Source organism: Henckelia pumila, chromosome 3 (genome assembly GCF_033568475.1).
Source record: "Henckelia pumila isolate YLH828 chromosome 3, ASM3356847v2, whole genome shotgun sequence".
Taxonomy (NCBI): domain Eukaryota; kingdom Viridiplantae; phylum Streptophyta; class Magnoliopsida; order Lamiales; family Gesneriaceae; genus Henckelia; species Henckelia pumila.
Window position 1 is genome coordinate 190,011,777 of NC_133122.1, and position 60,255 is coordinate 190,072,031.

The 60,255-nt window shown below is 36.2% G+C and overlaps 1 protein-coding gene and 1 pseudogene across 2 annotated transcripts; one reads left to right on the top strand and one right to left on the bottom strand.

Moving 5' to 3' along the window:
• Positions 1-28,352: 28,352 nt before the first annotated feature.
• LOC140892137 (cinnamyl alcohol dehydrogenase 2-like) lies at positions 28,353-29,571 on the bottom strand (annotated as a pseudogene).
• A 1,342-nt stretch (positions 29,572-30,913) lies between these two features.
• Positions 30,914-37,921, top strand: LOC140886783 (probable cadmium/zinc-transporting ATPase HMA1, chloroplastic). 2 transcript variants are annotated; one of them, XM_073293624.1, is made up of 12 exons: positions 30,914-31,476; positions 31,585-31,920; positions 32,934-33,080; positions 33,544-33,751; positions 34,043-34,155; positions 35,047-35,285; positions 35,609-35,714; positions 35,972-36,136; positions 36,322-36,538; positions 36,898-37,085; positions 37,171-37,257; positions 37,541-37,921. In XM_073293624.1, exons 1-12 carry the CDS (start codon positions 31,003-31,005, stop codon positions 37,718-37,720), a joined length of 2,460 nt encoding a protein of 819 aa, XP_073149725.1. In that variant the 5' UTR covers positions 30,914-31,002; the 3' UTR covers positions 37,721-37,921. The 2 variants fall into 2 exon arrangements, with proteins under 2 accessions (XP_073149725.1, XP_073149726.1); XM_073293625.1 differs by having other exon boundaries at positions 33,556-33,751.
• Positions 37,922-60,255: the final 22,334 nt, after the last annotated feature.

Below are 60,255 nucleotides of genomic sequence, written 5' to 3' on the forward strand. Positions count from 1 at the left end.
TTCGAGATTATTTAATTTTAATTCGAGTATATTTAATTTGAGAATTTTTAGAGTTTAGATTTAAATTCTAATATTTTTTAATTATTTAGGATTAAAATTGAAGTAAAAAGAGAGCCGAAGTCTGTTTTTCAATTTTTGAAGTTCTAGGGGCTGAATTGCAATTTGATTTGAATATATCTTTTAACTCAATTGATTAGTCAGCCTTACACACGTGTTTATGCATATCTTCTTCAAAAATTTCAGCAGCAACCACCGAGTACCCAATTTTCTTCTTGTTTTTGCATCTTCAAAGTTTGATATCTTTTGATCCGGTTATCCGATTTTAATTTCAAACGTAGTTATGGAATCCTTGCAATGAGAGATTCAGTTGGTGTAAGTTTTCTTATATTTCCAGCATGTTTCGAAAGTTGAATTTTGGAAAAATCAGAGCTTGATATCTATACGTGTGTTTTGAAGTTCTTTGTATTCCGTTATCGAAACCGGATTGAGGATTTGATGTAGTATGAATTTATGAGGAATTTTAGAAGTATGTTTGATTTTTATAGCTGCTGATATGATGATTTATATGCTGATATGTGGTGTTGGGAGTTGTATGAGATTGGTATATTGATTTCGATATCGTTTCGGTTACCGAATTTCAGTCGTTACGTCGTCGGATTATGAATTGAGACTGTTTAGGTGTCTTATGATTGAGCTGGATTTGAAGTAAGTTATTGCTGATATATGTAGCTTGAATATACTTCATTTCAGATTTGATAAGAGCTTGATCGACTCGAGAAGTCCGCTTTCAAACCAAAGAAGATTAGAGCAAGGTTTGACGTCGTTTTAGTTGAAGATGGAATGATGAAGTTGAGCAGATTTTTATATGAGTTTGTTATGTTGTTCATTCAAATTTGAAGCATCTTCAAACTCAAGAAATCGAAAGGTATAATACGACATCGATTGAAAGGGTATGATACTCAAGATCGATTAATTCTTGAGTATTCCTGAAGAAAATCACATACTTGTTGTTTATATGTTCTTGTTTTAGAACTAGAATTGTTGATCTATCACAGGTAGTGGATCTTTGATTATATTGATTATCTTTGATGTCGTATCGGAGATTAATTATCGGAGATGGATCCATCCAAGGTTCAGATGTGAATCTTGAGGCCTATAGCGGATTTAAATCTCTACCCAAGATTAGGTATGAGTCTTGAGGCCTGGACAGGCTTTAAATATCAAAACCCAAGGTTGTATACGAATCATGAGGCCTTGAGCGGCTTTAAATCTCAATGAATAAAATTAGTTTACAAATTGTGCAAGTTATTGTTTATATCTTGAAGTTCATATATGTTAATCTTGCTTCTATATGTATTTTATACTGAGAATCCTATTCTCACCGGATGTTCCGGCTATTGTCTTGTTTTGTATGTGTGCATAACAAAAGAGGGGCTGGAACGGGCCAAAGACAACCTTGAGAGAAAATGATTACGAGACTTAGCACGTGGTGACTTGGGTGTAGATGTTTAGTTGCTGTCATTCATTATGTTTGGAACAAGCTTGGAATATGTATATTATGCTTAGTAAACTTGAACTTGTATTACCTTTTGGAGGAAAGAATTGAACAATGCATGTGTGGATTATGTTTTGATGTTATTTCCTTCTTTTGGTTATACTTTGAATTGTTGTAGGTGATTCCCATCAGTTTCCATATATTTGACACCAAAATAAGATTTTTGGACGTTCGGACAGAGCTCAGCTCGCTCGAGCGCAGGTTGGGCTCGCTCGAGCGAGCCAGGAGAGACTGGAGCCGAGCCCTGCTCGCTCGAGCGCACCTGAGGCTCGCTCGAGTGAGCATCCGGGGCTAAAAAAATGTTGGTTGTTAATTTTTTTTGAGCTTGATTTTCTATAATTACTATTTATTGACCCTAATACTTGATTAGCAACCCGAGTCCCCACAACAGGTGGTATAAGAGCGAAGTTAGTTCTTGGACTGAGTTAGATGAGCAGGGTAGATCGAGTCTTTCTGATTGATTTAGTTATTCTTAAAGCATGTTTATCATTTGAATTGATTTACAGCTTTAAGAACTATATGCTTACCTGGTTATCTGAATTGATTGGAAGCCTGTATTGACCGAGAATGAATCAGAACTCGATCTCGTGAGAAGACATAAAAATGATAATTAGAGGAGGACTTAAACAGATTTGTTATACATGAGATGTTATTGTGTAATAATCTGTTTGATAATCAGATATGCCTCGATGATCGATTACGAGACAGACAGGCGCAGTTCCTCATCCAGAACAGGAAGTTGTAGAACCGATAGTGCCATCGACAACAGAAGTTCCTAGAACTGAACCGAGTAGTACTTCTAGAGATATGAGTGATGTGACTGCTACTCCAATGGAAACTGTGTTAAAAAGATTCCAGTCCTTTAAACCGCCAACATTGAAGGGAACTGAGAATTCTGTTCATTGCGAGAGTTGGTTAGAAGATATAGAGCAGTTGTTTGAATCCCTCGATTATGCAAATGATCGTCGAGTCAGACTTGTTGTTCATGAACTACATGACGTTGCCAAAGGCTGGTGGATAGCAACAAGGAGAGCATTGGAGAATCGAGGTACAATCATTACCTAGTCTGTATTTAAAACTGCTTTTTATCAACGATTCTTCCCAGTTTCCTATAGAAAAGAAAAAATGAGCAGAGTTTGCTAGTTTGCAACAAGGGCAGTTGAACATCAAAGAATATGTTGCCAAGTTCACGAGTCTATTGAAATTTGCTCCCCACATAGCAGATAGTGATGAAGCTCAAGCTGACCAGTTCATAAACGTATTGAATCCGGATGTCTTCACTTTAGTGAATGCTGGACGACCAAACAACTTTGCCGATGCTCTTAATCGTGCAAAGGAAGTAGAATCTGGTATACTGAGACAGAGAGGAGCACAGTTTGTACCACTGCCAGCTAGACCATCCCAGGATCAGCCACAGATTCCACCACCACCACCCAGATTTGAGAAAGGAAGTGGTAGTGGCAGAAGAGATTTCTTTAGAGCTAAAGGGAAGCAGTTTCAGAAAGAAGGTAGCAGTTCTTCTAGCTCTATTGGACAAATGAAGTTTCATTCTGGACAGAGTTCAGGTTCCTCTGGAGTTTACTACAATAAATGTGGAGGTCGTCATGCCAGCGACCAATGTAGAGGTGTATTTGGTACTTGTAATATTTGTAACCAGACGGGACATTTTGAAAGATTCTGCCCACAACATGGTTTTGGAAGTTCACAGGGTGCTGGATCATCTAGATCAGTGACACAGCCAGAGAGGCAAGCATCCTCTGTTCATACATTTCCGCCACAGCCACCATCACAGTCGAGTAGGAGGAAGCCAGATAGGGAATCAGCCTCCTAGGCAACAAGCTCGAGTTTTTTCTTTGATTGAGGAGCAAGCTCAAGCGGCACCTGATGATGTGATTGCAGGTAACTGTTCTATTTTTTTTTATCCTTCTTATGTGCTAGTTGATACGAGTGCTTCACATATGTTTATTTTTGAGCAATTTGCTATATTACATGCATTTCCTGTTGAACCATTAGCTACTGTTGTATCAATCTCTTCACCTTTGGGGAGAGGTATCGTATCTGTGAAATCAATTAAAAACTGTATACTACAGTATGAAAGCAATGTGATTGAGATAGACTGTATTGTTCTTGGTCTGTCAGACTTTGATTGTATTATCGGCATAGACATGTTAACCAAGTACAGGGCTACAGTTGATTGCTTTAAGAAGGTTGTGAGGTTCAGACCAGAGATGGAAGACGAATGGAAGTTTTATGGTAAGGGTTCACGAGCTAGAATCCCTTTGATATCTGTATTATCTATGACTCACTTTTTGCAAAAAGGAGCAGAGGGATTTCTTATATATGTCGTCGATGTGATGAAAACTAGCCCGAAGTTGGCAGATTTGCCAGTAGTTAGTGAGTTTGCTGATTTCTTTCCTGATGAGATCCCAGGATTGCCTCCAGCTTGAGAGGTAGACTTCAGTATTGAACTGATGCGAGGTACGCAACCAATATCGAAAGCTCCTTATAGAATGACACCAGTTGAATTGAAAGAATTGAAGGATCAACTAGAAGATCTTCTGGTCAAAGGGTACATTCGATCGAGCGTTTCACCTTTGGGTGCTCCGATACTGTTTGTACGAAAGAAGGATGGATCGATGAGGCTTTGTATTGACTACCGACAACTGAATAAAGCAACGGTAAAGAATTGATATCCTTTGCCTAGAATAGATGATTTGTTTGATCAGTTGCAGGGTTCGTCAGTATATTCTAAGATTGATTTGAGATCCGGCTATCATCAGCTGAGGGTACGAGATGAGTATGTATCAAAGACTGCTTTCAGAACGAGGTATGGGCATTACGAGTTCATTGTTATGCCATTTGGTTTGACGAATGTCCCAACAGTTTTTATGGGACTGATGAATAGAATATTTCAGAGATATCTTGATGACTTTTTTATTATTTTCATTGACGATATTCTGATTTATTCGAAGAATATGTGTGATCATGCCGAACATCTAAGAACTGCTTTGAAAACTTTGAGAGCAGAAAAATTGTATGCCAAGTTATCCAAATGTGAATTTTGGTTGCTGATAGTCATGTTTGTGTTGCTTATTTTAATATCGTTTTGTTGTAATTTAGCATTTTGTTCTTATTTTATTTATCATGTCTGCATAACATACTCTCGGATTTATTGTGTAGTACATCGCATTTTACTGGAAAAAAGAGAAGTGTTGAAGAATGAAAAAAGAGAAGTGTTGAAGAATGAAGAAAAGCAGAACAGAAGTTGGAAGAGCATTTGTGCTTGAAAGATATTGTTTGCATAAGGAGTTGATATTCACCAAACTCACACAGTTGAGAATAATGAAGAGCAGCATCATGAGACTCAAGATCACACACACTTTGAAGACACAAAGCTTGACCAAGACAACATGACTAATCAAGATCTAGAGACACAAGTGAACAGTGAAAATCAGTCTAATACTAGACTCAAATAGTCCAAAAAGCATCCACTCAGCTCGGTGATAGGTAATCCTATAGCACCACTAAGGACTCGAGGACAAATGATTAAAGAACTTCTTCATGCAGCCTTTATATCCCAAGAAGAGCCAAATAAAATTGAAGATGCACTGGCTGACATCTGTTGGATAGAGGCTATGCAAGAAGAATTAAATCAATTTACTAGAAACGCAGTCTGGGATCTTGTTCCAAGACCAACACATCAATCAGTTATTGGCACTCGATGGGTTTTCAGAAACAAACTTAATGAATAAGGAACTGTAGTCAGAAATAAGGCAAGATTAGTAGCTGAAGGGTACAGGCAAGAAGAAGGAATTGACTATGATGAAACTTATGCACCAGTAGCTAGACTGGAAGCCATAAGAATATTTCTTGCGTATGCCTCCTTCAAAGATTTCAAAGTTTATCAAATGGACGTCAAAAGTGTTTTCTTAAATGAAAAACATCAAGAGGAAGTATTTGTTGAACAACCACCAGGATTCACAAATCATCAATTTCCAGACCATGTATACCATTTAAACAAAGCTCTATATGGACTAAAACAGGCTCCTAGAGCTTGGTATGACACTTTAACTAAATTTCTTCTTGAACACGAGTTTGCAATAGGCACAGTTGATAAAACTTTGTTCAAATTCAGGAAAGGTGATCACACTTTATTAGTTCAAATATATGTTGATGATATTATCTTTGGGTCAACTAACCCCAAACTGTGCACAAGTTTGCAATAGGCACAGTTGATAAGACTTTGTTCAAATTCACGAAAGGTGATCACACTTTATTAGTTCAAATATATGTAGATGATATTATCTTTGGGTCAACTAACCCCAAGCTGTGCACAAAATTTTTTAAGCTAATGCAGGAAAAATTCGAGATGAGCATGATGGGTGAACTGAATTTATTTCTTGGATTACAAGTTCGCCAAATGGAAAATGGGACATTCATAAGCCAAACTAAGTATACCAAAGAACTGATCAAAAAGTTTGTATGGAGAACTGCACAGTTGCAACAACTCCCATGGGTGCATCGATTAAGCTTGACAAATACGAATGGGGAATATCAGTTGATGCAACAATGTATCGAGGTCTAATAAGTTCATTGCTTTATTTAACAGCCAGTAGACCTGACATTGTCTTTGCAGTTTGTTTATGTGCTAGATTTCAGTATAATCCTAAGCAGTCCCACTTCATAGCTGGCAAGAGGATACTAAGATATCTTAAAGGAACTCAGAATGTTAGGTTGTGGTATGCTAAGCATACTCCTTCAATCTAGTTGGATATTCAGATGCTGACTATGCTGGATGTAAACTGGATAGAAAAAGTACAAGTGGATCATGTCAATTCCTTGGGAATAGACTGATCTCATGGTTTAGCAAGAAACAAACATCCATTGCAACCACTACAACAGAAGCTGAGTACTTGGCTGCAGGAAGTTGTTGTGCTCAACTGCTCTGGATTCAACAACAGTTGAGGGATTATGGAATTGAAGAACAGGATTCACCAATATTCTGTGATAACACCAACACAATTGCAATCACTTACAACCCCATTCTTCATTCAAGAACAAAGCATATCGAAGTTAGACATAATTTTATCCGTGATCATGCACTCAAGAAGAATATCCGACTGGAGCATATATCAACGGAGCAACAAACTGCTGACATTTTAACCAAACCACTCCCAGAGTCTAAGTTTTCTTACTTTTGAAATATTTTAGGACTTATTGAATTAACTTAAAATTAGTTTATACGTTGCAAATTGTCTAAACAGTTTAGCATGACCTAAACTAAACTCTTCTCAAAATTATTAAACTGATTTTTTTATTTTATTATACTCGTTTACGATGTTTTAAAACAAAAAAATGTTTCCTTATCTATTTACCTTGGTATAAGCATATATCAAGGGGGAATATTGTTAATTCTTTTGCAGTTTATCTTTTAGGCGTATAATAGATATAAAAAATAACACCATATACAACAAAATAGCATATTTTATTAATAAACACCATTTACAATGTCTATTTCATTCTCCACAGCTATTTTCCAAAGGGGAAGATGTTCCTCCAATGGGCCATCCTCCACCTCCTCTAAGCCATGGAGAAGTGTCACCACCCTCAACTCCTTCTTCAGGAGCAGTAGCTGTATGCCCTCTCAGTCGAGGACATACGCAGGGTTGTTAATCCCAAGCACCTGCTTATACTTCTCAAGACGACGAACCTCGTCAGGACCAAGGGCATCCGGGCCTCTGAACTGTTGGAAACTGGCGTTCAGATCAATCACGATTGATACCCGGTGCAGCGGAAGTTTAAAAATTTTATTATGGAACAATTCCATAGTGTGGGTATCAACCGTTTAACGATTAAATTATAAGTGTGTGTAAAATTAAATAACTATTATTAAATTTTACCTTCAATCTCGAAGTGAGATTATTGGACACCACACAGATTTCTCTGCGCTTCTTGTATCTCCCTGGAACTGATGAACAAGCTTTCCTTCAATCAGGTCCACGAATAGAGGTTTAATCCCTCTGATAGATTGCACTAGAAAATCTATCAGAAGTTTTCTACGAAGAGAATAAACGAATTTGATTCGCTATTCCAGACTGCAATTCAAAATCACAGACCAGAATTTCTCACGCAGAGAAGGGAGGGGCGCGGCCGAATTTCTTTTGAGAGAGAGCTAGGGTTTTCGATTTTCTGTCTCTCAAATTATGACCAGTTGTGTGTAATTTCTGTACTGCAATAACTTATTTATAATGCAGGCCACTAACACCTTAGGGCCCATTAGTCATAAGTTGAGGCCCGACAAGCAAAGCCCGCATGTTCAGAAATTAATATAAAATTCATCATGACTCCGATTGATAAACCGATTTTACCAATGTGCACAGAAACCATTTCTGCACATTTTAAAGTCAAGATAAATTTTCCTGAATCCGAATTCAGTGATTTCCAAAAAATGTCCATCCCTATGTCATTTTAGGAAATCCTACTCCCTTACTCTTATTTAAGAAGTCCAACTTCTTTATTCATTAAATTTAACTCTTTAAATTTAACTATCTCAACGGGGATTAAAACTCCATTACACTGTGTGACCCTCAATGGTTCAGGGATACAGCTAGCCGTGGGCTCACAACTCCTTGTGACTCGGAACAACGATTTCCGACTTGCCCAACGAATCATGGTAAAGCGCCTAGCAACATCGCCCCATGATTCCCTAGGTATCACTGATAGTGCCTACAAGAACCAGTAGATTTTGGTTAGCGTACAATACGGTCCCTTCATCCATATATCCCGATCGAATCAACAACCATTGGTATATCGAGAGTCGCTCAAGATTCGATAACTATGCAATACATCTTGAAGATCAAATTAGTGACATCGCATGTGCTACTAAGAAACCATTTCTTAAATCACATCAAGTACTCTGGCCAGAGATTCGTCACACTAATATCTCCTCAGATCGCATAGGATATCCACACTCGCAAGTATGTGGTGAATCCTTGACAACAATGCATCGACTCCTATATGTGTTGTAACTGTACCCAATCCCGACACCTGATGACCCCCATAGAGTCGGTAAACGAGTCAAAGCACAGTACTAGCATATAGAGTCTCCATGATGTTTCAAGTAGTAAGGACTAATGGTGTACAACCAAAACCGCGGACTTTATCCACTCGATAAGTGATAACCACTTGGAAAGTCCGGATAGGGTAGTTCGATTATTCATCCTATGAATATCCATTTGCATGCTTCGAACATCTCCATGTTCCCTACCAATGAAACGTGGTACTCCGCATCGCAAATGCTAGTCTCAAACTCGAGCGATCCTTATCCTTATTATCGGACGGCTCAATCGACTAGGAACAGTTTAGAATATACAGTGACTATAAGATGTATTTCATGATAGATATCCCCATGTTCTACCACATCTTACATACACTATAGTATATTCAAGGTCTTTATCAAAACAACAATAGTATATCATAATATAACAATATGAAGAAAGATAAAGTCATTGCCATTAATAAAAGTGTAAATTACATTAAACAAAAGATCGTTTGTACAAAGAGTCATCAAAGCCCATAGCCACAAGTTGGCTCACTGGGCACCCACTCTTTCATGAACTGCATATGTATCAGTTTTGCTCGAAGACGATCAAGCTTTTAGTCGACAAAATCTTCATGAGCAATTCTTCAATTATCCATTTTTTATTCTGCTTATTTGATTTGATATCTAAATGCATATCTTAATCTCTCCTTTTTATAGACCAAAAGCTCAGACATCGAAAAGTCTCTCACATTTAATTTGATCCCAACCTTAGCCACTTAGTTCCGGGCAGCTCAAACCATTACAAAAAAAAATTCTGCTCAAGCCCACTCTTTGCACCTAAACGAAAACTTTACAAGTTTCAAGCCACTAGACTAGGGTCAAGCTCAAAACTTAGCCTCATGTCAAGCACCTACAACTCACCTCTCACTTACCTATACCCAGCTCGAAGACACCCTCCCAGCCACCCTCATAAACGCACCTCCCCTTCTCCTTATTTTCGAATGTCCAACAAAACCAGCCTACAAGACAACTACAAACCACCTTAAACACTAACATGTGAACTACATTTCACTCATGGTAGTCCCTAATCCACCATCCAATCAACACAAAATTTACGAATCAACAAGACAAGAAGAAACTGGAATTTCGAACCACCATGTCATATATATAAATCTGGAATTTTCGAACACCCCGCTATGTAAATGGAATCTGGAAATTTTGATTAACATAGCTTCATTGCATTCAATACTTCAAGTTCAAATACATTACCAACCAATTCAACCATCATAAATTCTTGAGCATGAAAAAGAAAATATGGGCTATGAAAAAAAAAAAGAAACAGGGCACATATCTATATACATATGTATTTCGAAACTTTCATGGAAATGAATCACACAACATATATACTAATCTATAGGGTGAAGAAGGAAGCCACATTCTTGCCTAGACTAGAGAAGAAACGAAATGGCAAGAGCTCAAAATAAGCTTCATCTCGGCCAAGGGAGCTGCGGCGAGGCCAAGGAAGGGGCTGGATATGGCAAAAAAATCGAACTCAATAGGGATGAACTAGCTTGACCAGCTGCTATGGAGTGAACTCTGAAGAAGAAATGGCGAAATGGAAGCTTGTGAGGAGGGGTGAAGCCGCGGATCGAAGGGTGAAGGAGAAGGGAGTTTCTCCCTTGCAAACGAGCTGGGTGTGTGTGTGAATGAGTGTGTGTGTGTGTGTGTGTGTGTGTTTTAGGATTAAATATTTGAACTCAAGTGTACAGGTAGGCAAACCTTAGAAAAAAAATGAGAGTGTTATGAAATTTATGGAAAGTGTTATACATTAAAAAAAAATTCCAAACCAATAAAGAAAGTTAAGACTAAAATTAAAATTGCACTAAAAAAATGCAAGCTTAGAATCCTAATTTAAAATATTAAATTTGATTTTACTAGTCCGAAAGTAAAAATACTAATTTTCGCAAAAGTTAAAAATTGTGAATTCTAATGTGCGGGAGAAATATAATATTTATCCAATTAGTCAGAGAAAATTAATAAAATTAAAATTATGAATATTAAAAATAGATTTAGGCATGAAACTCTAATTAAGAAAATTTTAGGCGTCACAATTCCTCCCTCCCTAATAAGGAATTTCGTCCTCGAAATTCAGGGCTTACCAAAGAGCTCTGGGTAACGAGTCCTGATATCCGCCTCTGCTTCCCAAGTGGCCTCTTCATCCGAATGGTTCTGCCATCTCACTTTGATCATCGGAATCGACTTGTTTCGGAGTATCCTCTCCTGTCTATCCAAAATCCGGATGGGCCTCTCCTCATCACTCATGTGAGGAGATAACTGGAGTGGTTCCAAACTGAGCACATGAGACGGATTCGAGACGTAATTCCTCAACATCGACACATGGAAGATGTTATGGACTCCATCAAGATTAGGCGGCAAGGCCACCCTATAAGCCAATGCCCCTACTTTGTTCAGTATCTCAAAGGGTCCTATAAAGCTTGGTGCAAGTTTCCCTTTCTTCCCGAATCTCATTACATGTAAGGCCCTGAAAATATGAATATTAATTACAGAATTGGAGATTTAAATTTTGTATTTGAAAAATATTCAATTGGGAATTTATGGAAATTAGAGATGTAATTTTCGAGCCGAAAGTATTTAAGTTGAGAATTTACGGATTTTGAAAATTAAATTCCGGGATTCTTAAATTAAAAGAATAAAATATTTGGGTTGAATATTTATGAGATTAAGATTTAAATTCCGAGTTTTGTAATTAAAGTGGATTTAATTTGAAGAAGAAACTCGAGCAGGGACTGAATTGCAAATATCGAATTTTCAGGGGCTAAACTGAAAACATGGGATTTGACTTGTCAACAAGAGATTTATATTACACTTTTCATGTGTATATCTTTCCTTCAGCAGCAGCAAGAACAAGAGAGATATGAATAAAGGTTCCAAGGACCGATTTGTAATTAGCCAAGAATTTAAGGGCCAAAGTGCAATTTATGATATGCAAGTAGGATTTATATATGTTTAGTATGCATACACGTGTAGATCACCTTCCTCATCAGATTAAGAAGTGAGAATTCAGAAATAAGATTCCATGGCCGATTCTTCTTCCCAAAAATTCATAGAAATTGATTCGTCCGATAGAATTTCAAATTGATCATATATTTGCGATCACGGCTTCGAGTGCTACACTTTGACGTAAGTTTGGCTAAATTCTACGATGATTTAATTTTGGTGATATTGTTAGAATTAAGATTTGATTGTATAAACGTGTTCTAGTATATACGACGATAATATATTTAAGACGGTTCGCAAAAAGATCGTCGTTTGGACATGTTTACAATTTTTGCAAGATTTTTGAGAATTCTGAAATATTGGAAATGGTATTTTCGAAATTGGGCTGATGGATTGAATATATTATGAGTTGTATATGATAGAAATATTGATGTTTATGTTTTTGGAATTACCGGTTCCGATCCGTTGTGCCGTCGGTAGAAGATTTTGAATTGATATGAAATTCTGAAATTATTGAGATGCTATTTTCGAATTATGGCTTATATATTGAGGTTGATATTAGATTTATATCAATTTTTAGATGATGTGTAAGCCTTTGAATTTATCGAATTTGAATCGTTGCGCCGTCGGTTTAAATTCCGATAAATCGATCAAGAATTATAGTTGCTGCTTGATGAATTGTGATGATGTTTAGAAGCTGATGTTGAGTTTTAAACAATGTAATTCAGATTTAAATTGGAAAGTATCGAAGTCGAGTCGACGAGTCCGGAATTGATTTGAAATGAGCTTCAAGTTGGATCAACTAACACCTTGGACTAGCAATGGTTGAGTGAGCAGATATTGAAAGGATTGAGCAGAATTCTGGACAGCTTATGTTTGATCAAGTAGTGCAAGAGTTTCAGAGGTTTGAGTTCAGATTAAAGGTATGATTCGACATTAACCTTTACAGGTAGAATAACTCGAGAACGTGGTGGTTTTCGAGTTTATTAAATCACATACATGCATGATTAGTTGTTTTACTTAATCTTATATGATCTAAATGAATTACTTGACTTAGTTGATTTGGTTGATATATGAGTTGTTTGATTTAAATATGATTACTTGTTGATATTGATGATTGAATATTTATTTGAGATTGATGAGTTTAAATTATTTTGAATTGTTGAGTTATGGTAGATTGGTTATAGAATTGAGAGTAAACCTCTTGAGCCATAATTCTTTCGAAACCTTGAAAACAGAATCGAAAAGAAAATATTGGACGTGTTGAACTTGTATATGAGAGGATAGATATCTGACTTGATTTCTTTTGCCACGGTTCTCAGTATAGTGTTCACAGTCCAGGGAATACAAGATTGACCACCTCGAGCGGGAGCGTAGGTGGGAGGCTTGATTTTTGGCCTTATTGTATTCCCGGGATCCCAACGAAATGATTTTTAAAAATATCGATTCTGTGAGACTTGAATCCTTTAACCCTCGACTTTTTCTTGAGTCTTTATGTTATTGAATGAATTTTCTTTGAAATATATTCGACAGGTAAGGGTATAAGGAAATGATGATTGTGATAGTGATTTCTTATTTGAATTATATCTACTAGATTTATATAGATGTCTTTTATACTGAGATTTATTCTCATCGGAGTTATCCGGCTGTTGTTTTGCTTGTATGTGTGCATTGCATCAGGTTGAAGAGTACTGAGTCAGACTTGACATGGAAGTGAGAGATTGAGAGATTAGAGTGGAGACTCGGGTGATAGAAGTCTATGTTCTTTTGTAATGTCAAACATGTTAGATTAGAATCCAATGTTGATATGTTAAATTCATTGGTTTCATTTATTCTTCCATGTTTTGATGTTTGTATTAAAGGCTTAAGATTAGACTCTAATCTAGATGTTGATGTTGTTGCTACAAGTAAAATTTAGTTGAGTCACTTTAGTATATATGCTGTCAAATCTTGTATGAAGTTAGTTGTTGGAAGTTTTGATTCAATTTGAATACTTGTATGCAACTTTTGAGTTTGATGTCTTACATTGTAGAAACTTATGCAAGATAAGGTTTGAGTTTGTATGCATGTTCTACCTTGTATCTTGTTTTTAGATCATTCTAGCATGAATTGGAGATGCTTAGAATGTTTCAAGCACATTAGATATTGCATAATACAACAACAGCAGATTCTGAGTTTTCTGCATAGAGCATTCTCGCTCGATCGGTGAACTTCAACCGATTGAGCGAGGCAATGTAAATATTCGGGCAGAAAGTTGCTGAAATTGTGCTCGCTCGATCGGCTAATTTTAACCGATCGAGCGAGGCCTTGTTGTTTTTTTTTTAAAAAAATTTATGCCTTTGATTGCTTGTTATTAATTCATGTTATTGGATTAAATGATATTATTTGATCTTGCATTAATCGTTATGATTTGAGAGATTAGTTCCCGAGTCCTCACATTACACCCTTCATAGGAGCTACTCGGACAAAAAAATGATCTCCCACCGAGAACTCCAAGTCTCTCCTCCTATGATCGGCATAACTCTTCTGCATGCTCTGTGTAGTCCTCATCTTATCACGAATCTTGGCTACAACTTTGGCAGTCTGCTGAACAACCTCGGGTCCCAACTCTGACCTCTCACCAACCTCGGTCCATAATACCGGTGTTCTACACGGTCTCCCATAGAGTGCCTCGTAAGGCGCCATTCCAATGGTGGCCTGGTAGCTGTTGTTATATGCAAATTTCACCAATGATAACCTCGACTCCCAACTATCATGAAAGTCAATGACGCAGGCTCTCAAAAGGTCCTCTAGAATCTGGATCACCCTCTCGTACTATCCATCCATCTGCGGGTGAAAGGCGGTACTAAACAAAAGCTTCGTACCCAAAGCTGCATGAAGGCTCTTCCAAAAAGTCGACGTAAACCGCGGATCTCTATCAGACACTATGGAAACAGGGATACCATGTAGTCTGACTATCTCTCGTATATACAAATCCTCATACTGAGTCATAGTGAAGGTCTTCTTCACTGGCAAGAAATGTGCCGACTTAGTGAGATGGTCAACAATAACCCAAATAGCATTCGAACCTCTCACTGTCCTTGGCAAGCCAACAACGAAATCCATGGTAATATTCTCCCATTTCCACTCGGGAATAGGGAGTGGCTTAAGTAATCCTTCAGGTCTCTGATGTTCTGCTTTGACCTGCTGGCATGTCAAACACTCTGATACAAAGCGGGCTATATCACGCTTCATACTTGGCCACCAATAAAACTGCTGAAGGTCCCGATACATCTTCGTACTGCATGGGTGAATAGAGTACGGTGATGTATGTGCCTCTGCCATGATAGTAACTCGCAGAGAATCACCTGCGGGCACCCAAAGTCGGCCTTTAAACTTCACAATCTTATCTACCACTGAATACAGACCACATTCTTTCTCCTCAGCTCTCTGTCTCCACCTTTCCAACTGCTCGTCAACTGCTTGAGCAATTCTGATACGGTCAAATAATGTAGTCTACACTGACAAAGCCGACAATCCGGGTGCTCTACCCTCGGCATAGAACTCCAGTCCGAATCTCTGAATCTCATCTTGCAACGGCCTAGACACCGTCATAGAGGCAATCACTGCTTTCTTCCGGCTCAAAGCATCTGCGACTACGTTAGCTTTACCCGGATGATAACTAATATCGCAGTCATAATCCTTCACCAACTCTAACCATCTCCGCTGCCTCATATTCAACTCCTTCTGGGTGAAAAAATACTTGAGGCTCTTATGGTCCGTGAATATCTTACACTTTTCTCCATAGAGATAGTGCCTCCAAATCTTAAGTACAAAAACCACTACTGCCAATTCCAAATCATGAGTAGGATAATTTTTCTCGTGCTCCTTCAACTGCCTAGAAGCATAAGCAATAACTCTATCTCACTGCATAATAATTGCTCCCAATCCCAACTTGGAAGCATCAGTGTAAACCACAAAATCACCTTGCCCTGATGGCATAGCTAACACTGGCGCCAACGTAAGTGCCTCCTTCAACACATCAAAGCTCTCTTGGCACTTCAGGATCCAAAAAAACTTAGCATTCTTCTTAGTCAATGCTATCAAGGGCACTACAATGTATGAAAAGCCCTTGATAAACTTCCTGTAATAACCGGCCAATCCGATAAAGCTGCGAATCTCCGATGCATTTCTAGGTACTGACCACTCCTTAACTGTTGAATTTTGGAGGGGTTTACCTCAACACCCCTCTCGGAAATGATATGGCCCAAGAATGCTACTATTTCCAACCAAAATTCACATTTGTCGAACTTAGCAAACAACTTCCGCTCTCAGAGTACCTCTAGAACCGTCCTCAAATGCTGCGAATGCTCTAATCTATCTTTTGAGTAAATGATGATATCATCAATGAAGACAATGACAAACTGATCCAAATACGGCTGGAAAACGCGGTTCATAAGATCCATGAAGACCGCGGGCACGTTCGTCAACCCGAACGGCATCACGAAGAACTCGTAGTGGCCATAATGAGTCCTAAAAGCTGTCTTGAACACATCTGACTCTTTAACTTTCAACTGATGATAGCCTGAACGGAGATCAATCTTCAAAAATACAGAGGCTCCTTGCAACTGATCAAAGAGATCCTCAATTCTGGAAAGTGGGTACTTGTTCTTTACCGTCACTCCATTCAATTCTCGGTAGTCTATGCACAACCTTAAACTCCCGTTCTTATTCTTCACAAAGAGTACCAGTGCACCCCACGGAGAGAAACTAGGGCGTATGAACCCTTTTTCAAGCAACTCATGAATCTGCTCTTTTAACTCATTCATTTCCGTAGGAGCCAATCTGTACGGTGCCTTAGAAATTGGCACAATACCAGGTACCAAGTCGATAGAGAACTCAACTTCTCTATCAGGCGGGAGGCCTACAACATTGCCTGGAAATACATCCTCAAAATCCCTGACGACGTCCACATCTGAAACGTCTGGACGTACTGGCAACTCTGTCAATGATAATCTAGCTAAGAATGCCTCACATCCTTCATGTATCAACTGCTTAACTTGCGTGAAAGATATAATCCGAGTCCTTCTCGAACCCCTAGTAGCCTCAAACCAAAAAGGTTCTTCTCCCTCTGGTCTGACCAACACTGATCTCTGCTAAAAGTCGATCACCACTGCGTTCTTCGTCATCCAATCCATCCCAAGAATCAAGTCAAACTCAGGCATTGGAAACACTATCAAGTCCGCAACCACTTGTTGCCCTTGCATCAGAAGTTCAAGATTCTTCACCATTCTCCAAGTAGATAGTTCTTCCCCTGATGGGATGGTCACTGTGAATCCTCCGAACAACTCTTCGCATGCAATACCCCGTTTACGGGCAAAGGTCTCCGAAATAAAAGAATGTGTAGCCCCCGAGTCTAACAAGGCTCTAGTGGCTACATTGGCTACCAAAATTCTACCTGCATTAAAGGTGATTACAACCACAGAAAGATTGAAAGAAAATAAGACAAGTCCTACTTAGGTTCATTCTAAGTCATCGAATTCCCCAAATACAAAATTAACCATGCTAACCCCAACAACTAACACAGATCAAACAACTCAATACCAACCCTCATTCTCAATAAGAAAAACTCATAATCAAAACTTGCATCAACGAATCAATTAAATCACCCTTAATTAAATGTTCTAAATATTACCTGTGATGAGTGTGGTATCAGGGTCGGCCTCCTCGGCTTGCATCACATAGACTCTCCCCTGAGTCAGCGTTTCACGCCATGGACAATCTGAGATCACGTGCCCCGGCTTTTTGCACCGATAACAAACTCCAGAACTTGCCAAACACTTCCCATAATGGGCACGATTACACTTTAGGCAATATGGCTTTTCCCCAGCCTTGGGAGGAGCGGGTCTTGGTGCCTGCTGCCCCTGGGGTCGCTGAACATGATGTCCCTAGGGCCTATGGGCCAGATGCCCCTGAGGCCTAACAGGTCCCTGCTGACGCTGCGGCCCAGTGAACGGCCTCTTCCCGTACTGCTGCTGCGGACCATGAGATGGGAGCGGCCTCTTACTCTGCGCCTCAGCGCTAATGTCCCTCAATGTTTGCTCAGACCTCAAAGCTCGTCTAAGCGCCGAAGCATAATTAGATGGCTCCACCATGAGCACACCTCGTCGGATAGTGGGTCGTAGCCCAACAATAAAGTGCTGGAACTTCCCAGCCTCGTCGTCTCCAATCAAGGGCACAAAGTGGCAACCTCGCTCAAATTTCACCACGAACTCAGCCACTGATAGGTCCCCCTGTCTCAGGCTCAGAAACTCCGTTTTCAAATGGGCTCTCACATCCGCGGTGAAATAATTTTCAAAGAAAAGTCTCCTGAACTCAGTCCAAGGTAGGGTAGTCGTGTCCATTGTCTTCTCTACTCCCTCCCACCAAAGGGCAGCATCATCCTGGAGGTGGAAGATAGCACAACGAACTCGATCCGGATCTCCCAACTGCATATAATGGAAGATCACCTCAAGAGAAAGGATCTATCCCTCCGCTACTAGTGGATCAGTGGTGCCAGCAAATTCCTTCGGATTCATCTTCCTAAACTGCTCATAAACAGTTCCCAAGCCCAGCCCTTGGATCGTCCACATGTTGCTCTAGGATACGGGCTAATCCAGCTAGCACCTGCGTCCCAACATCCGCAGCTGGTGGGGGTTGCGGAGAAGGAGGTGGCGGCGGTGGAGGAGGTGGTGGCTGCAGAGCACATCCACGACGAGTGTCCATCTATACACAAGTTCAAATTCCCACATTCAAATTTAATGCCTTAGGAAAAAGATTTTCTTTAAACTTTTACCAGCTCAAAAATTTTAAGAATTAGCGGAAATGAACTTAAACAAATAGCAATAAATGCAACTTAAATCTTACAAACTTTGAAGCGAGATCCCTTCGATCTTTGGCAACCGGCACTAGGCACAGCCCAAACCAAGACCGCGCTCTGATACCAACTGAAAGGACTCCAACACTCTAGACTAATTTAAGTAATAGTGAAAATACAGGATTTTTCGAAAAATTTTGCCATGACCCGTTTAAAATTATTATAAAGCCAACCTGTCATAATAAATGGTAGGACCATGATATCAAGGCCAAATGTTATATGCAAGCTTCGATATCTGATGAACTCCAGAGACGATTTGAGGATACCGTGAATGCTGCTGACATTCACATACAACTCAAGGAAATTTTTGGGGCTCAATCGAGAGCTGAAAGGTTCGCTACTGTAAAAGAGTTAATGACGTGTCGCATGCGTGAAGGGACTTCGGTCCGTGATCATGGGGTACGCGTGATTTGGCTCATTCAGAAGTTGGTAACGCTTGAATTGGTATTGGAGCATGAACTCAATGTGGACTTATTACTTCTCTCTCTTCCTTCATCGTTTGATGGTTTTGTGGTGAATTTCAATATGAACAAGATAGAGGCCTCCCTTGAAGAGATGGTCAATATGCTTGTAACTTATGAAGCCACTTTAAAAAAGGATAAACCGGTTCTCTTGGTAGGCTTCTCTTCTTCTGCTAAAAAGGGGCCAAGTACAAAGGGTAAGAAACGTTCTGCCCCATCCAAGAAAACCGAAACCGAGAAGAAAAATAAGACAAAGGCTTCAAACGTGGAAAAATCCAAGGATGTTTGCCATCACTGCAAGAAACCCGGTCATTGGAAACGTAACTGCAAGGAATATCTCGAGCAGTTGCGAACTGCGAAGGGTATGTTTTATATTGAAATAAATGTTTCACTTAATACTACTTCTTGGGTATTGGATACCGGATGTGGATCTCACATTTGCAATAATTTGCAGGTGATGACAAGAAGTCGCAAGCTTAGGATGGGTGAGACCCAGCTGAGGCTCGGAAATGGTTCTCGAGTTGAAGCCAAAGTTGTGGGAGACATTTGTTTAATTTTGCAGAATGATTTTAAGTTATTTTTGAGAGATGTTTTATATGTGCCAGATTTGGTTAAAAACATTATTTCTATTTCTATGCTTGATAGAGATGATTTTTCTTGCAATTTTGTGAATGAGATTTGCAATATTTACAAGAATGAATGTTTAATTGGATGTGGACAACTTGAAAACGATCTATATAACTTAAAATTAAAAGACGTTCCAATTAATTATGTTGATAAACTGATAACAACAAATAAAAGGAAAATTGATAATCAAAACCCGGCAAACCTTTGGCATGATAGGCTAGGTCATGTTTCCTCAAGGAGGATGAACAAGCTAGTGGGAGAGGGCATGTTTGATATGTCTGATATTAACTCTCTATCTACTTGTGAGTCCTGCCTGAAAGGAAAAATGACTAAATCTCCTTTCAAAGAAAAACCTGAGTGTAGTCAAAATCTATTGGATTTGATCCATACAGATGTTTGCGGACCATTTAGTATTGGTACAAAATTTGGTCACACCTACTTCATTACCTTTACTGATGATTATTCTAGGTATGGGTACTTATATTTGATGAAATATAAGTCTGAATCATTTGAAAAGTTCAAAGAATTCAAGGCTGAAGTAGAAAACAAACTAGGTAAGAGTATTAAAGCACTTCGATCAGATCGAGGTGGAAAATACTTAAGTACCGAGTTCTTGGATTATCTAAAATAGAATGAGATTCTCTCTCAGTGGACTCCTCCTATGACACCTCAGATGAATGGTGTTTCGGAGCATCGCAATCGAACCTTGTTGGACATGGTTCGATCTATGATGAGCTTCACTGAGCTCCCACCTTCGTTTTGGGGCTATGCTCTTGAAACGGCGGTATTGTTGTTGAACAACGTCCACACTAAAGCAGTGGACAAAACACCATATGAGTTATGGAATGGCAAAACTCCTAAGTATTCGTACTTGAGGATTTGGGGATGTCCTGCTTACATGAAGCAGACAGTGGGAGATAAGTTGGATAGTCGATCCACCTTATGTTATTTTGTAGGGTATCCGAAGAATTCAATCGGATATTATTTCTATCATCCTACTGAAACAAAAGTGTTTGTTTCAAGGAATGCCACCTTCTTGGAGAAGGAGTTCTTATTGGATAAGAAAGGCAAGATGATGGAACTCGAAGAAATTCGAAAAGAACCCGAGATACAAAATAACGATCCTATACCTCAAGAATCATCACAAGACACGCCTATTATTAGAAGATCCGAGAGGACTTCTAGGCCTCCTATTAGATATGGTCTTCTTCTTGAAGGGGATCAAAGTGAACCCAACATTGGATGTGATCCGAGAAACTTCAAGGAAGCAATTTCTGATGCTGATTCGAACTTATGGCTTGAAGCTATGCAGTCGGAAATAGACTCGATGTATGCAAACCAAGTTTGGTATTTAGTAGATCCTCCCGATGGAATAGTTCCAATAGGGTGTAAATGGATCTACAAGAGAAAGCTTGGGCCTGATGGTAAGGTACTGACCTACAAGACACGATTGGTTGCAAAAGGTTATACTCAAAGACAATGAGTTGACTATGATGAAACCTTTTCACCAGTCGCAATGTTCAAATCCATAAGAATCCTTATTGCCATAGCAGCTTGGTATGTCTACGAGATATGGCAAATGGACGTGAAGACTGCATTTCTTAATGGAAACATTAAGGAAGAAATCTATATGATGCAGCCCGAGGGATTCACATCCATGGGAAGTGAGCATAAGGTATGTAAGCTTCAGAGATCGATCTATGGTCTCAAACAGGAATCAAGAAGTTGGAACCAAAAATTTGATGAAACAATAAAGGACTTTGGTTTCATCAAGAACCCGGAGGAACCGTGCGTATACAAGAAAGTAGTTAAGGATGCTGTGACATTCTTAGTACTTTATGTTGATGACATCTTACTCATTGGGAATGATGTAGGGATGTTGCAGTAAACAAAGATATGGTTGTCAGGTAGATTCTCGATGAAGGATTTGGGTGAGGCGTCCTATATTCTAGGGATACAGATCTATAGAGATAGATCTAAGAGAATGATAGGACTTACTCAAGCTACCTACATCGACACTATATTGAAAAGGTTTTCAATGGATGAGTCCAAGAGAGGACATCTACCTATGTGTCATGGAGTCTCTCTATCCAAGTCTATGTGTCCCAAGACTGACGAAGAGATAGAGAAAATGACACACATACCATATGCGTCAGCCATAGGGAGTATCATGTATGGGATGATATCTATCAGACCGGATGTGGCATTTGCTCTGAGTGTCACGAGCAGATATCAAGCCAATCCCGGTCAAATGCATTGGAAAGCCGTGAAGGATATTCTTAAGTACTTGAGAAGAACTAAGAATGTATTCATGGTTTATGGAGGAAGAGATCTGAAATTGGAAGGCTATACCGACTCTAGCTTCCAAAGTGACGTGGATGAAGTCAACCTCTGGATTTGTTTTCATGCTCAATGGCGGTGCTGTCTCTTGGAAGAGTTCCAAGAAGGACACCACAGCGGATTCCACTACTAAGGCAGAATACATTGCGGCAACAGCTGCTGCTAAAGAGGTCGTTTGGATGAGGAATTTCGTCCAAGAGTTGGGCGTTATTCCTGAAGCTGTTGGTCCAGTCCCGGTGTACTGTGAAAAAACGGGTGCCGTTGCTCAGGAAAAGGAACCAAGGTCTCATCAAAGATCTAAACACGTACTGAGGAAATACCACATCATCCGGGAGATCGTGGAAAGAGGAGACATCACTGTCGAGAGAGTGGCCTCTGCAGACAATATCGCTGATCCACTTACTAAGCCCTTGCCAGGACCATTATTTGACAAACATCGCGAAGCAATGGGACTACGTAGTATGACTAGTTGGCTTTAGGGCAAGTGAGAGATTGAAAGAGTTGATGCCCCGTTAGCCAACTTGTGGCTAAGGGCTTTGAGAGTCTCTTTTTGTAAACAATCTTTGTTTAATATAATATACGTTCTTTAAATGGCGTTCACTTTATCTTATTATTATATAATGATATACTATTACTATTTTGATAAAGACCTTGAATATACTAAAGTAAGATGTGATAGTGAATATAGAGAGATCACTATCATGAAACACATCTTATGTTCACTGTATATTCTAAACAGTTCCTAGTCAATTGAGTCATCCACAAATAAGGATAAGGATCGCTCGAGATTGAGACTAGCATTTGCGATGCCGAGTACCATGTTTCATTGGTATGGAACATAGAGATGTTCGAAGCATGCAAATGGATATTCATATGATGAATAATCGAACTACCCTATTCGGACTTTCCAAGTGGTTATCACTTATCGAGTGGATATAGTCCGCGGTTTTGGTTATATACCATTAGTCCTTATTACTTGAAACATCATTGAGACTCTATTCTATTAGGGTCATCAGGTGTCGGGATTGGGTACAATTATGACACATATAGGAGTCGATGCTTTGTTGTCAAGGATTCACCGCACACTTGTGAGTGTGGATATTCTATGCAATCTGAGGAGATATTAGTGTGACGAATCTCTGGGCAGAGTACATGATGTGTTTTAGGTTACTTGGTTTCCTAGTAGCACATGCAATGTCACTATTAGATCTTCAAGATGCATTGCATAGTTATCGAATCTCGAACGACTCTCGTTGTACCAATGGTTGTTGATTCGATCGGGATATATGGATGAAGGGACCGTACTGTACGCTAACCAAAATCTACTGGTTCTTGCAGGCACTATCAGTGATACCTAGGGAATCATGGGGCGATGTTGCTAGACGCTCTTACCATGATTCGATGGGCAAGTCGGAAATTGTTGTTCCGAGTCACAAGAAGTTGTAAGCCCACGGCTAGCTGTATCCCTGAACCATTGAGGGTCACACAAGTAATGGATTTCTAATCCCCATTGAGATAATTAAATTTAAAGAGTTAAATTTAGTGGATAAAGAAGTAGGACTTCTTATTTAAAAGTAGAGGGAGTAAGATTTCCTAAAATGACATATTGATGGACATTTTTGGAAACCACTGAATTCGGATTCAGAAAATTTGTCTTGACTTTAAAAGATGCAGAAATGGTTTCTGTGCACATTGGTAAAATTGGTTTATCAATCTGAGTCACGATGAATTTTATATTAATTTCTGAACATGCGGGCTTTGCTTGTCAGGCTTGAACTTATGACTAATGGGCCCTAAGCTGTTAGCAGCTCACATTATAAATAAGTTATTGCAGTACAGAAATTGACACAATAAGGCATAAAAATTTTCGAAAACCCTAGGGTTCTCTCTCTAGGTGGCCACCAACCCTCTCCCTCTCTGTCATAAAAAATCCAGCCTGTAATTTTTGAAATTGTAGTCTGGTTTAACAGATCAAATCTGTTAATTTCTCTTCGTAGAAACTTCTGATAGACTTTCTAGTGCAGTCTATCAGAGGGATTAAATCTCCGTTCTTGGACCTGATTGAAGAAACGTTCGTTCATCAGTTCCTGGGATATACAACAAGAGCAGATTAATCTGTTGGTGTCCATAATCTCGCTTCGAGATTTTAAGGTAAAATTTACATTGTTTAAATTTTATGTTATCAATTTTAATCGTAGGAATTTGATACCCATGATATGGAATTGTTCCATATAAAATTTTAAAACTTCCGCTGCAACGGGTATCATTTTTTTCGATCCGGAGAACGACCGTGTTCCAACACTAGAAACTTGACCAAATCCTAATCGAATTACTTCCATCTTTCGCCAACAAGTTCTTAACGTCAAATACTAAATCCCAACCCGAGACCCTGTCCAAAATTCTAATTTGATCGCAACCTTAGCCACTTAGTTTCGGGCATCTCAAACCATTACAAAAAAAAATTCTGCTCAAGCCCACTCTTTGCACCTAAACGAAAACTTTACAAGTTTCAAGCCACTAGACTAGGGTCAAGCTCAAAACTTAGCCTCATGTCAAGCACCTACAACTCACCTCTCACTTACCTATACCCAGCTCGAAGACAGCATCCCAGCCACCCTCATAACCGCACCTCCCCTTCTCCTTAATTTCGAATGTCCAACAAAACCAGCCTACAAGACAACTACAAACCACATTAAACACTACCATGTGAACTACATTTCACCCATGGTAGTCCCTAATCCACCATCCAATCAACACAAAATTTACGAATCAACAAGACAAGAAGAAACTGGAATTTCGAACCAACATGTCATATATATAAATCTGGAATTTTTGAACACCCTGCTATGTAAATGGAATCTGGAAATTTCGATTAACATAGCTTCATTGCATTCAATACTTCAAGTTTAAATACATTACCAACCAATTCAACCATCATAAATTCTTGAGCATGAAAAAGAAAATCTGGGCTATGAAAAAAAACGAAACAGGGCACATATCTATATACATATGTATTTCGAAAATTTCATGGAAATAAATCACACAACATATATACTAATCTATAGGGTGAAGAAGGAAGCCACATTCTTGCCTAGACTAGAGAAGAAACGAAATGGCAAGAGCTCAAAATAAGCTTCATCTCGGCCAAGGGAGCTGCGGCGAGGCCAAGGGAGGGGCTGGATATGGCAAAAAAATCGAACTCAATAGGGATGAACTAGCTTGACCAGCTGCTATGGAGTGAACTCTGAAGAAGAAATGGCGAAATGGAAGCTTGTGAGGAGGGGTGAAGTCGCGGATCGAAGGGTGAAGGAGAAGGGAGTTTCTCCCCTGCAAACGAGCTGGGTGTGTGCGTGAATGAGTGTGTGTGTGTGTGTTTTAGGATTAAATATTTGAACTCAAGTGTATAGGTAGGCAAACCCTAGAAGAAAAAAATGAGAGTGTTATGAAATTTAGGAAAAAGTGTTATACGCTAAAAAAAATGTCAAACCAATAAAGAAAGTTAAGACTACAATTAAAATCGCACTAAAAAATGCAAGCTTAGAATCCTAATTTAAAATATTAAATTTGATTTTACTAGTCCGGAAGTAAAAATACTAATTTTTGCAAAAGTTAAAAATAGTGAATTCTAATGCGCAGGAGAAATATAATATTTAGCCAATTAGTCACAGAAAATTAATAAAATTAAAATTATGAATATTAAAAACAGATTTAGGCATGAAACTCTAATTAAGGAAATTTTAGGCGTCACAGGTATCAGGCGATCTCTCAGATTGAAAACTCAGTCTATGCCATATCCAAGACTGTCACTAGTCTCTAAGAGAATCAACAAACAACCAACAACAACATCTCTTTTCTTAGACAATCAATGAGTGCTGAGCTAGGTAAACTTCAAGAAAAATTTGCACTATTGGATAAAATCCTAGTAGACTCAAATCAACTGACAAGCTCACTGTCTCAACTGCAAAATTCTCATCAGTCTTTGGAGACAAAAGTTAACAACTTGAATGGATTTGTTCAATCTTTTCACACTTCAGTTCAATCAAATTTTCAAGGAATTTCTCGGCAACTCAATACTTTGGCAAGCTTATCTCAGAATATTTTGCGAACTCAACATGAAGCTCAAGCTCTACATAGTAATACCTCAGTAGCTCATCAACCATCTCGCAGCTCATCATTCCACAGATCCTCTTCCGATCGAAGATAGTTTATCTTTTATTGCGTCGAGATTATTATATTATCTACTCTTGTATCTCTCCTTCCGGATCTTTATTTTTCAGTTTATCAAAAAGAGGGAAGATTTATAAGAACTTGAAGATTTACAAAAACATTGAAACTGACTTTGTATGACATTGAATATCAGTTTATCATGCTAAGCCTCAAAGTTTTGATAAACACCAAAAAGGGGAAAATTGTTGGAAAATTTAGTTTTGGTATTTACAAAAGAAAGCCAAACTAATTGAGCAACCAAAAAGAGCTAAACTGATATTCTGAAATGATGACGTCACTATCAACAATCGCATGGCTAAGGGATGCAGTTTACTATGCTAAACTGAATCGCTAAACTGATAATGTCACTATCAACGACCGCGCTCAACTGGCTAAAAAGATGCAAATCAGTTTACCTCGCTAAACTGAATCCATCAGTTACCCTTGCCAAACTGACTGCATCAGTTTACCCACAACAGTTTACTACCCTACTATTTCTGGATAAGATCATCCGTACTCTGACAACTCTGCAGAAGGTAGTGCCGTGATACTAAGGGCAATGTCGGCTCCAGAATTCGTTGATGAAAGTGACAAATCCAACGGGAATAATTTGGAACTTATCTGAAGAATTCAAATTGGATTTATGACCGTTGAAAATCCAAAGGGTATAAATAGAGATCTTGATCGATCAATACACATATACGCAAAAACGCTCTTCTATTTTTACAAGAATATTCAAAGCATCAAAAGCTCAAGATTTGATCAAGGAACTCGAAGCACAAACACTCAAGTATTATTCTGATCATTGAAGGATCGATTTTTGTGCTAAGGATTTCGAGTTGTATTCATTCTATTGTATTATCAGTTTATGACTGAAACTGAAGTGTTATACTAGGAGTTCTTGTTTAGGCAGTGTCTAAGTCCTAAACCGGATTGAGTTTGTGCAAATTACTTGTATAAATCAAAGTCTTCTAGTGATATCCTTTCGAGGTGGAAGAAGGGGTAACGTAGGAGTGTTTGAAATCTCCGAACATCCATAAACAACTACTTGTGTCATTTCAGTTTACTCACCATTACCATACACCCTAAACTGATATTCACTCAGTGTTTTAAATCTGCAGCTTGACACATTTCCGCACATATTTTGTTTGTCAAACTGCATCTGACACTAAGATAAGTCTTGAACTCATTCATTAAACCGATCGAGTTCAATATTTCCTATTAAACTGCTTGAAAGTATATTCACCTCCCCTCTAGACTTTCAACCGATCCTAACAATTAATATATTGGATTTATTGATAATTATTTTTAAAATTATTTTTTAACTATTACAAAAATATAACATTTATTATGAAAATTTAATTTGATATAATTTTGAAAGTTTTAGTGCAAATAAATGGAGTGATCGATAAATTAATAGTCAACATATTAAATATTATTTAACTGTTTAAAAATTAGACTAATTTTTATAGAAAACGATGAGGTGATAATTATAGTATTTAATATTTTTTTAAAAAAAACTTTTTTATTAAGTTTTATTTTAATTGTTATATTTCTATGTTAAATAGATCATATTATAATTTAATAAATAATTACAAAAGGATTATATATATTAAAAAAATTTGAAAATTTCAAATGAAAGATCATAATGTAATGAATTAGTATGACAAAAAAACTTAGCAACTTAACAATTTTAGTTATTATGTTATTTGTTAATTATGAACACTAATTTCATATATTATTTTATTTAAATAATAATTATTACAATTATATCATATGTTTTGATTTCTTATTATTTTTGGCCATTTAATATTTTGAGTCAATGTTTTGAGCATTTTTTTTCACCACTTTATACTTTCATCTATATATAATTTTGTACTAAATGTGCTAAATATTTTTTTTTGAGCCAGCTAAATATTTTTCTAAGATGTCTTATTTTTTACTTATGATATATTCATGTTTTTAAGTTATATTATATATATATATATATATATATATATATATATATATATATATAAATTTATGAGTCAATATTTTTTTTAAAAATTAGATAGTATATTTTATTATTAGTATTATCTTTAATTCAATTATATAACTAATTGATCATAAAATAAGTGATTTTACGTACGAAGCAAATGCATTTTTACTAGCTTTTTAAACATACATATTCTTAAATCTTTACAGCCATTTTTGCTCTCAAGACTCACAAAGTGAGTGCAGAATAAATGCATTATTTATAAAATGACAGTGCGTGTGGTTCCATAGATCTTGGACAAGACAAAAGAATTCTTCCTCACGGAACAAATCAGAGATGCATTGTTACTCAAGATTGCTGCCGACTACATCTAGCACGAACTTGTACCTCACGTCGTTCTTTTTCATCCTCTCGAATACTTCGTTAACATACTCCATTTTCACTACCTGATCTATCATAGTTGTCAAACCATTTTCCACCCAAAAGTTCAGTAACTCCTCTGTCTCCTTCATGCTTCCAAGCAAACTCCCCATTATAAGTGACCAACTACTCCTCCCAAACCCAATATTCCTCCTCTGATCCATTTCAGAACCCATAATAAAGTACTGTTTCAAAGGACTATAAGCCGTAACCCCTGCGCATGCAGAGTAGCGGTGTTGCATGTTCTGGTGCTAACTTTTGTGGGATTTTAACAGCAAACCTGTTCAATATGTATCTTCAGTAAATAATATATTCATATGTTGTTCTCATGTACACAAAAGAATTGTTGATTTTTCGAACCTGTGATGAACAGATATAAAGGAAGAGAATCCTCCGTACGTCGGAGTTCCATATTTGTAAACATCATTGTATGCCCAGATTCTGTGAGTACAGTATTGCTCCATATTGGAGTGGCATAAATTACATTCCCCACACGATTCAATGATTCCTCCAGCTCCTACAATGTCTCCTAATGCAAAAGCTTTAACGTCTGATCCAAGTTCGACAACTTCTCCCACAACTTCATGGCTTAATGAAACAATATCACCCATATATAAATGTGAGTATATACACCAGCTAAAAAGTAGTATTAATTTTATTTCACGTACCCTGGCACTAAAGGGTACCTGGTAGTTCTACTTGTTAGTTCACCCTTGATCTGATGAAGATCTGTGTGGTCTACTCCACAATATAACACCCTCAACACCATATAATCAGGCCCCGTTTCCCTTTTGTCAAAACAAGGAATCATGACAAGCAAACTCATGAGGGTAAGCTTCGGTTTCACGATTAAAACTATTATGTTAGTCTTTTCTGGTGAACGATCGAGACATCATACCTGAGATAAAATGAGTAAGGAGAAAGACGACCAGATGAATCCATGGCAGCCCAAGCATTGACTTTTCTTTCCATTGTACCAGAAAACACTAGTGAAGCTGCGTTTGGAAGCTTAATTATGGAAATAATAATATAATCTAGTGTATTTGTCAATCTAATATTTACAAGAAGTGAAAGAGAGGTATGAGGCAGAACTATTTAAAAAGATGATCACTACATTACTTTTGCTGCATAATGGATTACCGTGGGCGGCTAATATTATTCTATAATAATAACTTAATATAGAAATTGAAAGTATAATTGCAATGCTGATGCATGCAATGACTTGAGCACACATAACAGATCTCCCAGCCAATATAGATAATATATTCAATCTATCTCTTAGGTTGTGCTTGGAGAAGTATTTCAAATTCATGGATTTCGATTATAATTTATTATTAACAATGAAACATTGAGAAATCTTAAATTCATAACTTAATTATTTACACACTAGCTAGTTAAATAGATTAAAATGTATTCCAAATCATTACTTTATTGGATGAACTTAAAATACATCCTAACTATCATGAATTATCATATAAACATAAAATAAGTGGATTTGATATTTATGATGTTACTTCTCTAAACAACAAAAATGCATTTGAAATATACTTCTACACAAATGAAGTCTTAGGGTTGCATAGGCCCGTAGAAGAAAGAGCACACATGAACTATTTATGATTACGAATTCAAGAACATCTTGTAGTATTCCTTTCTAAAGAATTAATGTAGCTAGTTCTTGAAAAATATGATTTATAACTTACAAGAATCAAGATTCTATGCTAGAATTTACGTCTGAACCTGTAGATTAAGTTATGGTATCGAGTCATTCATCAATCTATACTCGGTTGCTTGCAAAAATAAATGACCTGATCATAGTGGATGGGAAAATTGAATTCGAGGACGATTCCCCTTTGTTCGCTAAAGCATTTAATGCGGTAGGAGGGTGGAAAAAGAAAGAAGAACGCAATGCATTTTGAAATATTATGGGGTATGTTTTTTGGGTTGGTCACGTTGCTCCCTTTTTTAGATCTCTGCCGCTTGTGCATATCTCTTGATTTAATCTCCGTATGAGCCAATAAGCCTCTTAATCAGATGGAACGTGGCCCCCTCGAGATCAACATTTTTTTGTAAGAATGCAATGAATTCGAAAAAGTTAACAAATTTGAAGTCCAGTATGTAATTATTATGTACTATGTATATGTGTTTTTCTTTTAAAATAAATTATTTCAATTTTTGTTATTCAATAAATGATTATATTTATGAAGACAAGTACTTTTTATTTATTCATATTCATTATCATAATTTAGCAAATCAAACAAAACATGTTAATAACAATACTAGTTATTTTTATTTATTAAACTCTGAAGAAGAATATTTCCAAAAAAAAAAAAAAAAAAAAAAAAGAGAAAATGTCGAAACATGGCAACATATTGTCACCACCTACCGTCTCCGTCCTCTCCTCACCCGCGACCACTAGTTTTGTAGCTCGCCAATGGAGTGATAGTGAAACCCTAGAATTTCACCATGGAAACTCTCCGTCTCCCCACCGTTTGTCAGCAGCTCCCATCCATTTGGAAAACCCGGAAATTCAAATCTATAGTCCACCAAAAGGTTCACCACTACACAAAACTCAGACCTGCCCGGATCTGCCTCTGTAAAATCTCGAGTGGTCGTGTCGCCAGATGCTCCACTGACCACCATCATCATGCCCACCACCATCACCATGACCACGAGCATGATGCCCATCATCATCATCACAGTCATGGCCTTTGTGCCGGATGTGATGCTCCGCTGACAAAATCTCAGGAAACTTTCCTGAATTTCGCCAAGTTTATTAAATGGGCTGATCTGGCTAATTTCTTGAGGGAGCATTTGGAGCTCTGCTGCTGCGCAGCTGCTCTGTTTTTGGCAACTGCTGTGTGCCCCTACTTGCTCCCCAAGCCTGCTGTCAAGACTTTTCAGCAAACCTTCACGCTCATTGCCTTCCCTCTTGTTGGGGTAACGTAGATCTCCGGAAAAAAAAAACTGTTCTTTTTCTTTTTCCGCGGAATCCAGTTTATTACCTTCATGTATGTGAATTTTTCCTTCTCTGATTCTTGTGTGCAGGTTTCAGCATCTTTTGATGCTCTGATGGATATGTTGGGTGGGAAAATTAACATTCATGTTCTAATGGCTTTGGCTGCGTTTGCTTCCGTGTTTATGGGGAACGCTTTAGAAGGCGGAATGCTTTTAGCAATGTTCAATTTGTCTCACATTGCGGAGGAGTATTTTACTTGTAGGTCCAAAATTGATGTCAAGGAATTAAAAGAAAATCATCCCGAATTCGCATTACTTTTGGACGTGAAGAACGGGGGGTTGCCCAGTTTTTCGGCCTCAACTTATACTGAGGTTCCTGTTAGTGATTTGGAGGTTGGATCATATTTATTGGTCAAAGCTGGTGAGGTCCGTCTTCGTCAATCATTATCATTATCATTACATTCTATGCCAATTTTGTTTTGGTTTGTTTTTGGTTGCATATAGCTTTTTACTCATGTTCCTTGATGCTTTTGAGAACAAATTTGGGCTGACGAGTCTTATACTACCTTTTTCTAATTGCTATTTTTATTTTGGTTTGTCTTTCAGCTTAAACAAACTCATGTGTGTGTGTGTGTGCGTGTTCATGACCATTCAGATAACCTTTGCAGACTTATGATGATTGGCTTTCTCTCGTTTATGGAGGATGGATTTGCCATTGGAACTTCAAATTTGCAGTCATGATTGGAACACTGTTTTATTAAATTGAGATATGTTTCGGTTGAAAAAATAACAATCTGATTAGATAATGCTTCATTTAGCACCTAAAAACATTCTTGTGAAGTTGGTATCAAATTATTTAGGTTATAAATTATAATCTGGCTGTTTGAATTTGATTGCATCCCTTTCTTTCCTTGAGTATATGTAAATGTTTCTGTTTATATCTTTCTTTTCTTTATGTTGTTTTCAGTTTTATCTGATCCTTGAAAACAATTAAAGAATAGATTTTTCCAGTAGTTTCTGCAGCTACCACAGATGGAATTTTTTTTGCTATGCAGTTAATTATGGCTCGTTGGGGCTCAAAATATGAAACTTTTTGGCTATTTTTCATCACCAAGAATTCAATATGTTGACATTTTATGCAAGCTCGGCAAATGCTGGACTGCAAAAACCTCCTATTTATACCTTCCTCTTGAACAATTTTATTTTATTGGCTGATGACATCTCTATGAATTTTAGATGGCTAATAGTTTCTCTGTATTATATATGATTTCTTCTTGAAGGGGTGGTGTATTATTTGTTCCTTTTAACAGATTTATTACATGCTAATTACTGATCAGCTCATCAGCAGATGACATAGGGCTGGTTTCTTTCTCTTCTTATCAATGTTCATACAAAAATTTATTTACTACTGATATAATAGTAGTGTCTGCTATGTTCAGTCAGTGCCTGTGGACTGTGAAGTCTTCCTAGGTAGATCAACCATTACCATCGAGCACTTGACCGGTGAAGTTACCCCTGTAGAAAAGAAAGTTGGAGACAGCATCCCTGGTGGTGCTCGGAACTTGGACGGGATGATGATTGTGAAGGTATGCAGTTGATTTGCATAAGCATTGTCCTGTTTTATTGCAACGGTGGATCTTATCAAATAACAGATTATTAAATATTCATCAATTGCAGACTTGCAGTATATTTTGATTTACGTTTATGAGGTATATATCAGTCAATGACCTATCCTCAAGTGACCCGTAAGCCTCAAGTTTTCTTTAAAACTTATTTCACAACGTTTCCTGAAAACCTGTGAAGTAAATTTTCTTGTGACACGATTTGACTGAAGCTGATCAGTCATTACTTGAATTGCTTCTTTTTGGTGATATACAAATTGTGATATGGTGGAGTTTATGGTTCCTGACCACAATTATAACAGTCACAGCTGTGGTTTTGATTTTTTTTTAACTTCTTACATTTTAAGGTCATGATAATCCTAGAAGTATAAACATGCCTTAGTGCATGGACTGTCTTCGTCCAGATTTTACCTTTTTGAAGTTCTAGCATTCAATTCAGGCAAAGAAGACTTGGAAAGAGTCAATGTTGAATAGAATTGTGCAATTGACTGAAGAAGCTCAACTGAGTAAACCAACACTTCAAAGATGGCTTGATAAATTTGGCGAGCAATACAGCAAAGCTGTCATAATTTTATCCCTTGCAGTTGCATTTATGGGGCCATTTCTATTTAAGTGGCCATTTTTCGGTACATCAGGTATGCTGTGGATTTTCTTATGTTGATAAATTTTTCTTCTCTCAGTTTTGTGAACCATTTCGTAGCAGAAGCATCCATCACTCCGAATTCCTACTCCTACTCAAACCCGTTGGAAATAAATATTGAAGTTAGAAACCGACGAACAAAAAGTTCAAACTGAATGCGAATTTATAAAAAGTACCCGTGCATTTTCTTCTATTTATGTGTGTGTGGACATGATCGTGTTTGCATGAGTTACATGTGAACTTGTAGTTGCTATATCTACTTTAATCATTTTCTTTAGATATATAGTTTGCAGAGGATCAGTTTATAGGGCATTGGGGCTTATGGTGGCTGGATCACCGTGTGCATTGGCTGTGGCACCATTGGCATATGCCACAGCAATTAGCGCTTGTGCAAAAAAGGTATTTACCGATCTTTATCATATGTAAGCTGAGCTGCTAATTTCATAGCTTTTCATAACTCAATATATTCACGAGTTACAAATTTTGGTGCTATTTAAAACCATAGACATCAGACATGTCATAGTGGTGAATTGTTCTTACTTGTTCATCATATTCACCAATACTCCACCGATAAATCCCACTTGTTATCTTGGTTAATCTAATTTTTGACTATTATTGACATGAATGTTGATAGTTAAATGTTTTTATAAGGCTTTTATTTTGATGCAAACAGTATGATAATAATTACTGGAAGTTTACAAAAGTAATTATTAAAAAATTCGATCATTAGATTAATCAGAAGTAGAGAATATGAATTAACTTTGTAGCATCTGGAGCAATCAAATTGTGGACGAAAGAAATAAAATTTCAGTTAGGTGTGTTGGTATTGAAGGTTTTTATTTCAAATGTGGTATCTAAGTTCATTACACTTGTTTAAATGTTTTTATTTCATAAATTTTATATTATCACTTGACTATTTTTAATATTTATACCAATCATTCAAAAGCATCTTGGTCATTTAGATTTTCAACCTTTCCTTCACATGTATTCAACTAAAACAGATAGTACAACTCATTGCATATTTTGCACAATGCCACAATGCTATTTTAACATGTGGGTGTAATTTTTTAAAATTTAAGTTTGTGTAGGGTCATCGATTCAATTCTCCCAAGCATCTGGCAGTTTCTAGCATATAGAATACGGTCTTCAAGCCTACTGAGTTTTGTTGAAAATCATGAATAGACCATTTTTTCTTAAGTTCAAGCATGAATCTTTTTTTGCATAAATAAACGTGTACCATCATCTATCATTCTCTTTATAGGCACATAAACAAGTTCACCCTTAAAACAGGGCATTTTGCTTAAGGGGGGACATGTCCTAGATGCCCTAGCTTCTTGCCAGACAATTGCATTTGACAAAACTGGCACGTTAACAACTGGAGAATTCATGTGCAAAGCAATTGAACCAATACATGGGCATTTTGGTGACAATAAGAAACAAATAGCTTCGTGTTGTGTACCCAGCTGTGAGAAGGAAGCTCTTGCTGTTGCTGCTGCCTTGGAGAAGGGGACTACTCACCCTATTGGAAGGTTTATTTATCTTTGTTGAAACATGTTTCATGGCATAGCATTTTGGTCAAATGTGCTTTATCTAAGTTTATTATTTTCATGACATTTGATGATCACCTTGCTGACAAGACATAGGACTCATTTTTCTGGACAAACAAAATGATATTGAAGGAGAAATGTATTATACAAGATATTGAGTCTTTTATTATTCCTGGGTTAACATCTACAATTTAGAATATTTTATATATTATTTTGAACTTTTGCGATGACGGCGTGTGTTCAAGAAAGGTGCCACCTGAACAACATTTTAAAGAAGGATAATCTTAGTTTTTCTATTCGTGCAGAGCCGTTGTGGATCACAGTGTTGGGAAAGATCTTCCTTCAGTTTCAGTTAAAAGTTTTGAGAATCTGCCTGGTAGAGGTCTTTTTGCTACAATATCTACCATTGAGGTATTAAATTATAAATTGCCTGGAATCTTTTGTGAGACCACTTTCTAAAATATGAACGCACAGCACTTCTGTAGAATTATTTTCAAAATGTGAAAATATTTAGCATTCGCCTTTGAGCCTCACCCCAATTTTTGTCATACTTTTTACTTGACTAGCTAAAGATGGATGATGGGTTGAATATTATAGCAGGCATCTAGATGCCCTTTCTTGCTGTCTGGTAACTGTGAATTATGTCTTCAGTCATTCTTTCATTATAGCCAGGATTTGGAGGTGGTAAAACATTGAAAGCTTCAATTGGTTCTGTGGAGTACATCACTTCTCTTTTTCAGTCAGATGGTGAATCGAAAAAAGTCAAGGAGGCATTTGACACTTCTTCTTATGGAGATGACTTTGTTCGAGCTGCACTTTCTGTAGATAATAAGGTGAAATAATTTTTTTATAGGCTGATCTTTTCAGGATAAAGACTGTCTTGGTTTATAGGACAATATTTTGTTCTCTCATTATTTTTCCATTCTAATTCCGAGGACAATATTATTGTTCCTTTAGAAACTCTTTCTTGTGTGACATTTTGACGAGGCTCCTAAACCTTTTTACTTCTCATGTGAAGGTGACCCTGTTTCACTTTGAAGATAAACCTCGAGCAGATTCTTTGGATGTAATAAAGTCATTGCAAGATAATGGAAATCTCCGTGTTATGATGCTAACCGGTGACCATGAGATGAGTGCATGGCGAGTAGCCAATGCTGTGGGCATCAAAGAAGTTCATTGCAGCCTAAAGCCAGAGGACAAACTCTATCATGTGACAAGTATTCCCAGAGATACAGGTAAAAATATCTATTATCTGCCCAACATAGTAAATGTCAATAAATCAATCTTTTGTTTTTATGTGGTTACTTTTTGGTAGAATGTTCCCCTGAAACATTTTCACTGTTTAGTAGCATAAAATGTTCTTTCCAGTTAGATTTTCTTGGGAAGCAACAATGGCCTCTCCTCTCTTGTGTGGATAGCCATACAACATAGTAATTGAGATGTTATCCTTGAACTATTGTACCATCGTTGTCACCACCAGCTAATATTTTTCCTGCAATATGTAGTCAATCATCTCTCACAGTGGATGTGAGCGCATATGCAACAAAAATTCCAACTTGTGACAATCCGATTTTCCTTCGCTTTATCTTGGCAGGTGGAGGTCTTATCATGGTAGGTGATGGAATTAATGATGCTCCGGCCTTAGCTGCTGCCACTGTTGGTATTGTTCTAGCAGAGCGTGCTAGTGCAACTGCTGTGGCTGTTGCTGATGTGCTGTTACTTCAGGACAATATTTCCGGGGTTCCATTTTGTGTCGCTAAATCTCGACAAACTAATTCCTTGGTATACATGATTTCCTCATCATTACCATGCTTTTTAGGCCAGGTTTCACATGATAATGTGATAATATAACATGTCTGGATTGCAGGTTAAGCAAAATGTTACTATTGCATTATGTAGCATTGCTGTGGCCTCTCTTACATCCATCTTGGGTTTTCTTCCTCTTTGGTTAACAGTAAGTTTCGGCACGTTATCTTATCTTAAAAGAAAAGCTTGGGTTTTGCCTGCTAAATTTTCTTGTTCTGAAAATGCCCTGGTAAAAAATCTTGGTGTTCCACTATTCTGGATATGCCTTGTTGACTTCTTGTTTTTTCCCCATTTTCTTTTGGTCCTTTCAAACTACAAATATAAGATTTGATCGTTCAAATCTTTGCCAAAAGAAAATGATATTTTTGAACCACCCAACTTCACACATGAATGTGCTTTGTCAACTAATATGAATGTGAATGTGCATTCAGGTGCTTCTGCATGAAGGGGGTACTCTTCTAGTTTGTTTGAATTCGGTTCGAGCTCTAAATTCTCCATCGTGGTCCTGGAGAAACGATCTTCTGCAACTTTTTGACAAATTTAAATTGTTGGTTTTGCCGTCAAGAAATGATGAAACCGGGAATGGCGCCATCCAGGCTGCTCCTTTGTAAGTTATTAATTCAATGTGCAATTGTGAATAGACAAATAAATCCCCCAGAATTCATGTACCCTTTGACTTGTTTCCCGTGAGGAATTAGTGTGTTTGGCAGGTTAATTCCAAGTGTGATGTATATCAATTGTACTAGTAAATAGAAAACGCATTTATATTTGTTTTTGTAAGAAATCAATAATAAATTTTTCTTTTGAATGAATCACGGGTATGATGTAACATTAAACGGAAAAATTTAAGTGTGGCGTATGCGCTAGAGTACAATCCTGATCGTGATTTCAGCCAACAAGACTCATCACAATCTTAATATGATAAGGGCCTGTTTGGTAAGCAGGATTAGGGAAAGATTTCGACACTGTCTTTTGTTTGACTCGTTTCTACGCGGTTGGAGGATAACTTTGACGCCTGCTCCTACTTAGTTGATTAGACCATGATTGTATTCGATGTTACTACGTAATATAGAAATTAAATACAAGGAAAAATGTCATTTAAAAGTTGATTCATTTCTATAAAAATTTCGACAGAGTTTTTCCGTAATTTGGCCTATCCTAAAATCACAAGCAGTAGTTTAAAAATATTGTAACCTAATACACTTTCCAAAACATATATCTAAAATAATACATGAAACAAACTAATCATTGTTCCATCACAATAAAAATCCAAGTTATGCTAACTTTAAAACCATAAACTTTCATTCACTCAATTTTCATATCATATTAACATAGCAGCGAAAGCTATATCAGTTTCATGTTCAGGTTCTCGTCGAGGCAAGATACGTGCCAAGCATCCATTGGTGAACTGACATCCTAGTTATCCTCATTACCTGATCCTGCAATACATGAGCTATGTGAGTTTATAAACTCAACAAGTTGGGCCTTGTAGATAACAATATGCATAGAAAGAAGCTACTATTCAATTCGTGATCAAAAGAATGAATTCTTTGAAACATAATACATTTATAGCGTGAAAACAATAATCAAATTACATGACATTCATAAGTAACTGTAAGTGATCACATATTCATTTTCATATTCATTATTGTCCAATATCATCATTTTGGTGGGGTTTCCATACTTTCAGGTATTAACCACCCATGTTGTGGACCATGTACCACCTTTGGAATGTGACACTTCTTATTCAATCATATAACTTGCATAATTCATTTCATTTTCATTCATTGCATTTCTATTAATACATATCATTGATAGCAATATTTGATCTATGAATCAATAAGAAATGCATACTGTAGTTACATATATCATCAATGAACAATCATTTATTTTGAAACAATGGAAAACAATATACTATACTCATGTATTGCATCAAAGGTAAGCCCAACTTACACTCGAAACTTAAGAACAATGGTTGATTTAGTTTTTCTTGATCCTAGACTGCCAAATACAATAATCTCAATCAATAACACTATTTTAATCTATATTTTGAAATTATCTCTACTTTCTGATCTACTTAGCAAGAACTCATGATTTATGGGAAAACTTACGTATTAAAGTTGCAAATTCAATAAAGAACTCGATTATACCGTCGATTCGAGGTGAAGATGGAAGTTTGTAGGTGATTTGAGGAAGAATATTGAAGAACCCTAGTTGCCCTCTGTTTTTTCGTGGTTTAAGAGATGAGAAATGAGAATGAATCTGAAGGCTACACGTTTTAAAAACAAAAACAGCATGACGGGCGCTGGGACGGCCATTTTGGCACGCTAGGGCGCGACCTATTTCATGATAGGTGCAGGGGCGGCCATTTTTCTGCGCCAAGGCGCGCATTGTTCTGTCTCAAATGTTATTTTCCATTCCGAATTAGAAAACATGGTCAACATGAAAGTTATAGCTCTATGTCTTGAATTTCATTTGGATTTGACCTCACTCACTCCATTTGGACATTTCAATAAAAAGTTATGTATGTTCTACCGAAATGTGTCAGTGCAGAAAATTACAGTACACACGACACATTTCAGGGTGGTTTTGACCATTCTTCTAAAAGTTTTGGACAAAACTCATAACATGGAAGTTGTATCCATATGAGTTAACTTTCTTAAGAAATTGGTCTCATTCCATTTGAATCAATACACCAGCTTTACTCCTCGAAATTGTATCTGATGTCACTGGTTCAGTGCAGTCCAACACATGTTACATTTCAAGTGTTAACCCATAATTTCATTAAAACATCAATCCTCGTCTATAAATCATTCAACCATATTCCTAACATCCATCATCACAATTACCAAATCTATCAACCAATTCAACCATTTTCATTTTTATAAATATAATGATAATCTTATACATTTCCATTTCCACCCCAATGTATTTCAATGTCATTGAATTAACCTCAATTCATTTTCATATTCTAAACAATCCTAAACATATTGACATAGACGATCGAAAATCGTAATAAACTCGTAACGATAAACATAAGAAGGTTCTTAACAATTAAACCATTTGTAGTAATGACCGGGCATTACAATAACTATGGTCCCGGTATTAAGTTTTGGTCGGCCAAGGAAAAAGTTGAAAAAAGGAACCTAACTTGAAGCAGGTATTAGAATCTCGATTGCTAAAGTGCATGGAAAAAGAACAAGTAATTACCACTTTCTCACTTGTCTTAATAATTATACAAACTCGTTTATTTCTTCACAAAAAAACCATTGTAACCGAATGAAAACTCGAAACTTTTAGGCGGTGTAAGTTGAATCGAAGATCTGCTCGATGGCTTTAGATCTGTACTCATTTACATGATCTGGAAATTTAAAACAAAGTTTAAAAGAGAACACAAATCAATCTAGAAATTTAAACATGCTTTGAAAAAAAGACAAATAAGATGACATTTGAGGAAAAATGAATGCATCACAAGAAATACCTTACCTATGTCTGCGAAGCAGATGTTGGGTAGAATGTTTGAAGGAGAGAATGAAGTTCGCGCTTACTTTCATAAAAAACAGATCTCCATATACATAGATATTATATTTTGTAATTTTGAGATATAAGTAGGAGTATTTTGGTAAGGTAAAAAACATACATAAACTCTTTTATCCATCAAATTAAAAATGTACCAAACAGATTCGATTTTTATCATCAAATAATATTTATCTATACATATCCATAAATAATCCACCAAAACATATAACTTTTAGTTATCTCATCCCCTCACCAAACGGGTCCTAAAGGATTGCATCAAAATTCGATAATTTACTTGAGGCTTGTTTGTTAAGCAGGATTACGAAAGGATTACGAAATTGTCCTTTGTTGGAATCGTTTTTACACGGTTTAAGGATAACTATGGGCCCAATATTAATTTTTGGTTGGCCAAGAAAAAAGATGGAAAAATAAACCCAACTTGAAGCAGGTATTGGGAATCACGATTGCTACAGTGCATGAAAAAAGAACAAGTAATTACCATTTTCTCTCTTGTCTTAATAATTATATTAACCCATTCATTTCTTCACAAAAAAACCATTGTAACCGAAAGGAAACTTGAAGATTTTGGGCGTCATATGTTGAATCGAAGATCTATCGTTGGCTTCAGATCTGTACTCATTTCTTGATATTCAAGTAAGCACAACTTTTGGAAATCAATCAGATCTGGAAATTTAAAACAAAGTTTGGAAGAGAACACAAATCAATGAATAAATTTAAACATGCTTTTAAAAGAACACAAATCATATCTGACATTTGAGGGAAATGAATGCATCACAAAAAATACCTTACATGTGTCGACGAAGCAGATGTTGGGTAGAGTGTTTGAAGGTGATACGATCATGGATAGCTCTTGAAGTCATCAAGTTAAAAAGAAATGGGATCCTCTAGTGTTGTCCCAAAGATAATTAAATAGGGGACAGAGCAAGAAGTTTAAATAAGCACTTCAAGGATCCGCGATGAATTATGAAGAAGTGTCTAACAAAATGCCATGAAGACTAGAAGGATTTGAGATTCATGGCAATCAAGTTGGAAGACATTTCAACATCATTGAAGTTCTTAGTGATCAAGAGAATGATAATTTGAAGAAATTAAAGACCTTGAAAGATTATGCTTGGAAGTTCAAGTTATTGGGCTTGATTATTATGTAATTTATTTGGAGATCTATTTTTGCTATTTTAAGAGCCTCAATCAAGGGTATTTAGTTTAGTTTTATGGCTTATTTTGTTAGTATTTGATATGGGTCAAAATTTACCATATTTAAAGCCCATATAACTATTTTAGATAGGTTTTCTAGTATAACTATGTATTATATGCGAGATTTCTAGATAGTGTTAGAACCTAATTGGGGGGGGGGGGGGGGGGATTTATGTTATATTGACAAATTTAGCAATTTAAAGCGATTATGCAAATACGCAAGCAGAAGACTTAAAGCAATCAAAAATAAATGCGTAAAAGAAATAAAGCGATAAATGAGATAGGATATGTTTATGAAAGTTCGACGATAAATCGTCTACGTCTCCCCTTCTTGGTTAAGATCGATTAACCAAGGATCCACTAGCACTTCAACGTCTTGGCCTTGATGGCTCCAAGGATAGCCGTAAAACTTGACACGATCATCGCGCCGATACAACTCGATACTCTTGGCCTTAAGGGCTCCAATGATAGCCTCAACACAAACACTTGGCTTCACACTCAAGTGCTTACAACAATAGCACAACACACTTGGCTTCACACTCAAGTGTTTACAACAATAGCACAACCAACTCATAAACTATTTTTACAAACACTCTCAAATATATCACACAAACACTTTGATAGAGAGAAGATTGCTTGCAAAGTAGAGAAGAGATGAGTTGGGATATCTCCAAATGACCTTGGAAGGCCTCTATTTATAGTTGGCAAAGATTTGAATCTGATTTTGATGCATGGAACGTGTGTTGGGAAGTCAAGGAGTGACAAAAAGTGTTCGGCGCCGCTGTCCCCTTAAAAAACATCCCTGTGCGGATTTTGTGGAAAAATCATATCTCTCAATCTAACCGTCGGCTTGAGCTCAAATTTTGACAGATGCTTTCAAACATCCTAATATTTATTCGGAACGGTGGAGATGGGATTTAAAGGTATCAAACATGCCCAGTAAATTCCGGAAGTTGCTTCATCATATTTTCGCTTCTTATTATGTGCAACACTTTTGCAAAATTCATATCTCACAATCCATCCGTTGGATTGATCTGAAATTTGGACATAAGGTTTATAACATCCGGATCTTGATTTTATTGGTAGATATTTGATTTGGATGTCTCAAACACGTCCAGTAATTTTCGAAATTTGATTCTTCATCCTTCGCTTCATGTTCTGCAAAAATAGGTACTGCGCAGCTTTTGTGGAAAACTCATAACTCCATATCTAGCCGTTGGATTGACATGAAATTTTTATATAAGTTTTAAAACATCCTGATATTGACTATGACTGGTGGAGATCGGATTCTAATGTTTCAAACGTTTCCAATAAATTTTTTAAATTGCCTCTTCATGGTTTTGTTCCTTGCAAGAGTAGGTATTGTGCAGCATATTTGAAAACATCATATCTCTCAATATGGCCGTTGGATTGCTCTAAAATTTGGACAGCTGGTTCAACACATCCTCAGATAAATTATGACCATTGAAGATCTGATTTATATAAAATTTCCAGTAATTTTCGGAAGTTGCTGCTCCATACTTTGGCTTCTTCTTGTCCCTTTTTTCATATCCTCATAACAATGTTTCATGACATCCACATAACATTGTGTCCATTATATGAGCAATATGAGACTTCATAAATACATTGATAGCTTCAAAATAACTTCCAATAATTTATTTGTCAATAAATCTAATCTGCAAAATCTCACTTTAAATGGTTAGTAACAATTAACCGAGTTTTGTAATCATCAAAACATATTATGAGACTTGTTAATGTATTAAAAACATTAATCTCATAACTCGAGATTTGTATGCGTTTAAGGCATAACAGATAGGTTTTGGAGTCTAGTCCAATTAAAAATCTTATAATTTTAATCCAACTAGAAAACTTATAGTCTAATTCTATTAGGAAACTTAGTTTGTCTTTATTATATATTGTAAATCGTAAAACAATATTTCAATTTAGAATTCAGTATTGAAACTTTATTCAAAATTCTCTCTAGAATTTTATTAACCTTTTTGATTTCTTTATAAAAAATCAAACATATCAAAGTTCTTATTTTGTGACGTTTTTCAATTGTTCTTCATCGTGGATTGTCAAAGACAAGTTCTTTAAGAGTTCATTTGAATTCAATTGTTTATCTCGTATTTATTTGTTACTAAACTTCTTAGTTTAGGAGTGATAATCACAAAATTACTTGTTTCGAAATATTGGAAAAAATACTTTGAATCTTTTTGTTATTGAACTGAGGGCACAGTTTCATCTATAATCGTGTTTACTTTTCATGTCATTAAGGATTCGTATCATAAGGAGAGAATGAAATTTATGGTTAAATCTACAAAAACAGATCTACATATATATAGGTATTATATTTTGTAATTTTGAGATATAAGTAGGGTATTTTGGTAAGATAAAAAATACATACACACTTTTATCCATCAAATTAAAAACATATCAAACAGATTCAATTTTTATCGTCGAATAATAATTATCTCTACATATCCATAAAATAATCCAACAAAAAATACATATCCTTTAGTTATCTCATTCCGTTACCAAAAGGGTCCTAAAGGACTGCAACAAAATTCGATAATTTACTTGGGGCCTATTTGCTAAGCAGGATTACGGAAGGATTGTGACACTGTCCTTCGTTTGACTCGTTTTTACATGGTTGAAAGATAACTATGGGCTCGGTGTCGGCCAAGAAAAGTTGTAAAGAAAAACCAAACTTTTAGCAAATATTGGGAATACCGATTGCTAAAGTTCATGGGAAAATAACAAATAATTACCAATTTATCCCTTTCCTTAATAATTATACCAACCCGTTCATTTATTCACAAACATTGTAACCGAAAGGAAACTCGAAGCTTTTGGGCGGCGTAAGTTGAATCGAAGATCTGCTCGCTGGCTTCAGAACTGGACTCATTTCTTGTTCTTCAGGTAAGAACAACTTTTGGAAATAAATCAGATCAAAAAATTTAAAAAAGAGTTTGGAAAAAAAAACACAAATCAGTCAAAAAATTTAAACATGATTTTAAAAGAACACAAATCAGATTTGGCATTTGAGGGAAAGGAATGGATTACAAGTAATACCTTACCTGTGTCGGCGAAGCAGATGTTGGGTAAAAAGTTTTAAGGAGAGAATGAAGTTCACACTTAGTTCAACGAAAACAAATCTCCATATAAGTAGGTATTATATTTTGTAATTTTGTGATATAAGTAGGGGTATTTGGTAAGGTAGAAAAATATATACACACTTTTATAAATAATTAAAAACTTATTATTCAATTTTTATCATAAGATAATAATTATCTATAAACTTCCATATAATAATCCACCAAAACACATATCATTTAGTTATCTCATCCCCTTACCAAACGAGTCCTAAATAATTGCAAAAAAATTCGATAATTTACTTAGGGCCTGTTTTCTAAGCAGGATTACAGAAGAATTACAACATTGTCCTTTGTTTGACTCGATTTTACACGGTTGGAGAATAACTATGGGCCCAGTATTAGTTTTTGGTCAGCCAAGGAAAAACATGGAAAAATAAACCCAACTTGAAGCAGGTATTGGGAATCTCGATTGCTACAGTGCATGAGAAAGGAACAAGTAATCACTATTTTCTCCCATGCCTTAATAAATAAGCCAACCCATTCATTCTTCACAAAAAACCATTGTAACCGAAATAAAACTCAAAGCTTTTGGGCGGCGTAAGTTGAATCGAAGATTTGCTCGTTGGCTTCAGATCTGGACTCATTTCTTGATCTTCAGGAAAGAACAACTCTAGGAAATCAATCAGATCTAAAAATTTAAAACAAAGTTTTGAAGAGAACACAAAACAGTCAATAAATTTAAATATGTTTTTTTAAATAAAACAAATTAGATCTGGAATTTGGGAGAAAAGAATGCATCACAAGAAATACCTTACCTGTATCGGCGAAGCAGGTGTTTGGTAGAAGGTTTGAAGGAGAGAATGAAGTTCACGCTTAGTTCCCAAAAAAAAAAAAATAGATCTCCATATACGTAGGTATTATATTTTGTAATTGAGATATAAGTAGGGGTATTTTCGCAAGGTAAAAAATACATACACACTTTTATCCATCAAATTAAAAACGTACTAAACAAATTCGATTTTTAACAACAAATAATAATTATATATACATATCCATAAAATAATCAACCAAAACACATATCATTTAGTTATCTCATACCTTTACCAAGCCTAAAGAATTGCCACAAAATTCGATAAAGGATTGCAAAAAAATTTGATAATTTACTTAAGGCCTGTTTGATATGCAGGATTGAGGAAGGATTGCTACACTGTCCTTTGTTTGAATCTTTTTTACACGGTTAGAGGATAACTATGGACCCAGTATTAATTTTTGGTCGGCCAAGGAAAAAGTTGGAAAATGAAACCCAAATTGGAGTACGTTATTGGGAATCTCGATTGCTACATCGCATGGGAAAAGACAAGTAATTACCATTTTCTTCCTTGGTTTATTATACCAACCCATTCATTCCATCACAAAAAACCATTGTAACTAAAAAGAAACTCGAAGCATTTGGAAGGCGTAAGTTGACTCAAATATCTGCTCGCTGGCGTCAGATCTGGACTCATCTCTTGAATTTCAGGTAAACTCAAATTTTGGAAATCAATCAGATCTGAAAATTTCAAACAAAGATTTGAATAGAATGCAAATCAGTCAAGAAATTTAAACATGCTTTTAAAAAGAACAAAAATCAGATGTGACATTGTAGGGAAAAGGAATGCATCACAAGAAATACCATACCTGTGTCGGCGAAGCAGATGTTGGGTAGAAGATTTGAAGGAGAGAATGAAGTTCATGCTTAGTTCCACAAAAACAGATCTCCATATAAGTAGGTATTATATTTTTTAATTTTGAGAAATAAGTAGGGGTATTTTGGTAAAGTAAAAAAATACATACACACTTTTATCCATCAAATTAAAAGCGTACCAAACAGATTAAATTTTTATCATCAAATAATAACTATCTATACATATCCATAAAATAATCCACCAAATCACATATCATTTAGTTATCTCATTCAATTACCAAACAGGTCCTAAATCATTGCAACAAAATTCGATAATTTACGTAGGGCCTGTTTGCTAAGCAGGATTATGGAAGGATTGCGACATTGTCCTTTGTTTGTCTCGTTTTTACACGGTTGTAGGATAACTATGACCATGATATTAATTTTTGGTCGGTCAAGAAAAAAATGTTGAAAAGAGAAACCCAACTTGAAGCAGGTATTGGGAATCCCGATTGCTACAGTGCATGAGAAAAGAACAAGTAATTATTATTTTCTCCCCTGACTTAATAATTATACCAACCCATTCATTTCTTCACAAAAAACCATTGTAACCGAAAGACATCTCGAAGCTTTTAAGCGGCATAAGTTGAATCCAAGATTTGCTCGTTGGCTTCAAATATGGACTCATTTCTTGATATACAGGTTTGCACAACTTTAGAAAATCAATCAAATCTGGAAATTTAAAACAATGTTTAGAAGAGAAGACAAATCAGTCAAGAAATTTCAACATGATTTTTAAAGAATACAAATCAGTTCTGGAATTTTGGGGAAAGGAATGCATCACAAGTAATACCTTACCTGTGTCTGCGAAGTAGATGTTTGGTAGAAGGTTTGAAAGAGAGAATTAAATTCACGTTTAGTTCCACAAAAAAAGATCTCCATATACGTAGATATTATATTTTGTAATTTTGAAATATAAGTTGGGGTATTTTCGCAAGCTAAAAAAACACATAAACTTTTATCCATCAAATTAAAAATGTACCGAAAATATTCTGTTTTTAACAGCAGAAAATAATTATATATATATATATATATATATATATATATATATATATATATATATATATATATATATATAAATTTTCAGCTGCCCAACCAATGATGCCCAACTCGTCCCCGACAACTAAAACCCGGTAGTGGGTTTTAGTGATACGAATTTTTTTTTAAAAAAACAACTAAAACCCGGTAGTGGGTTTCAGTGGTCGGGGGCGAGTTGGGCAGGAATGGTTGGGCATCTGAAAATTACTCTATATATATATATATATCGATAAAATCACATATCCTTTAGTTATCTCATCTCTTTACCAAATGGGTCCTAAATAATTGAAACAAAATTCGATAAAGGATTGCAAAAAAAAAATCGATAATTTACTTAGATACTGTTTGATATGCATGATTACGGAAGGATTGTTACACTATCCTTTGTTTGACTCGTTTTTACATGGCTGAAGGATAATTATGGGCCTAGTATTAATTTTGGTCGGCCAAGGAAAAAGTTGGAAAAGAAACCCAACTTGAAGCACGTATTGGGAATTCCGATTGCTACAGTGCATGGAAAAAGAACAAGTAATTGCCATTTTCTTCCTTGCTTAACAATTAAACAAACCCATTCATTCCTTCACAAAAAACCATTGTAACCGAAAGGAAACTCAAAGCTTTTGGGCGGCGTAAGTTGAATCGAAGATTTGCTCTCTGGCTTCAAATCTGAACTCATTTCTTGATCTTCGGGTAAGATCAACTTTTGGAAATCTATCAGATCTGAAAATTTAAAACAAAGATTTGAATAGAAGACAAACCAATCAAGAAATTTAATCATGCTTTTAAAAGAACACAAATCAGATCTGGCATTTTAGGGAAAAGGAATGCATCACAAGAAATACCTTACCTGTGTCGGTGAAACAGATGTCGGGTAGAAGGATTGAAGGAGAGAATGAAGTTCATGCTTAGTTCCACAAAAAAAAAAAACAGATCTCCATATACGTAGGTATTATATTTTTGTAATTTTGAGATTTAAGTAGGGGAATTTTGGTAAAGTAAAAATACATACACAGTTTTATCCATCAAATAAAATGTACCAAACAGATTCAATTTGTATCATCAGATAATAATTATCTATACATATCCATAAAATAATCTAGCAAATCACATGTCCTTTAGTTTTCTGATCCCCTTCCCAAACGGGTCCTAAACTATTGCAACAAAATTCGATAATTTACGTAGGGCATGTTTGCTAAGCAGGATTACGGAAGGATTGCGACATTATCCTTTGTTTGACTCGTTCTTACACGGTTGGAAGATAACTATGGGCCCGGACCCGGTATTAATTTTTGGTCGGCCAAGGAAAAAGTTGGAAAAAGAAACCCAACTTGAAGCAGGTATTGGGAATCCCGATTGCTACAGTGCAAGGGAAAAGAACAAGTATATACCATTTTATCCCTTGACTTTAATAATTATACCAACACATTCATTTCTTCACAAAAAACCATTGTAACCTAAAGGAAACTCGATGCTTTTTGGATGCATAAGTTGAATCAAAGATCTGCGCATTGGCTTTATATCTGGACTCATTTCTTGATCTTCAGGTAAGCAAAACTTTTGAAATCAATCGATCTGGAAATTTAAAACAAAGTTTGGAAGAGAACACAATCCAGTCAAGAAATTTAAACATGCTTTTAAAGAACACAAATCAGATCTGCCATTTGAGGTTAAAATATGCATCACAGAAATATCTTACCTGTGTTGGCGAAGCAGATGTTGGGTAGAAGATTTGAAGATAATGAAGTACACACTTAGTTCCACAAAAAACAGATATCCATGTATGTAGGTATTATATTTTGTACTTTTGAGATATAAGTAAGGGTATTTTGGTAAGGTAAACAATACACACTTTTATCTGTCAAATTAAAAATATACCAAACAGATTCAATTTTTTTCATCGGATAATAATTATATATACATATCCATAAAATAATCCACTAAAACACATATTCTTAATTATCTCATCCCCTTACTAAACGGGTCCCAAATAATTGCAAAAAAATTCGATAATTTACTTAGGACTTGTTTGCTAAGCAGGATTACGGAAGGATTGCTACACTGTCCTTTGTTTGGCTTATTTTGACACGGTTGGAGGATAACTATGGGCCCAGGACTAATTTTTGGTCGCAAGGAAAAATTTGGAAAAAGAAACCCAACTTACAGGAAGTATTTGGAATCCAGATTGATGCAGTTGTTGCATGTTTTTCTCTCGCAAGTATACAGTGTGAAGTTTTAATATAAAAATTAAGTCCAAGTCGATCCCACAAAGAATGAATAAAATTATATTATATTAAATATTTAGAACTATTAAAATCTCAATCCTATTTAGAACTACGATGATGGGTTGAATTCATTAACTAAAAATTTAAGCAAATAAAATTAACCAACGATGAGTTTGCAAGACAGAAAATCAATTAGAAATAAATTCTAGATGTTCAACTTCATTTGACTATACACCATGATTAATTTCTATTGATTCCTTAATTATAAATTCTTCTTGTTTATTACCAAGAATCCAATTATTTCCCACTCTCTTTCTCAAGTGATAGTAGAAGTTTGTAACTAATATTAAACTCAATATTCCTATAAAAGTTTGAATATTAAATCTTGTAAACAACAATATAATTCTTCTAATGGTTTTAATGGAGTTATATGCCTTCCAAACAATATAAACATCAACAATGTATTTTCCTACGCCGTATTCAAAATTCCCTCTCTCGAGTGATGAATTCTAAACAATAAATCATTCAATCTATGGTGAATAAATTGAAAGTATTAAGAACAGGAAAACACAAATAAACTATGCAAAGAGTTCAAATATATAAATTAAAACATCAAAATCATGGGTTCAAGTCAAGATTCGTCTACCCTCTAGACTAAAAAATTAGTTCATGACAAATTAAAAAATAAAACTAAGTATGCTCTTCCAACAATTCATCAAAGCAAAAATATAAAATAAAATAGTAACAAGAACGAATCTAGAATAAGCTTCTCCGTCCCCGGATGCCGTCGTCTTCCGTCTTCGTACCTAGTTCTCTTGCTCTTGTGCGCTCCAAAAGTCTTCTAGCTGCTTGTTTTGCTACAAAACCTCGATAATGTGCATCAAATATTCCAAGGAATCCTTTTAAAATCCGCCAATAAAAATTTCCAAAAATATTACAATGTCCACCGTGGGTACGCTTGCCTACGGCGCGTGTGCGCTTGCCTATGGCGCGGGTACGTCTGAGCTTTGGCTGATCGGGCACGGATGCACCACGATTTGGAGAGAAAAAGCGTGGGAGCGCTGGATGTGGGTGCGGGTGCGCTGATCGACGTCAAGATTTCTTTGGAACTGCACTCACCTAGCGCGGGTGCACTGTACTCAGGCACATGTATGCTCTGTATGAACTTATTTCTCGCTCCGATTTTGATTTTCGTACTTCCTTTCACTTTGATCATGCCTCTTTCTCCTCATTTCACTTCTTTTACAGAAAAACAATGATTGATACTTAAATTCCTGCAAAAAGTAAAAACAAATACAAACACGCATAATATCGCTCAATACATAACAAAAGACAAGTTAAATAATATACAATATAAGCTAAAACATTTCATATATCAACATCGCATGGGAAAAAAAAGTAATGATCATTTTCTCCTTTGCCTTAATAATTATGCCAACCCATTCATTTCTTCACAAAAACCCATTGTAACCGAAAGAAAACTCAAAGCTTTTGGGCGGCGTAAGTTGAATCGAAGATCTGCTTGCTAGCTTCAGATCTGGCATAATTTCTTGATCTTCAGGTAAGCACAAATTTTGGAAATCAATTAGATCTGCAAGTTAAAACAAAGTTTGGAAGAGAACACAAATCAGTCAAGAAATTCAAACATGCTTTTAAAATAAAATAAAATAAATCAGATCTGGCATTTGAGGGAAAGAGAATGTTGGTTGGAAGGTTTGAAGGAATGAATGAAGTTCACGCTTAGTTCCACAAAAACAGATCTCCACATATATAGGTATTGGGAAGCCCGATTGCTACAGTGCATGGGAAAAGAACAAGTAGTTACCATTTTCTCCCTTGACTTAATAATTATACCAACACATTCATTTCTTCAAAAAAAACCATTGTAACCTAAGGAAACTCGAAGCTTTTGGGCAGCGTAAGTTGAATCGAAGATATGCGCGCTGGATTTAGATCTAAACTCATTTCTTGATTTTAAGTAAGAACAACTTTTGGAGATTAATATATCTTGAAATTTAAAAAAAAAATTGGAAGAGAACACAAATCAGTCAAGAAATTTAAACATGCTTTTAAAAGAACACAAATCAGATCTAGCATTTGAGGAAAAAAGAATGCATCAAAAGAAATACCTTACTTGTGTCGGCGAAGAAGATGTTGGGTAGAAGGTTTGAAGGAGAGAATGAAGTTGATGCTTAGTTCCACAAAAAAAAAAAATCTTCATACACGTAAGTATTATATTTTGTAATTTTGAGATATAAGTAGGGGTATTTTGGTAAGGTAAAAATTACATACACACTATTATCAATCAAATTAAAAACCTACTAAACAGATACAATTTTTATCATCAGATAATAATTATCTATACATATACATAAAATAATCCACCAAAACACATATCCTTAAGTTAATCTCATATACTTACCAAACGGGTCCTAAATGATTGCAAAAGAATTCGATAATTTACGTAGGGCCTGTTTGCTAACCAGGATTACGGAAGGATGGCAACACTGTCCCTTGTTTGACTCGTTTTTACACTGTTGGAGTATAACTATGGGTCCAGTATTAATTTTTGTTCGTCCAAGGAAAAAGTTGGAAAAAAAGCCCAACTTGAAGCAGGTATTGGGAATCCCGATTTCTACAATGAATGGGAGAAGAACAAGTAATTACCATTTTCTCCCTTGACTTAATAATTATACCAACACATTCATTTCTTGAAAAAAAAACCATTGTAACCTAAAGGCAACTTGAAGCTTTTAGGCAGCGTAATTTGAATCGAAGATCTGATCGCTGGCTTCAGATCTTGACTCATTTCTTGATTTTCGGGTAAGCACAACTTTTGGAAATCAATTGATCTGGAAATTTAGACAAAGTTTGGAAGAGAACACTAATCGGTCAAGAAATTTAAACATGATTTTAAAAGAACACAAATCAGATCTGGCATTTGTGGGAAAAGGATTGCATCACAAGCCTGTGTTGGCGAAGCAGATGTGGGGTGGAAGGTTTGAAGGAGAGAATGAAGTTCACGCTTAGTTGCACAAAAATAGATCTCCATATACGTAGTTATTATATTTTGTAATCTTGAGATGTATGTAGAGTATTTTGGTAAGGTAAAGAATACATTCACACTTTTATCCATCAAATTAAATAAAGTACCAAATAGATTCAATTTTTATCATCAAATAATAATTATCTATACATATCTGTAAAATAATCCACCAAAACACATATCCTTTAGTTATCTTATCTCCTTACCAAACGGGTCCTAAAGGAGTGCCACCAAATTTGATAATTTACTTAGGGCATGTTTGCTAAGAAGGATAATGGAAGGATTGCGACACTATACTTTGTTTGACTTGTTTTAACAAGGTTACAGGATAACTATGGGACCGTTATTACTTTTTGGTCGGCCAAGGAAAAAGTTGGAAAAAAAAACCCAACTTGATGCAGGTATTGGGAATCCCGATTGCTATATTGCATGGGAAAAGAACAAGTAATTATCATTTTCTCCCTTGTCTTAATATTTATACCAACCCATTTATTACTTCACCAAAAACCATTGTAACCGAAAGGAAACTCGAAGCTTTTGGCCATTGAAAACTATTAATTGTCATCTGTTCCAGCATATCGTAGGCCTGAGCGGGATCCTTTTCAAATATCGTACCTCTAGAAGCAGAGTCCACAGACATCCTTGTCGCGCGTTCAGCCCATTGTAGAAAAACTCGATTTGCTCCCAATCTGCAAAATTATGATTAGGACAACGTCTAAGTAAATCTTTGTACCTTCCCCATGCCTCGTAAAGGTGTTCAAAATCCATCTGCCTGAAAGTGCTGATTTCTATCTTCAGTTGGGTGGACTTGGCAGGTGGAAAATATTTCGCCAGGAACTTGACTGCCATCTCTTCCCAAGTAGTGATGCTTCCTACTGGCAGTGATTGGAGCCATCTCCGCGCCTGATCCCTGAGAGAAAAAGGAAACAAGCGTAAATTTATAATATCCTCAGACACACCATTCATTTTTACCGTATCGGTTATCTCCAAGAAAGTCCGCAGGTGTAGATGAGGATCAGCAGTTGCACTCCCATTAAATTGGTTATGCTGAACCATGTTGATCAACGCCGGCTTCAGTTCAAAATTGTTGGCGTTAATGGTCCCTCGAGCGATTCCAGAATAGTGAGCCTGGATCGTCGATCGAAAGTGATCTCTGATTGGCACCAGGGGGCTTGATTCACATTCTCTTCAGCCATTCTATCAACTTCTTCTCTTCTCGCTCTTCTCAAAGCACGTGCAGTTCATTCGATCTCCGGATCAAAAAGTAGAGAATTTGCACTTTGAGATCTTTGCATGAACTGCAATAATGAACAAAAAGAAATCAATCAGTAACTTAAAAATAAAATAAATAAAATTCCTAAATTAAAACTTAGACTAATTGGTAACAAGACTAAAATAAAATCAAAAATTACTCCCCGACAACGGCGCCAAAACATGTGAAAAATACTCGCAAGCGTACGAGTGTCAAGTTTTAATAAATTGATGAATCAAGTATCGTTCCCACGAGGAGTAATATGAAATTATCTAGTACTTGTAATTAAAATAGTCCTAATTTTATTCAGAAAATTAATGATCAGAAGGTTTGCAATAAAATAAAAATAAGCAATGAATTTTTAGTAGAACGCACACAATTTTCAGAGAAATATCAATGAGAGAATAAATGGTCTAGAGGTTCAAATTTCACCTGGTTTCAACAACAACTACTCCTAATTAAATTATTTTCATGAATTCCATTCAATTAATAGCCAAGAACACTTAAGTGTATTATTCCCTCTCCCGAGTGTCGAATAATATGTATCAACTACAGTTCAATTCTAATATCCCTATTAAGAATCTAATTGTAGTGATCTATGTAAAACAATGTTCTTCTAAAGGCTCTGTTAAAATTATACACTCTCTCGAGTTATATAAATAATTAACAGTGTTATTTCTGTTGGTCCTATTCAAAATCCCCTCTCCCGAGTGCCAGATTCCAAATAAATATAACAAATCAATTATTGATCAAGTAATTGAAAAGACAATCAATTCTAGAAAAAACAATTAATCTACTAGAATTCAATCCAAAAATATCAAAAACTCGTAGAAGAGTCTACACCAGGTTCCATCCTCCCTCTAGACTCTAAAAATTTAGTTCATAATCAAAATATTTCAAAAACAAATCATGTTCATGAAACTAGACATCAAATCAATAATATAAATTCAAAAGAAAGAAAACAAATCCGTAGTCGGTCTTCCATGTCCGGTCGATCGATCTTCGTATTTGTTGATTGATGTTCTTCAAGTTTTGCCCAAATTTCTCTTCTCCAAATCTCACGTTTAAGCTCTCTTGATTTCTTTTGTGATGTGCGGAGGCTTCCCCCTCAATTATGTGCAATAGAAGCCCTTTTATATGTTCTTCAAATCCAATAAATAAAAGCCCACAAAAATTCGAAGGTTTCCTTCCCAAAAAACCCAAAAAACTGACTTTCGCGATGGCGCGCCCACGACTGAAGAGAGGGGCACCCGCGCACATTATTATGTCCTCATTACGCTCAAAATTGCTCAACCGGCGCGCCCGCGTATGACGATAGGTGCGCCCGCGCATGCCTCTCGGGTATGAAAATCTGCATCGCGCGACAATTTTCAAAAAATCATATCTCACAATCTAACCGTCGGATTGAGCTGAAATTTTGACAGCTGCTTCAAAACATCTTATATTATGAACGGTAAAGATTGGATTTTGATGCCTCCATAATTGCCAGTAATTTTCTGAAGTTGATACTCCATAATCCATCCTTCCACTTCTTCTTGCTACTGTTCTTCCAATTCTTGCAAATCACAAAACAACAACTAATACACATAATATCCACTCGATACATCACAAAAGTCAAGTCAAATCATATATAAATTAAGTGCATAAATTGCACTTATAATTTCTACAGTGCATGGGAAAAAAACAAGTAATTACCATTTTTACCATTTCCTTAATTTTTATACCAACCCATTCGTTACTTCACAAAAAACCATTGTAACCGAAAGGAAACTCGAAGCTTATGGGAAGCATAAGTTTTACAAATATCTGCTCGCTGGTTTCAAATTTGGACTCATTTCTTGATCTTGAAGTAAGCACAACTTTTGAAAATCAATCATGTAGTAACCCAATTTCTGTTTTAAGCAATTAAGTGTCTATGAATGTTTAGAATGGTTAATTCATGATTAAGGAATCCTAACTTGGTTTATTAACTAGAAAATCAGACTCAGGACATCTTGAAATGGTCCGGAGAGTTCCATGGACTCGAGTGGTTCGGATGGTCCAAACTTGTGAGCTAGGCAGATAGGTGGTTCCGAAGAGTTCAGATGGGGAGATACAGTTTGGAAGCAGAGGGTGAGTTCGGAGGCTCCGAACTCACTATCTGAAGTTCTGATTTCTCTCAGTCAGAACAGGGTATGGGTTTTGATTGGTGATACGACGAGTAATAGATCGGAAGCTCCGAACTCCATCGGAAGCAGTGATTTTTCCAATCAGGGACACATGTAGAGGTTTCAAAATGGGCTATTCCCGTCGGGTTGGCCCACACCGCCATACAAAATAAGTGTGTTGGGTTGGAATTTTCCCAACCCACCTAAAAGGTGGGCCGCCCCTCCTGCCCCACCCCGCCCTGCCCTTGGTGGCCCGCCAAAACCTGCCAAATTACACGTAGGCCCGCTGGGTTGACCAGTCCCACCATCTAAAATATGTGGGTTAAGTTAGTGTTTTCCCAACCCGTCTAAAATGTGGGCCCACTGTGAAGACCTCGGGTGCTAATCTCAATTATCGACTTTAAAACAGAATTACACTGATAATTAAACTAATAACTTACAAGCAATCAAATTAAAACTTGAAAGCAAAAGCAATAAATTTTTTTTTTTAAAATCAAGGCCTCTCTCGATCGGTAAAAGTTCACCGATCGAGCGAGCACAAATTCAGAAACTTTCTGCCCGCAATTCACATGGCCTCGCTCGATCGGTTAAAGTCCACCGATCGAGCGAGAAGGTTTTGTGCAGAAATCCAGAATCTGCTGTTGCTGTCCTATGCAAGATATAAAGAGCTTGAAACATTCGAAGCATCTCAATTCCATGCTAAAATGATCTAAAGGCAAGCTACAAAGTATAACATGCATACAAACTCAAACCTTAACTTGTACAAGTTTCTACAATGCAATACATCAAACTCATAAGTTGCATACAAGTATTGAAACTAAACTTCCAACAACTAACTTATACAAGGTTTGACAACATATATACAAACTTCAGGTAGCTCAAAACATCAATTTGACAGCAACTTCTATTCTTAACCCGAGTCTCCACCCTAATCTCTCAATATCTCATTTCCATGACAAGTCCGACTCGTATATTCTTCAACCTGATGCAATGCACACATACAAGCAAAACAACAGCCGGATAAACTCCGGTGAGAATAATTCTCAGTATGAAAGACATCTATATAAATCAAATAGAAATAACTCAATCAAGTAATTTACTATTACAATCAAAAATTTCCTTATACCTTACCTGTCGGATGTCTTTCAAATAAACTCATTCAATATCATAAAGACTCGAATACGGTTGACGGTTAAAGGATTCAAGTCTTACAGAATCGATAATTTAAAAATTCATATCGTTGGGATCCCGGGAATATAATCAGGCCATAAAAAAAATCAAGCCTCCCACCTACGCTCCCGCTCAGGGTGGTAAAATCTAATATTCCCTGGACTGTGAACACTATATTGAGTACCGTGGCAAAAGAAATCAAGTCAGATCCCTAGCCTCTCGCATATAAGTTCACCACGTCCAATATTTTCTTTTCGATTATGTTTTCAAGGTTTCAAAGAATTGTGGCTCAAAGGGTTTACTCTCAACTCTATAATCAATCTACCACAACTCAACACTTCAAAAATAATCTAACCAACAATCTCAAATAAATTATCCATCATATATCTCAACAATGAAATCATGTTGGAAGCAAACAACTCATATATCAATTAACTAAGTCAAGTAATTCATAGAATCATATAAGATTAAGTAGAACACCTAATCATGCATGTATGTGATTTAATAAACTCAAAAACCACCACGTTTTCGAGTTATTATACCTGTCGAATTAATGTCGAATCATACCTTTAATCTGAACTCAAACCTCTGAAACTCTCGCACTACTTGATCAAACATAAGCTGTCCATAATTCTGCTCACTCAACCATTGCTAGTCCAAGGTGTTAGTTGATCCAACTTTGAATCAACTTCAATCAATTCGGACTCGTCGACTCGACTTCGATGTCCTTCAAGCTTATTCTGAAATGTCATAAAACATAGCTCAATATTAATTCCTCAAATTCCTTTCTACTCATCAAAGTTCATCAACTTCAAATCTTGTTCCAATAACCAAAAATCCATTCGACGGCATATCAATTCGAAACCAACTATACTAACAATTAAACATCATTCAAACAACATCCTAACTCACATATCATCACTAACTTAACAGCTAAATCTCGAAAATGGCAGCCCCTTATTTTCAAAATTTCATACCAATTCACAATCTTCAATTCGGCGGCGTAACGGATCGAAACTGATATTTCCAAATACAATAATATCATCATATCAATCATCTAAGTCCAACATCATACTTAAAATCATCCTTAAATTTCGAAATATGCAGCTCCCAAAAATCAGAATTATCAAAAATATTCAAAAATTGATAAACATGCCCAAACGACGATCTTTTCGCGATTCAACTTAATTATACTATCGTCGTATATACTAGAACACATTTATACAATCAAATCTTAATTCTAACAATATCTCAAAATTCAAACACGGTAGAATTTAGCCAAACTTACGTCAAAGTGTAGCACTCGAAGCCGTGATCGCAAATATACGATCAATTTGAAATTCTACCGGCTGGATTGATTTATAAGAATTTTGGAAATGAAAGAATCGGCCTTTCTTCTTCTTCCTTAGCTGAATCTCGACTTCATTTTCTGAAATCTGATGGAGTTACACGTTTATATTCATTTAACTTACATGTGTCATCCACTTGCAATAGGGAAATTGCACTTTGGTCCCTGAGAGCTTGGTTATTTGCAAATTGTCCTTAGAACTTTCATTCATCTCTCTCTCAATCTTGCTACTGCTGAAGGGAAGATATACACATGCAAAGTGTAAAATAAATCTCTTGTTGACAAGTCAAATCCCATTTTTACAGTTTAGCCCCTGAAACTTTGATATTTACAGTTCAGTCCCTGCTCGAGTTTCTTCTTCCAATTAAATCCTTTAATTCTCGGAACATGGAATTTAAATCTTAAATCCCATAAATATTTAATTAGAATATTTATTCTTTTAATTTAAGAATCCCGAAATTTAATTCTCAAAACTCGTAAATTCTCAAATTAAATATTTTCGCCTCGGAAATTAAATCTCTAATTTCCATAAATTCCAAATTGAATATTTTCCAAATACGAAATTTAAATCTCTAATTCTGTAATTAATATTCATATTTTCAGGGCCTTACAATTCCTCCCCTCTAAGGAATGATTTCGTCCTCGAAATCGCATTCAATCTTACCACAAAATCTCATAAACTGAAAAGCTGTCTGAAGTAATTCTTACTTTTATTCTGTGAATTTCAGATATCTGTTCTGATATCTCTTCTCGCATATCCTTTCTGATCACCTATTCAATCATATCTATTTTATTCTTCAGTAATCACTGAGTTAACTCACTTCTAAGCTGCTCTTACTCCTGATCAAAATCTGTATTGATCATTTCAATTATTTCACAACCTTATCAGGTTTTGTTTCCTCTAATCGGAATTCATAGACAAGAGTTTAATTGATGTTCTTCAGCGTATACACCAGAAACAAGTCTTATTTATTCACAAACATCTAGATCGTTTCTGAACTCTCTCTTTCTGAATCAAATGGTGCTTCAAACAGAACAGTTCTCGCTGATCATTCCGTTCAAGCTTCAAAATTTATATCTGTCTTTTAATTTCCAACTCTATCCAGTCTGCACTGTTCTTATTCTGTTCGGATCAATCTTTACATTTTCTTTATTTTCACAAACCATATCCGGTCTGATCGCTGATATTTCAGAAATACTCTCTCAAAATAAAGAAATTCCTGATTCTTTAATTTATCATCTCATAATCAAAACTCTATCTCTATATCCATTAGTTAGCTGTTACAAGAATCATAATCATTAAGTGGCAAAAATAAATCAGATAATACCGAATCAGATACTATAATTCTGAGCATTTCAAAAATAAAA

Excerpts from the sequence above, each read along its gene's own strand:
- LOC140886783 (XM_073293624.1), top strand. The coding sequence starts at position 31,003 with ATGGAAACTCTCCGTCTCCCCACCGTTTGTCAGCAGCTCCCATCCATT. Across the intron at positions 31,477-31,584 it reads TTGCCTTCCCTCTTGTTGGG|GTTTCAGCATCTTTTGATGC; the intron begins GTAACGTAGATC and ends TCTTGTGTGCAG. Across the intron at positions 31,921-32,933 it reads TATTGGTCAAAGCTGGTGAG|TCAGTGCCTGTGGACTGTGA; the intron begins GTCCGTCTTCGT and ends TGCTATGTTCAG.